This window comes from Salvia splendens, chromosome 13 (genome assembly GCF_004379255.2).
Source record: "Salvia splendens isolate huo1 chromosome 13, SspV2, whole genome shotgun sequence".
In the NCBI taxonomy this organism is placed as follows: Eukaryota; Viridiplantae; Streptophyta; class Magnoliopsida; order Lamiales; family Lamiaceae; genus Salvia; species Salvia splendens.
Window position 1 is genome coordinate 26102488 of NC_056044.1, and position 71691 is coordinate 26174178.

The 71691-nt window shown below is 38.0% G+C and overlaps 5 protein-coding genes, 1 long non-coding RNA gene and 2 pseudogenes across 7 annotated transcripts; 5 read left to right on the forward strand and 3 right to left on the reverse strand.

Moving 5' to 3' along the window:
- Window positions 1–8532: 8532 nt before the first annotated feature.
- Window positions 8533–11529, reverse strand: LOC121761980 (myb-related protein 2-like). The gene is made up of 6 exons (XM_042157697.1): window positions 11286–11529; window positions 11138–11214; window positions 10887–10944; window positions 10712–10784; window positions 10554–10623; window positions 8533–10147 (listed from the first exon to the last, which is right to left on the reverse strand). Exons 1-6 carry the CDS (start codon window positions 11527–11529, stop codon window positions 9401–9403), a joined length of 1269 nt encoding a protein of 422 aa, XP_042013631.1. The 3' UTR covers window positions 8533–9400.
- Window positions 11496–13789, forward strand: LOC121761981. Its single transcript, XR_006042139.1, has 2 exons — window positions 11496–11631; window positions 13473–13789. It is a non-coding gene; the product is annotated as an uncharacterized LOC121761981 (long non-coding RNA).
- Window positions 13790–17261: 3472 nt separating this feature from the next.
- Window positions 17262–19298, forward strand: LOC121760194 (pre-rRNA-processing protein TSR2 homolog). 2 transcript variants are annotated; one of them, XM_042155833.1, is made up of 5 exons: window positions 17262–17415; window positions 18110–18308; window positions 18442–18530; window positions 18619–18726; window positions 18925–19298. In XM_042155833.1, exons 2-5 carry the CDS (start codon window positions 18128–18130, stop codon window positions 19168–19170), a joined length of 624 nt encoding a protein of 207 aa, XP_042011767.1. In that variant the 5' UTR covers window positions 17262–17415; window positions 18110–18127; the 3' UTR covers window positions 19171–19298. The 2 variants fall into 2 exon arrangements, with proteins under 2 accessions (XP_042011767.1, XP_042011768.1); XM_042155834.1 differs by having other exon boundaries at window positions 17320–17415; window positions 18113–18308.
- An 8298-nt stretch (window positions 19299–27596) lies between these two features.
- Window positions 27597–30057, forward strand: LOC121762558 (annotated as a pseudogene).
- A 258-nt stretch (window positions 30058–30315) lies between these two features.
- On the reverse strand, window positions 30316–32684 carry LOC121762557 (annotated as a pseudogene).
- Window positions 32685–33542: 858 nt separating this feature from the next.
- On the reverse strand, window positions 33543–40475 carry LOC121761019. The gene is made up of 4 exons (XM_042156601.1): window positions 39595–40475; window positions 38534–38702; window positions 37916–38353; window positions 33543–33681 (listed from the first exon to the last, which is right to left on the reverse strand). Exons 1-4 carry the CDS (start codon window positions 40429–40431, stop codon window positions 33674–33676), a joined length of 1452 nt encoding a protein of 483 aa, XP_042012535.1. The 5' UTR covers window positions 40432–40475; the 3' UTR covers window positions 33543–33673.
- A 2100-nt stretch (window positions 40476–42575) lies between these two features.
- Window positions 42576–44902, forward strand: LOC121761108 (caffeoylshikimate esterase-like). The gene is made up of 8 exons (XM_042156701.1): window positions 42576–42766; window positions 42863–42898; window positions 42975–43101; window positions 43176–43322; window positions 43598–43728; window positions 44093–44230; window positions 44344–44442; window positions 44520–44902. Exons 1-8 carry the CDS (start codon window positions 42764–42766, stop codon window positions 44820–44822), a joined length of 984 nt encoding a protein of 327 aa, XP_042012635.1. The 5' UTR covers window positions 42576–42763; the 3' UTR covers window positions 44823–44902.
- A 15707-nt stretch (window positions 44903–60609) lies between these two features.
- Window positions 60610–63831, forward strand: LOC121760787 (protein ORANGE-LIKE, chloroplastic-like). Its single transcript, XM_042156405.1, has 5 exons — window positions 60610–60636; window positions 61996–62072; window positions 62188–62315; window positions 62635–62768; window positions 63591–63831. The coding sequence occupies exons 1-5, from the start codon at window positions 60610–60612 to the stop codon at window positions 63666–63668; spliced, it is 444 nt and encodes a 147-aa protein (XP_042012339.1). The 3' UTR covers window positions 63669–63831.
- The last annotated feature ends 7860 nt before the right edge of the window (window positions 63832–71691 follow it).

Genomic DNA, 71691 nt, shown 5'->3' on the forward strand with positions numbered 1-71691 from the left:
TCAAGCTTGATGATAAAGGCGAAAAGTGTATCTTCGTGGGATATGGAGATCGAGTAATGGGTTACAAATTATATAACCCACTCACAAAGAAGGTGATCATAAGCCACGATGTGGTGTTTGAAGAAGCTCAGACATGGAGCTGGGAGGATAAGAAAGCTGCAAGATCGTCAGAAATTGTACCTGATCAGCAAGAAGATGCACGTGAAGTTGAAGAACCTGAGTCACCTACATCATCTCAAGGTCCAGGTGGAAGGCCTAGAAGAATGCGCAGTCTAAATGATATATATGAAGCTACAGAAGTTGATGAAGTTGTGGAGGAAAATGTGAATCTTATTTGTTTTTATATGGATGTTGATCCTATTGCTTATGCAGATGTTGTGCAAGACAGGAAATGGAAGATTGCAATGGATGAAGAAATCAATGCGATCGAGAAAAATGATACTTGGTCGTTGACAACACTGCCAGAAGGCCGAAAAGCAATTGGTGTGAAATGGGTATTCAAAATAAAGAAAAATGCCAACGGTGAAGTGCAAAGGTACAAAGCGAGGTTGGTGGCGAAAGGATACAAACAGAAGGCCAGAATTGATTATAGTGAAGTCTTCGCTCCTGTTTCTCGTCTTGAGACGATCAGATTATTTATCTCGCTGGCCGCCCAACACAATTGGAAGATCTATCAGCTCGATGTGAAGTCGGCTTTCCTAAATGGTTTTCTTGAAGAAGAAATTTACGTGGAGCAACCTGAAGGTTATGTGAAACGAGGAGCTGAAGATAAAGTTTACAGATTGAAAAAAGCTTTGTACGGGCTCAAGCAAGTATCTCGTGCATGGAATTCCAGAATCAATGAGTATTTTCTGAAAAATGGCTTTGTGAAGTGCCCTTTCGAACATGCTCTATACTTGAAGAAGGATGCAGCAGGTAACATGTTATATGTTTGCCTATATGTTGATGATCTAATCTTTACTGGAAATTTTGAAGCAATGTTTCACAAATTCAAGAAGAGCATGATCAAGGAGTTCGAGATGACGGACATTGGTTTGATGGCACATTTTCTGGGAATTGAGGTAGTGCAAAATGAAGATGGGATATTTATCTCTCAAAGCTATTTTGCAAAACAAATCTTGGAGAAATTCAAAATGGAGTCCTGCAATCCTGTTAACACTCCCGTGGCGATCGGTCAAGAATTAAGGAAGCATGATGGTGAAGCAGAGGTGGATCCAACTTACTTCAAAAGCCTCGTTGGAAGTCTACGATATCTAACGTGCACTAGGCCTGATATTCTCTATGGAGTTGGATTAATCAGCAGATACATGGAAACGCCGTCACAGTCTCATTTGAATGCGGCCAAGAGGATTTTGCGCTATATTAAAGGTACGCTGAATGAAGGTATACTTTATCCCTCTAATCAAGAAGTTAAGCTCGTTGGTTATTCGGATAGCGATTGGGGAAGAGACTTGGATGAAAGAAAGAGCACTACCGGGTACTGTTTTTATATTGGAGATGCTGTCTTTACTTGGTCGTCAAAGAAGCAAGCGATAGTGACACTCTCAACATGTGAAGCCGAGTATGTTGCAGCAAGTTCAACGATGTGCCATTGCATTTGGTTGAGAAATTTATTAACTTTTCTGGGATTCGCGCAACAAGGCCCGACGGAGATACGTGTTGATAATAAGTCTGCAATAGTACTTGCAAAGAATCCAGTGTTCCACGAAAGAAGTAAGCATATTGATACTCGTTATCACTTTATTCGGGAGCACGTGAACCAAAATGATGTGGAGTTAGTGTACTGCAAGTCACAGGATCAAATTGCTGACATTTTTACGAAGCCACTAAAACAGGATGTCTTTAGAAGATTGAAGTTTTTACTCGGCATGAAGACCTTGAAGAATTGAGCTTGAGGGAGGATGTTGAGTTATTAAACTCAATTACTTCAAGACTAAGAAAAGTGATAAGTAGGTGCATCACCTAGTTATTATACGTGGATGAATTTTGTTTCCTCATGGCTACATGAAAGCCACGTACCATACTTATCACTAGGAGGTGGATTTAGTGGATAACATTTGTTATCTTCTATATTAAGTAATAGGTGACGTAGTGTATACATATATGATAGCTAGTAAATATTTTCCTATAAATAGCATAGTTGTGTTTTGTAAAATTATCAATTAAGAAAAGAAGTTAGAATTGTGAGTGAGATAGAGAAAGAGCAGTAGCTAAAAGTGAGAAAGAGAGAAGAAAGCTTTGAAGTGCTGAAGCACTCTTTGTTCGAGTATATTTTATAATCCCTTTTGTGAGAAGCATATTAATACTTATCCTCCATATTTCATCCTTGTTGAGTGTTCCTATATTTTTTGTGTCAAAATATCCAACACCAAATCCCAAGTCACTGCTTCATCATATCTGATATAATTAGCCTCCGGAAGAGAAGATGAAGACCTGAAATCCAAATTTCTTGGATAATTCTCCTTCAAGTCCAAATTATGGTCCACGAAACTCACAGTTTCACCAGCTTTCTCCCCGTTGTTTTCTTCCTCGGAACTCGATGAAATTGCAGGATCAAGAAACTTTCTCAAAATGCCATTGTCCTCTTGTTCCTTGTCTGCTATGTGTTTAGCTGCCTGAAAGGAAAAATGCCAACCCATATCGGTCTTGTTCATTTAAGTGCATATTCCTCAACGAGTTACCCAAGGATGTACTCATTGTTTGTTCCACAAGGATTATATGTTCTCTAATAGCCCTAATAAATTGCAGGTGCTTCATGATCACCATTTGCTTCACTTGAGACTTATCAGCAAAGGCAAACATATTTACTTCTCTCTCGAAGTCTTCAAGCTGCAGTCACAAACAAGAACACATGAGTGAAAAATATAATGAAATGGTCTGTTCTACTTTCCCTAAAAACACCTGCCATTTTGCTGGCTCAAGAGCAGTAGCAAGATCACGCGTATGATACTCCATGGAGCTCGGGAGTTTTCCATCTTTGTGATCCCCTTGAATAAGACTTTATTCATGCAGTAGACGGCGATATATTGACTCCATTCCGAGTTTTAAAAAATGAACAGAGAGTATGCTTTTCATGAAAGGGGAGATGGAAATGAATCGTCATTGTTAAAAGGGAGATGTAAAAACCCAGTCAAACTAAATAGCACCTTCAAAAATGCATTAAGTGCCATGCCTGTATGATGAAACTATGAGTAATTCAAGCGTAAATAGTTTGCATATTACTCAATAAGATAAACGAAATTATGAGAGTGAAGCTGACAGTCACTCAAGTAATTAATCATATTACCAAATTTGCAATAACGAGTTAACGAATGAAGCCTAATTCAACATTCTCAAGCGAGAATACCGAATAAACAACCAATCTACCTGTACCATAAAAAAACACATTCAACAGAGAGAGAGAGACCGATCGGTAGAGTCTTGCACCACTTCGGCGGCGGCGAACAAGGGGTCTGACTCCCATTCACGCATGACGGCCCCAACTTTCAGATAATCATTTTAATCATTGAAGCATTTAGCTTAAGTTAACCAGTAGCACACAAGGAGAAAATCAGGTTTATAGGCTACTTTGCCACTAAAATAACGAAAATGTACCCATTTTGTTATCTCTTCCATAAATGGGAAAAACGCCACCATGGTTGGCGTGTCTATAAGTAAAAACGCCAACATAGTTGGCGTTTTATAATGTCGTCGTATTTTAGTCGTATTTTCTCCAAATACAGTTAAGTTAAAACACGCCAACTTGGTTGGCGTGTTACGTGAAAAAATGCCAACTATGTTGGCGTGTTTAACAGATATAGACGCCAATGGCGTTGGCGTGTTTAAGTTGAAAAACGCCATGGTCATTGGCGTGTTTAGAGGATACCTTACGGAGAGAAGAGAAAACAGAGACCTAGTTGTCTTTTAATGAGTTTATATGTTAAATATTTGTTGATTCATAATAAGTCAACTATTTTATAGGATATATAGAAACTGCATTTGAATGAAATATCTGTTATCTTGATGTATAATATTTTATTCACATTTGTTTTGAATACTGCACTGTATATTAATTAATTGGTTAGTATTAACTGTGAGAGAGAAAGGGGATTCTGGTTAGTATTAACTGTGAGAGAGAAAGGGGATAAGAATCTTGTGATGTTAAATACGCCAATGACCATGGCGTTTTTCAACTTAAACACGTCGTCGTCATTGGCGTCTTCACGTAACACGCCAACCAAGTTGGTGTGTTTTAAATTAACTGTATTTAGAGAAAATACGACTAAAATACGATGATATTATAAAACGCCAAATATGTTGGCATTTTTATTTATAGACACGCCAACCATGGTGGCGTATTTCCCATTTATGGAAGAGATAACAAAATGGGTACATTTTCGTTATTTTAGTGGCAAAGTAGCCTATAAACCCGATTTACTCGCACACAAGTGTTTCAGTTGTGCTCAATTAACAATTGGGGAAAAGGATTGGTTATTTTAGGTAGGTTTCTCGATCTTAATCCGAGGACAAATTTGGAAACTGCCAGAGATCGTGTTCATATTTTTTCCTCTTTTTTCAGTATTTTTACTTCCTTTTTACTATAAATTTATGATTATTTAGGAAAGAAAGACTGTTTTGTAATCAATATACATACATTTAGGTATATATATATATATATATGATTTTGATCAAAACAAAAATGGCTTTAAATAAAGAAATATAGGCAAACTTTCAGCCTTAGGATCTGGCGAGATCATCTTGATATTAAAAGATCTAATGACTCAATTAATTCCCTAAATCTTATTATTTTATTCACTAAAAATCCAATAAGGTTACTAAAGTCATTAGCTACATCTTGATTGTTATGGCATCTCCTATAATCTTGCCATTTCTCTTTCCACTAACAAATCATATGCGTGAATTATGAGTTAAATTTCCTCAACTTCATCTCCTTCGTATCTTCATCTTCTTCAGCCACTGTACCATCAAACTTCCATTATACTTGTTCCAGATTAATCTTTTCCATTCTCAATTCTATATCATCCTCGTTGGCAGATCCCAACTCCAAAAATGGAATCCGACACACATTCTACTTCGCATGTAGATAATCAATCATACTCCGATGACGTTGTTGGGAATACAGGTTATGGTTATGTTTTTTATTTTCATTTGTTTGTTATGCCCTGATTCATATATTTGTATTTGTGTCTGTCATTGTCTTCGGTTGTATGAATCTTTTCACCTATATTATTTGATCGATTTGTCCGCTATGCTTCGATTTGTGTTTAGTATGACCCATTTTCGTATAAGATAGTTTTACGAGTTGTATGTCGTGATTTCATCCTATTATGACCTATTATCATTCTAAATCCAGTAGATGGAAACTTGTCTTTACTTAATCGTTAGTTTTTCCGTGTTTTCTGATTATGAATTATTACAGATTTAAATACACCAGAATGCCCTATAGAACTTAAACCATTTGTTGGTCGTAGCTTCCCCACATTGGACAACGCCATTGAATTTTACGAGAACTATGGTCGCCGTGTTGGTTTTGATACAAGGAAGAACGGTTCAAAGAAAGTTGATGATATCACCATATGGTTTTATATGGTGTGTAACTGAGAAGGTGAACAGAAATTTAGCGATCAACAACCCAAACGACGACGTAAATCAAAAAAATGTGGATGTAATGCTCGTGTTGCATTCAAATTCGATTCTGACCGTGGTTATGTCATTCAACATTTGAACGAAGAACACAACCACCCCATGGTTTTGATAAAACACCAGAAGTTCATGAGATTAAATCGTCAACTTGATCTTGTTCACCAAAAATTTATTACGGATTGTGCTGGTGCTAATATCGGTCCATCTCTCACTTTCAAGCTGTTGACCGAATTGATGGGCGGATATGAGTCTGTTGGGTGTACTGTGTTCGACATCCGTAACTACACACGGGACATCAGAAGATACGCTGAAGGATATGACGCCCAAATGATAATAGACGAGATGAAGAAGAAGAAGGAAAATTGTGACGCCTTCACGTACGACTATGAAGTTGATTCTCGTAGTCGACTGATGCATTTATTCTGGTGTGATCCTATTGCTAAGAAGAATTTCATGCAATTTGGTGACATTGTCTCATTTGACACTACGTACTCAACTAATAGGTAAATGTTGTCCACTTAAAATTGCTGCATTTTTCTGTTATGCTATGATTTGAGTTTATTATGACCTATTAGCATGCTAGATCAATATCCACTTGTAAATGATTTAATCCTTTGTTATGTTTCTGTGAAGGTACTCTATGATTTTTGCTCCGTTCACTGGGAAGGACAACCATGGGCACGCATTGTCCTTTGGAGCTGGTTTGCTTTATAGTGAGAGCGCAGACTCATTCTCTTGGCTATTCAAGCAGTTTGTCAAGTGCATGGGCATAGCTCCCAAGTTGATAATTACTGATCAAGACTTGGGCATGAAAGTTGCTGTTGAAAAAGTTCTTGTGAATACACGTCACAGATGGTATATGTGGCACATCATGGCAAAAGTAGCTGAAAAGGTTCCTAAGTCACTTCTGGGTAATTCTGAATTTAAAAAGGATTTGAATTCATGCGTTTGGTCTGAGTTGATTGAACCCACCGAGTTTGAAGACAAGTGGAAGACTGTTATGGAGACATATGAACTTGAAGGCGCTGAATGGTTCGTTTCTATGTTCGAATCAAGAAAGTTTTGGGTTCGTGCATACTTTAGGGGACTTCCCTAACGGTTCTTTGATAAAGACGACTTCTGTTTCGGAATCTCAGAACAGTTTTTTCAAGAGGTATACTCAGTCCAGGGCTAACCTTGTTGTGTTTTTAATGAATTTCAACAATGATGTTGATGCCCAACGAAACCACTCCGCAAAAGCTGGATTATATGGATTCTAATATTACCGCAAAGATGAAAACAGAGTGGTCTCTTGAGAAGCATGCATCTACAATATTCACAGATGGTGCATTCAAGGAAATTTAAGAACAGATACTGGAGGCTTATAACCACTGCAGCCTTGTATCAATATCAAATTATTCAAGTCCAGAGGTTTACAAGGTTTTGGATCAATTTTCAAACACATGGACTGTCACATTCTCTATGGAGGATTCTGTGTGTCAATGTGGTTGTAAGATGTTTTCTAGGACTGGTCTTGTATGCTGCCACATCTTCCTTGTGTCGAAGAATAAAAAGATGCGCTTGATTCCTGAGAATCTGGTTGGAGGTCGATGGTTGAAATCTCATCTGGTTAAGGCTGTGCCGTCCAATGCCAAGATGTAGCAACACATGTTTATGTTAATGAGACGCATGGCGATTATGCGTCTTTTATAAAGACGCATGAGGGTCATGCGTCTCTGATTTTTTTCATTCTTTTTAAACGATGCATGAGGGTCATGCGTCTTAGGTAGAGACGCATCTCCCTCATGCGTCTTTTATTTTTTTAAAATTTCACGGACGACGCATGAGCGTCATTCTTCTTAGGGAGAGACGCATGAGGCTCATGCGTCTCTAACTTGCTAAAATCAGTGCCCAGTGAGGCAGAATAGGCAGAATTTGCCCGAGAAAGAGAGGGAGACAAAACTTGGCGATTCCCTTCATATTTCGGTATGTTTCCTTCAATCTTTCAACATTGTTCCCTTATTTGTTGTTTATTTGCATATTATTAGGGTTTTTGATAAATTTATTTTAAACTTACTAAATTAGGGTTTATTGAAAAAATTGTCTTTAATTGTTGTTGGTTTGTATATATATTAATGCAGAAATCATGCAAGTATTCGTGAGTTTATATTGGGGTGGTAGAATAACACATCAATAACTATACAATAGAATGAATTTAACCACTAAACTCCATTACAATTAACTACACAACAAAAAATCGGCCAAAATTGAGCAATTTGTTATAAACCCTAATTTACAAAAATTAGGGGAAATCTAACAAACTATGCAAATTAACAACAAATAAGGAAGGAATGTTGAAGGATTGAACGAAACTTACTGGAACACAAGGGGAAATCGTCGGATTCGCCGGATTTGCCCAGGAAAATTCGCCAAATTCGCCTTAGACTCTTTCTACCGCGTTTGAATGAGCCTTCTGCCTCTCGGTCGACCGATTTAATTCGAATTAAAGACGCATGAGCATCATGCGTCTCTCCCTAAGACGCATGACGCTCATGCGTCGTCCGTGAAATTTTAAAAAAAAATAAGAGACGCATGAGGGAGATGCGTCTCTACCTAAGACGCATGACCCTTATGCGTCGTTAAAAAAATGAAAAAAAAAGAGAGACGCATGATCCTCATGCGTCATTATGAAAGACGCATTATCGTCATGCGTCTCATTAAAAGGAGACACATGAGGGTCATGCGTCTCTCCTTAAATTGTAACAAAAAAAAGTCTAGTACAAGCACGGAAATATATCTCTAGTCTAGAACAAAATAAGAAAAAACCCTCAAAACGCAAAAATGGGGGGATTTGCGATGGGTTTTGGAGCATGGTTGAAGGTGATTTCTTCCCTCAATTTTGAGTTTTCCAATACCGTTGGAGATGCCTTAAAGGCTGTGTCGCGAAAGACACAACGACAGAAGAATGATAAGATACATTCAAAGCTTACACATGATTTTCATGAATCCAATTGAAGAAGATGGTCTCCGTATTTATACTCCTCAGATGTGCCTTCTCTCTCATTTCTATTTGAGCTGACGTGGCATATAAATTGCTATTCCTAGCTGAGTGCTTTTCTTTTCCTTCTACCTTTTGCGATCGTAACAAATGCATTATGTGAAATCCAAATGCGTCTTATGATTTCTCGGAAGTAAAAACAAAAGTCTCCCAAACACAGAATTTGTTCCTTATTTATATTCGTCCACTTCGAGAAAAAGCCGTGATATAATCGACTATTTTTGAAGTTTATGAAAAAAAATAACCAAAGTGGGTGATTTCATTTTTCTGTTTTCTTCATTCATAGAATTATTATGATCTTCACTAATCGAAGTCCATCACTGCCGCGGTAAATAATCGGTATCCCGGTATCACAGTAAATTGAGGTAATTTGAGCAATTACTGATTGTATTTGTTTATGATACGCTTTTTTATTGTTGAAGCACTAAATTCTTTGAAATAATTATTTTCGATCCATGAGCCTTGCGCATTTTATTGGTGTTTGAAAGAGAAAGAGTAGAGTTCATTTTCATTAGAGAAACAGAGTATGATGGTGATGTATTTGGAATCACTGCTGAAAAAATTGTTTACATACACCTCGATATATGACATTGTTCGAGACAATCAGGAGAATCTGTTTTATGTTTTCTGTTTTCTTCTATTTGAACTGGTAAATGATCATTTCCCATAACAAAATGGAGCCAGATGCCTCTTCAATGTAGATTTTATATTGTTTGTCTCTCAATTCCAGCTAAAACCATTTAAATCAAGCTGCTTGTAGCTTGAATCAACATCCTTTTCACAGTTCATGTTAAGATCCAATTTTGCTGGGAAGAAAGGTAGTTTTGATTCTGAGGAAGACTTCTGCCTATCTGGTTTCATTGCGTTCTTCCCTAAACATTTGGTATCTGTTTCTGCTCCATTGATCCTTTCCTTTGGATTGTTCCCATTAACATCCCATTTACCATTTTGAAGGCCGATGCTCATCGATAAATTACTGGGATTCATTTCTGTAACAAATGTGTTGTCCACATTGTCATTTCCCGTTGAAAGATATTTACCACCATATTTCAGGTTCTCATGCCCTCTATGCTCCATCTTTTGTAGACCGGTATCTTTCTCGTCAGTCATCTGCTCTATAGGTGCTCTAGAATTCATCGGTTTTAAACCCAAAGAGTTGTCGTACAGCTCATGGTCCCTTATGGTACCTTCGCATGAGGTCAAGCAGCTGTCACCCGAACAATCTTTTGGCTGTGTGGTTTGTGCTTGCTGCTGCAGACACAGGTCTGAGAGGTCGTTTATTCTTGAAAATGTAGAGTTCAGGCACTGGTTTGATACTTGTGAGACCAACTCTGATAATTGGACCTTGGCTGCCTCCAGACCAAGTGTTCCAACGTTTTGTCTTCCGAGTGATTCCTGTGCTTTTTCTAGTACAGATTGCAAGTATTTGCCTTGAGCCTCTATACGCATCTGCAGATGGCGTTGTACCTGTGAAAATAGAGTAACCGTTAACCACTGTTACCAACATCAGGATTATTTTGAATTTTCATGATCACTTCCGAAAATGTGATCATTAGTACTTTGAAGGAACTAGACTTGAAATTGTTGAGCTAGAGGCTTATTATATAAAAGATGATGTTTTTCGGACATTACTCTACCAAATGATTTATATAGTACTCATCAAGCAACTTTTCTTTCCTTATCTTCTTAAATAGTATGTCTGTAGTCTGTATATATTATTAGCATTAGTTTATTCTTCCAATCGTTAACTTTGTCTTGTGCAGTACTTACAGATTTGCAGTAGTAATTTACAATTTATTTTTGTTAGCGCAACTATGTGAAGGGGAAACAGGTACTATTAGCTAATTGAATTGAATATTTTTAAGTTGTTTACCTCCAGCTGTTCATGTAGTCTTTGTTGCACTTCAATTTGCATCTGTATTGCTTCATCCAATTGTACGTTTCTAGTGTGAGATATACAAAATTAATGCTAGACAAAATGTACATATGGAATAAAAATAAATCCGTATCCTTAGATTTTCCAGTTCATACCTTGTTGCTTGGTTTGAAATGTTGTGATTGGGCACGTGAGGTCCATTTACCTCAGGTAGTCTGTCTGCTTTGGCTGCAAATCAGTTATCAGCAAGGTAAGCACAATATATAAGTAACTTGTGCGTGACCTTTATCCATATAGGTTCAGTTTATTGTAAATCATAGGATTCCTTACCAGCTTTATTGCTCCCACTATTAGCTTGGTGGTGGAGGTTCTTGCTCAATCTGTACTTCTGCATGCAAATTTCGGAAAATTATCATCCAGTTCTTACATTTATTACATGCTTGTAGCAGAAATGAAGTATGAAATCAGGCTTATAGACAATTTAATTCAAGGTTCTGTCCATCTTTATGTGGATACTATTCTTTGATGATTTTGTTAACATAAAGGGTAATATAGATAGGTCTATTTCTGTTGAAATATACCTGAAGGTGACTCTTCAAGTGATATAAGGTCAATCCCGGGATGCCCATAAGTTTCAAAACAGACTTTGGTGTAGCTTCTGCAAGAATAATATATTAGCCAAACACAGGACAATGCAATATGATATCCAGAAATTGGATTCATGCTTACTTTCTGCCCCTCCCAATTGGTTCACTGCTTCGGTGAACCGTTCGTGGAGGTCTAGAGTCCATTTCAGTCTTGGCTTAGCATCACTTGAAAGTACAAGGCCAGAATCTCCTGTCGCAGTCACACCTTGAAGGAACATGCATCTTTCCGATGGAATGGACATCCTCGAGGAAGGATGAACATTCTTTTCTTGGTGGTGGCGACGGTGATACATTGTATTATCTTTGATATGACAATTCACAAGCATTAGTTTCAGGTGCAGATTGTGGAAGGATTATATCAGTATCAGGAGATCATCATACCTGAAAAGGACTTTTCTGGACAGTAAGATTATGCTATCTGATACTAGGTAAAGCTTTCTGTCCTGCTCTTATCTGTTACTTGATCGATTTTTATGTACTTGAAATGTAGCCGAGGGATGTCTTATAAGCTTACTTGGTTGAATGTGGAGGGGGGGTGTTCGGAGTGCGATACAAGTGAGGAATAGAATCTTTGGCAGGGGTAAAAGAATATCAGATGCAATCCAATCTTTGTAATGACAAGAACTAAAATCTTGTCCTTCCGTTTCCACGTATCTATGGTCCCCAACTCCCCTTTTCCGATATCTGACAGAACTACGCATTTAAAATTCCTTACACATGGTCCCCAACTCCCCTTTTCCGATATCTGACAGCACTACGCATTTAAAATTCCTTACACAGTTAACACTATGGCCATGTTAGAAATGCATTATCCTGTGATAGGTACAAATAGATCCACCTGAGTCTTTCTTCTTGGTTCATTCATACTTGTCATCTGCAAAGTTTTCGAACCTTATTCCAGGAATGTATGGTGGAATTCTTTTCCATCTGATGGGCATTTTAGGAAACCCACTATCTACGATGTCCTGAAACAATACTAGTCATATTTTTTTAATGAAAGATTCTGTTGACAAAAGCTTCCAGTTAGCATCTTTGCTACAATTCTTCTCAAGGGGACAAATAATTAACAATCCAGTGACTTGATGCTCCTTGTTGAACTCTTTCAAGTCCAGATTTGGGTAAGAAATTCATTTCTTTTCCTCTTTGCCTGTCACAGGATATAACAGTTAAGGAAGCATGCGAAGGTTCAATCATACATAAAACTTAGTTTATATGTTTAACTTGACAAAAATAGTAACTTAGCCATCTGGTGTGCGTAGACTTCGAGACACGTATATAAAACAAGTTTGTCTTGAAGATAATAAATACGCCATCCGTCCCAGAAGATTATGCAGTCTTTCATTTTTAGTCCGTTCCACAAGAGCGTGCACTTTCTAATTATGGAAACTCTTCTCTCTATCGAGGTGGACTCATTCTCCATTAACAATATTTTAATTACTTTTTCTTTCTATCTCTCTCTTACTTCACCAATTGTGCATTAAAACTCATGTCCAACCAAAAGTGCACACTTTTATGGGACGGATGGAGTATTTAATTGCTACCTCACTCATTCATCCACTTAGATGGAGATGGGAGATTCTTCTTGTTTCCTCTTTAAAAGTAAATGGATTTGGGTATATCTTTCTTGCAAAATCAATTCTATAAATTATAGCAAGTGTTATTAAATCTAATTTAGTTCATCAAGTCATAAAAGTGGGAAAAATGCTTGTTTGAAGGCCAGGAATAGCATAAAGAACACATTCTTTTTTATGTCTCCTTTAGTAAGTATGGTGCTTATTCATCATGGACTTAATTCACAAATAGATCTTTTAATTGGCACAAGGAATTTGGTGCACTTCAGTGGGCCCTTCGGAAAAGAGAATGGGTTGTACTTACATTTATACTTGCATTGGCTGTAGCCTGGAAACATGACTAATCACAAACAAAAGATAACCAGTCATTTGCTTTACTGTTTTGCAAGTGTAATTTCAGCCACCAGACTAATATTTGTTGTCTAAGTATTTATTACTACTTTTTTTTTGGCATTTCTTTGAGAACAATATTTCCTGTTTAATAGTCAATGAGCTAATCTATGCCATGTAAATAACATTCATCTTCTTTGTGTGTGGATGTTCCAATCGAGCTGCAGCTTTCACTTTTACCATAATGTTCTAAATTAAAGTGGTTCTTGCATCCATGTACAATTTATCCACTTTAAAATTGGGTTGTTCTGTCTGGTACCTCCACTTTCCTTTTTATGGACTTTAATCTTTCATTCGTTCAATGACAGGAACCTATGCATCGTGCTGATTGGCCGCGGCTACACGTGTTTGCATAATTGTATTGGCTGAACGAAACCGGAATGATAAAAATGACTATGGGATGCTATGCTACTATTCGGTGCAGGAAAGTTTGAGATTAGAGTTTCTTTTTTTTTCACACCACGAATGATCATATTTCAATATCTTCTCTCCATCTTTTAGTTTAAGAAAAGGCAGTATTGGTTGCTATGATTCTTGTGTTATGGCCTAGGTTCCTAGTATTCCTTATCGATTGATAATACCAGTGGTATATTATCATCAAAGCATCCGATCTTGCAAGTATCTACATAATTTTGCAACTTTTATATGGAAAGTGACTGTAGATTTTTAGCAGCTTAGTATAGGAGTCGATGAATTAGGAGTTTAAATATTTTAATTCAGGTCGCCTATATGGAGTAGTTAATTTGCTTAGGATTATTTATTTTTTTGGAGAGAAAATTGGTTAGATTAGTACTAAGATTAAAATAAAGATAGTGCTAAAAAATGTTGGCCGATTGGAATGTTCTTTGAACAATTAAAGGGCATTTAAAGGTGTTCGAATGTTAATGCAAATTGAGGTTAGTTGGGATCAAATATTTGAGAAAAAAGTTTGAGATTTGTTGTTGGACTCGTGGAAGAGCATATCTGCATATGCTCGTTCTAATGAATATCATTGTTCTTCATGTTTCGTAAATCATAATCTCACTCTTCATCTTAATCACAAATACTATACTAAACTTCTTTCCATATAAACGTCCGCATTTAGTAGCTTACATTAGGGGCTAATTAGCTATTAATTAGAATTTAGTTAGAATTTATCAATCTTCTTTCCATTAGAATTCAATTGAACTCCTAGTTTGAGTTTATTTAAATCCTAATTAAGGTGTGAGTAACATTGAAGTGGTCCACACACCATGCGGATGTCTACACATCAATAATATGGCAATGAGAGAAATGAAAATAAGTAAAAAGAACATTGTTTTTGTTGGGTACTATTGACATATTGCCATATTGGCTCTTTCATCACACCTCCCTGCACTCAAATCGTTAAATGCTACAATCTTCATTCTTGCCAGGGTAAAAATTATATTTAAATTTGTAGATGTTTGATTAAATTTATTGTATACATCTTATAAAATATTTTATGAGTCTTTAAGATGTAATTTCTGAATAGCGGCCAAAATATGTGGAAATATAAATTGAATAGATAAAATCATAAAAGAAGAGGGTAATGTTGGATATAACGATATAGGGATGTATTCATATCAAAAAGCTAAGTATAAGTAAAACTCAAAACACTTGAAGTCCATTGAATCTTGTGATCTAACGGTTAGATTAATCCACGTGCAATCTAATAATGTAGATTTTTAACCTAATAATGTAGCCCAGATAATAATGTAGCATTTTAGTCTAATAATATAATTTTTTAGTCTAATAATGTACATTTCCAGTCTAATAATGTACCGTGGCTAATAATGTATATTTTTAGTATAATAATGTATCTTATCACAACCATCCAATCTAAGGATCCAAAGACTGTGATTTGTGACTAAGATGATGTAAGGGCATCCACAATGGGACGCCCTAAGGCGCGCCCTATGGCGCGCCACGTCAGCAGTTTTATCCTCCTACCCTCCCACTTGCAATGGAGCGCGCCTTATGTTTTAATATTGTTTTGTTAATTAATTTAAATGTTTTCAAATATATAATGCAAACTAATTTAAAAACACAACGAGTAACAAAAAACCGGCGAATATTGCATTAATAATTACACAAAAGTTACACGATTCAAGTTCGCTAATCTACGCTATTTCCAACTTCCGGCGCAACTCATCGATAAACCCCCGAAGAATTCCAGCTTCGGCCGGGTCAGTACACTTCTTGAGGGCCTTGTGCGTCTGCAACAACGTCTTCGCCATCGAGGCTGCTGCCAACGACTCATACGCGGCGGTCCTCGCGCTCGGGGCCGGGATCGAGACCGTGATCGGCGATGGCGCGGCGGTGGTCGAGGATGATGTTGCCGCCGCCTTCCCCTTGGCCTTCGCAGCCTTGACGCCTATGGGGCGGAGGGAGGAAATCGGTGTGCCGGTACTATTGTCCTCCATGTACGTCCGGTTGAGGTCCACCGGACGAGTTCCGCTTTCGCTGCTCGTGTAACCACCAACTTCGGTGGTCTTCGTGCTCTTTGTTGCCTCGGTATGCAGAATCCCGCCTTGGAACTTCTGCTTGTCCCTCAAGAGCGCCTATGTGGCCTCGTGCTTGAAGTCGTCGTGCAGGGACTGGTACGACAACAGAGCTTTAGCGCGCACGTCGCTCAAGCTCTCGCCGTTCCCCTGCTCCCTCGCTCACTTCTCGTACTACGACGAGAATAGGTTGATTTGTCTCTTCACCTGGTCCCCCAGTGCTTGCGGAGCTGCGCCCGTTGGCGCTTGTACGCCCTCGGCGGCTTCGCCGCATTGTAGCGCTCGACGATGCGCTCCCAGTACGCTTGCTGCCTCTGGTTGTTCGCGAATATCGGGTCCTCCGATATATCCACCCAACACCTCGCCAATACGAGGGTTTCATCCGGCTGGTAGTTTGTACGGCCGGGGGCGTACTCTTCACATACTCCCAAAGGTGGCAACTTCTGCGCGCGCTGCCGGCTCCGCTTCTTTTTCGCGGAGGCAGAAGCGGATGGGGTGGCGTCGGCGGCGGCGGCCTCGGCGGCGGAGCGTCGGGAGGGGTCGACGGGGCGGTTTGGCGACGGCTCCATTTCAGACAAACCGTACGATTCCGTGCTGAATTCGGGATCGTACTGTGTGTTGGCGTCGAACGGCCGATATTCGTCGGGTTCTGTACCCGGCCAATGCGCCTCCCCAAACATCAGACTGTTGGGACTTGCATCCATTTCGTAGAAATAATAAAAATGTGAGTTTCGAGAGTGAAATCGTGAAAATGAAACGTTACAAATGAATGTGAGGTAGGGGTATTTATACAAAAATTAAAAACCGCGTGGCATTGTCCGCCGAGCCCACAATGGCGCGGACGATGGTGCGGACGATGGCCTATCGTCCGCGCTTCAACCGCGGACGATGCATCGTGCGTGGGCTACGGGCGCGGACGATGCCGGGCACTCACAATGGGGCGGACGATGGCTCCCGCGGACGATGGCACGCATCGGGCGTGCCATCGGGCGTCCCATTGTGGATGCCCTAAGGACCCTAACACACCCCTAATGATATATACGTAGTAGGGGTATTTTTTAAAAATTTATTGTTCATACATACAAACAGAAACAAAATCAATCTATATTATATCAATTTAAAATATTTTTGGTTAAATATAACTTAATTTTATTTTTAAAATAGCTTCAAAATAAAATAACTATCAAATCAAGCCATATTCAATCAATTTGTAATAGTAATGTTTAAATAGTTTCCACAATTAATAAAAAAATCAAAGAATAAATCAAATTTATTTCTTTATAATTAAAAATAAAATCTCACTACAATCTTCAATCTAAAATAATTAAAGAAATAAAAATATACCCTTAATGACTTCAGGTGCAAGATAGGAAAAGAGATCACGATATTTCCATATTTCAAAAAAGTTGTTACGTTATTTTTAATTTTCTAAAACCTAAATGCAATTCAGGATTTAAATTTGAAAACATGTTGCAATTAAGCAATCTAAACTTAAATATGGCAATCGCAGCCGTACATATAATGCGAAGAAACACAAATTGCCGCACCCGACACCGTCAGATTTGATTAGGGAAGGACAAACAACAATGATTAGTGACCGTCAGATTCTATCCATCACGTACCTATAAATACGCCTCAGCCTCCTACTTTATTTTGATCATCTACTCCGCCGAGAAGAGAGAAAAGAGGCAAGAGATATTCGATTCAAGTCTGAAGATTAATTGAAACACAGAGATCTGTCGAGTGAAAGGTGAGTTTCCTGTATTCTTCTTTACCTTATCTTTGCCGGATTTTTTCGATTGGTATTCAATCGTTTATTGATTCATCCTTTTTACATGATTAGGGTTTGAGGTTGTGTGATTAGGGTTGTGCCTTTAGCCGTGATACTAATTGCGAGATTGTTAGTTGAGAGAATTCGTGAGATAGTGTTGTTTATGTTTATGTGATTTCAATTTTGTTGAAATTAGGGTTTTTCTGATGCGATGAAAGTAGTGATGATCGGGATGTGAATTTGGGGAAATATTTGAAACTAATTCGTGTGAGCTCTATTTTTCAATAATCGCGTTTGATTTTACATTGTTGCCATGGTTTTGGAAGACAGATGCTTGCATTTAATTGAAGGATTTACTTCCGCCTGCTGATTTCTAATTAGGAATTATATTTGATTGTAGTTTTCTTTGTTGCAATTTTTAGTGTTGGCGATAATGATCATGCGTTTAATCAATAAGAATTTAGTCCACCTGTTGATTTCGAATTAGGAGTTGGTGTTGGTTGTAGTTTGCTATGCTACAATTTATAGTGTTGGCGATAGTGTTTTTGATCTAAGAATTTAGTCAACTTGTTGATTTCTAATTAAGAATTAGTTTGGTTATAGCCCAAACAGAGTGTAAATACGATCAACTTCTTCAATCTCTGAATTTTCTTTTTCTGTGTCAATTTCAAAGAAGGGCAAATTCGAAGGGATGAACAACCACCGTATGACTCCGGAGGCAGCGACGCAATTCGGTGATGGAATTCAGATGGTTCTTTCTCGCTGGACTGCACTGCAGATGGCCATCGAAAACAGGTGGGGTGGCCGTGACTCTCTCCAGAAATCGCAGCTGCTCGGCCACAATCTCTTCAATTTCCTCACTCAATCGAAAGGTATTTCTCACTTGAACTGATACTGGTTAATTAATATCTATTCATATGCTAAAACAGCATGTTATTGAGATGGCATTCAAGTATAAAAACCTAAGTTTGTTTTAGTAATTGTTGGATATTATTTGTTGTGCAGATCAAGTGTATATTGATGAGGTAGAGGATATACTTTATGAATTCATGGACTCTCTCAATACTGAGATTAAGGACCGCAGTGTTGAGGAGGTATATCATCTTCATCTATTTGCCCTAATTTTGGCTTCATCTATCACCATATTCCAATTTTTTTATCATTGAATTATTTTTTGCGTAGGTTGCAGAAAAGTTTATGGTAATGCGTGAAGAATGTTTAGAAGGTCAGTTTGACTCGATAAAGAAGCTGCTAGAAACAAATGTTCCAATTGTTTCGTATACCAGACAGGTAAGACTGCTGCCACTTATCTCCTAAATTTCTGTGTAATTGTGTTAACGGGAGAAGTTTTAGTATTATGACTTGCGTGGTTAGCCATATCCATATTAATTATGTTATAGGATTGATGAATAGCATTCGGTAACTTCTATTCATGTTACTCACATCAGTAACTTCAATTTTCGTCTCTTTCGATTTCTATTTTGTCAGCCCAACAGTGATGATGAGGAAGACAGTGATGAAGATGATGCAATTATAAAGAACAATATGTCAGCAATGGAAGTTGATGCTCCACAACCACAGCGCCAATTGGATCACAATCTGACTGATATTGTGGCTGATGAAAGTAGCACGAAAGATGCTCCTCAAGTTGTGGATGGATGGACTGTTGTTTCAAAAAAGAGTAAAGGGAGAAAGAAGTGGACTGATTACATTGGCTCGAGCCACTTTAGGTAGGAATATTTGAGTATATGTAAAGACAACATACATTTTTGTTTCTATTCTTAAGTTTTGTTGAGTGTTTCAGGATGTTTTTGTTCAAATCCTCTAAAGTTATCTTATGTTTCATGATATTTTTTGTTCAAGTCGTTTTGTTCCTACTTTGCTGCAAGTAACTAGAGAACGCACATACTGATGCTAATTGTGGATGTCTTATATTTTTCATCATTTCCAAACAAGTTTCTTTTATGATTGAAAAGTAATAGTCCATGAAAGAGCTATTTTGGAGTTTAATGGCAGAAGTCTATGGGAAGACAAGAAATATAGTACTTATATAGCATGACGCCTAAATGCATGCTTAGTTATTTATGAAATTTGAGGTTGAGGGTTTGAAGTTTATTATCCTCGACAAATTTTTGAGAATTAAGTCAATCTTTCATAATATGGGATGCGTGGTGGACTTGCTCGCTCGTAATATGGGATGCGTGGTGGACTTGCTCGCACCTACTCTATGAAATATTCTATGATGATAACAGCAGTGTTCAATTTAGTGGATTAGACAAACTATAATGGGTGTTTAATTAAGTTTATTTTAATGAACTTATAATTGTTTAGAGTTTATTAAAAATAAATATTCAAGAGCTTATATAAGTTGCCAAAGTGCTTGTATAATTATTGAGCTTGTAATAGTGATACATTTGTATGTTAAAAGAGAAAATTGTGAGTTAGAAAAGAACTTAGTTTGTATGTTAAAAGAGAAAATTGTGAGTTAGAAAAGAACTTAGTTTGAAATAAAATAGAATAGAGATGAAATATATATGAATTTAAAATAACATATCATAGTAGAGTACATTGCTAGAACCATTTTTGTCATGACCATACTTTGCTAAAGATAACGAAGGCGGATAAATCGCGACTAATGAGGGGGATTAAAGAGAACGGGGAAGAAAGGGGTAGACTTTGAGAAATTTCACAAGAGCCAAGTCAACGATATCATAGATAAGAAGTCAAGTATTTGATTACATGACATGAAAATAGAAATAACACTTCATCAATTAAATCAGAGTTCGATGATAAGATTATGAAATTCTCAATTAGCAAAATACAGAATAGTCCCTACTGAACAACATCATGTGTGAAGACACGATTTGTTGGAAGATCCACTTGGTTATTTAATAAACATCGACTCCGATCATCACCCCTTCTCTTCGACGTTCAACCTGCACATTTATAAATAGATGCAGGGTTGAGTACAGAAGTACTCAGTGGCCACGTGCCGAAAATCAAAACATACATTATATAGTTGTCATCCATCACAGTAACACCCGAGGGTGTTTACTTAAAATGCGGCCCGAGCTTACTAAATTCTTTGTAAGCTTAAAGTTCGTCTGCAAACTAAGTTCTTGAAATTCATACCATATCTGTGAGTTGTGAACCGTGAAGGTGGCCACCTTGCACGGACACCATAGCCGGCCAACCCCCTGGGATTAGGGGTGGGAAATTATACCGAAATACCGTAATACCGGACTTACCGTACCGGAAAAATACCGAAAATACCGATTTTTCGGTATACCGCAGTTTCCGGTACGGTATGATACCGTACCGCAGTGTTTCGGTACGGTAACGGTATCAATTTTTCTATACCGCGGTATACCGAAACTTCGGTATATACCGAATATTCGGTATACCACGGTATATACCGAAGATTCGGTATACCGTGGTATACCGGTATACCGATAGATTATTATATATATATATATATTAATATTAAATATGTTGTAATATATATATTACATTTATATATATATTATATTAAAAAAATTTTAATACATCAATTAATACAATAAAATTAAACATTCAAATGATAATTTATTCAAACAAATTCAAAATTAACCTGAATTATTTTTTTATCAACTCATCCTATTAAATATAATAAACACAATAGCACATAACACCGAAAGAAGATTGGAAATACGATATCGGGAATATGTTTCAACAGAGCACATTTGAAAGAATTTGTATTAACTCACACCATTTAGTATATGATTCTTTGTGTAATGTCATATTCCAAATATACAAAGTAATTAAAATTTTTGTTTTATTCTTCGTCCCACTTCATAAAATGTCAATTAAAAATATGTGCAGCTGAAAATGAATCAAATCGTTTAATTAGTGTTTAATTCATTGTATGTTATCTTATTTTATATACTACTTAAATTGAAGGATGAATAAATAGGACACTGATCAGTCATTCTTAATTCTTAAAGAGAAATAAATGTCCAATTTAAATTACTAACTAGTGTCACGCCGGTGCGATGCACAGGTCATTTTAATTTCTTCATATTTATTTCATTTTGCGAAATAAAAGTTGTGAAATGATAAACAAAAGAATATTCGATATCCTCTTACTTTGGATTATACTTTTTCAATCACATTAACCCCACGTAGACACAAGAGTGTGTTTAAATGCTACCTTTTCTTAAAAATGTCAATACGATCACATTAAAATTTCAACACATATTTGTGTAGACATTTTAATAAACTGTCTTGACATTTAAATATCAGACTTAAAATTAAAAAGCATTTTAAATTTGTGAAAATATGAATTAACCGTTGAGTTATAACTGTAGGAGCAAGTTTACGTTGCAATAATTTAATATTGCACTGGTGAGACACTTTCTAGTCGAGATTCATTTCATTGCAATATAGCGACCCCATACACTAAAAACCCAAACCTTGAAACCTAAATCCTAAACCCTTAACTTTAAAATATACTCATCATAACCAACAAATGAGCCAAATTTTGATATATGTTGAATTTTAGTATTTTCACATTAAAAAAATATTATTTGCTAGTATTTTAAAAATTTATTCAAATCAAAGGAAGACCGTGCCTTGTTAATATTTTTGAGAATTTGTATGCATGTTTATAATGATAGATTGAAATTAAAGTCTAGGGGGAAAAATTGAATCTTTATTTCATTACACTTGTAAATCTATTTGGAGATTTTATTTATAAGACCAATTATTACTACTATTGGTCTAAATAGCCAAAAATAATCAATAAGTACCTTCATTTTATCATTAACCACGATTATGGGATAAAATTCTGAATATATGTAATCAAAATAATCCATAAATATATATTAAGAGATACTTAAAGATCAACATCATCAGCAACAACAAATATAATATGATACTTGATAACATGCTAACCAAAATACAAAATTGAATAGAGTGATGGACGAATTACCGATAGCAAAAAATAATGAACAATCGAGAAACCAATTAATAAATGAACAAATCAAGAAACCAATTATTTTTCGGTATACCGTTACCGTTACCATACCGTTATTACGGTATGGTAACGGTATCAAAAAATATCATACGTATACCGAAAATTCGGTACGGTATCGGTATTGAATTTTGTCATACCGTACTTTTCGGTACGGTATGTGGTATGGCACGGTCGGCCACCCCTACCTGGGATGGCTCACGGCCCTTGTGCACAAAATTCCAAATAGGGTTTGCGGTCCTATTGGGAACCGAATTCGTTCTAATGGTTTGGCATCGCCAAAACCCTCGGCATATAGCCCCAACAGATAGGCCTCAAAAATAAACATTTTATGGCATGACAACAACTTGAAAATAATCATAGCTCCATTTTGAGAAAAGATGATATTTCATAATTTCGCAAGTATTTGATTTATATCCACACTAATGTGCTGAATATTAAAAGAAAGCCCACCTGACTAGCTCAACTCTCACTTAAAGTACTTGCACTGGTTTTACTCCGCTCCGAGCAAATTATCCTCTTTAGCAATAAATAGCGTAGCACGCTAATTAGTACTTGAACTATTTATCTTGAGAAAACAATGCATGCATCCTATTGGATAGCACCTACATCTTAGTCTTGGCTTATAGGATTTTCCTTAATCCTAACTCGGGCTTCACTACTCTGCAAAATTTATTCACTTTACTAACTTTGGAGAAATTCTATTTTCTCTGGCGCAATTATTTGGGCACTTATTTTAAATTAATTATGAATTCTTGGAAAATTCCTTTTTAAACCCTTTTCTTCGGATTTTTCTTAAGGCCGCCTATGGCGTAGCGGGGCAACGCCGGTCGGCCCATTCGTTTCTTACTTTAACATTTTTCCATCTTTGGAAACTGAGTAACTTATTGGGGAATTAATTAATTGAGCTCCAACTCAACCCTTAAAATTAATCTCATCTCGACATAGTTTAACAATTTAATTCTCAACTTATTTCTTTACCAAAATTGGTCCACTGTCCATTCGAATTAAATGGGATTAGCCCAAACTAATTAAAATGTCCCAACTTTAATTAACTAACAAGTAGTTCATTTCCAAAGTCGAAAATACAACGAGGTTTCTACGATTACACGGCTTCTTAGTAGGAAATTTAATTGAGCTAATAAATCCGATTTATCTTGAAAGAAAGGAATGAAATTTCGGGGCATCACAGTTTTAAAGTCCATGCATTCCATACCAAATTTTAAAAAAAATAGAAGTATTTTTAAATTATACTCCTACTATGTTTTTATATTATTATTAAATTAATTAGCTACATTTGATGATCTGAAAAATTTTATCTTTTATTATAGCAATAAAAATAAGTTAATTTTTTTATATACATAAATTATTTTAAAATTTAAGTAAAAAAGTTTTAAGTCCAACTTTGTTGGACAATAACTTGGTTCACATAAATCCGATGAAATCCAGATGAATTATCATAAAGCTCTAATAATACCCATACTATTGGTTTTGGGTAACGAAAGTAGTTTATATTTTGCCTTTTTATTTGAAAGTTGGATTTGTTCATGATGTACAATTAGGAAGGTATCATCGAAACCTTCCCAATGGTATACTTGAATTTCAGACTAGACTTTGGAAAATTGTTACTGGACAATGAAATTTGAACTTGAGCATCTCCAGCGGCGGACGTCCGGCTCGGACGTCGGAGACAGGCGACCGGGCGTCCGCCATTGTGGAAAATAAGGTCGGATACGCCCATGCAGGTAGGACGTCGCACGTCCTCGGATATCCGCGGGACGTCCGAGTCGACGGGCGCCGTTGTGTGTGTGTGTGGGGGGGGGGGGGGTCGGACGTCCGTTTTTTTTTTATTTTTGATTTTTTTTAACTCTATATATACGTCTCGTTGAACTTCATTTTCCCGTATTCCGTGTCAAAATTATAATTCTGTTAAATAATTGTGATTTATTTTATTGCGGGAAGTCCTAGTGGGAAGGGCGATGGGAAGGGCGGATTATGCATGGGAAGTCCTAGTGACGTGGCAGTGGGATGAGAAGTCCTAGTGACGTGGCAGGATGTATTTTTGGGAAGTCCTAGTGGATGTCCGAGTGGGACGGGCAACCACTGGAGATGCTCTTATACCAAATTCAAAAAAATAAAAAAGCTCATGTAGTTTTCAATAAAAAAATGAGTTGGTAAAAAACCAAAATTTCACATTGCACTTTGAAATTTTGATAGTGGATAATTAAACTTTACCGTGAAGTGCTGAAATGTCCTCTTCTCCGCGTGAATGTCAATGGTAGAGTATCATAAGTACATAATAAGAGTAGATTAGTCTTGTCTCTACCAAAGAATTAATTTTGATTAATGTTGAGTAATTCAATTTCAAAAGGTCGGATATATGTTCGATACGAATGTGTTACAACATTTTTTAATCGTAAAAAATGTCAGACCAGTGGCATAAATTAAGTTATTGGTTTTTAAACTTGCACTTTTTCGTAAGAAATTGTTGTACAGAATGAAATTTGTCACATGCACTCAAATCGGGTAATTATGTTGGCCACTAAGGATTTTGCGCTCCACTTTTGTAGACATACTAATTCCACGCACTTAATCATGTTTGTTTGTCTTCAATTGTCAACCACTATGGGAGTTATGGTATGATGATTAGAATGAATAAGAGCATCCACAACCGTGCTCTTGCCAGCGGCACGGTTGTGGGCCCGGGCGGTACTATTCATGCCTGCTCTCTGGCAAGAGCACAACACCCACAACTGTGCTCTTCCGCAAGGACGAGCACAATTAATTTAATATTCAATTAAACATAAATATTTCCATAATACTAAAATTCATTAAAAAATCACAATAAATATTACAAAATACAAATAAAATAAAAAAGACATAATTAAAATCCTAAAAATTAAAAATTACATAATTAAAATACTAAAAATTAAAAATTACATAATTATTGGCTAATATAACCCGAGGAAGACTACTCATCCGGCGGCAACAACCCCAATTGTTTTTGGAGACCCACTATCATGCCCTCGTGCGTTTGAAGTTGCGTGGGGGTCATAGTTGACCTATCGGCCATATTGAGTTGGGCCAAAGGGCCCACAACGAGTTGTTCGGGGGTGGAGGTGGAACATAGGGTGCGGGTTCGGGGGCGGGGGCCAATGGAGTCGCGGAGCGCCGGCGCTCGGCCGCCGCCTTCTTCCTTCCTTGCGGTCGGCGTTGGGAACCGCTTGGTCCGGCGTCGGGGCTACCCAAGTTAGCTCCGACGAGTTGGCTAGCCACTTCTTCGGAGCCGGAGTCGGATAGAGATACCGACCTTGACCGTTTGGAGGAGCCGCTAGAGGAGGATGTTACGCCTCCCAGATACCTCGGGTGGAACCGCGTTTCCTGCCAAACGTTGAGGTACTTGAACGACTTACCGTTCATGGATTGGTATGTGCTCAGCGCCGCAGTGATGATGTCGACCTCGCTCTGACCGCTCCCGGCATTCCGCGACTCCTGGAGGAAATAGCCATTGAACTTGTCAATTTCGTCGTTGGCTCGGCCGATGCAGTTGCGCACCATACTCTCGTTGCGCTCGATCGTTCCCAGCGGCCGGTTTGCATTGTACCGGCGAGATACGCGCCACCAAAAGTGATCGCCCGATTGGTTCGTGCCAACCGCCGCATCTTCGGAGATTTCGAAGTACGCCTTGAACAATTTATCCATCTCCGCCGGCGTGTACGTTGTGCGGACACCGCTGCCGCAAGTAGGAGCTTGCGGAGGTTGGGAGGGGGCGGTCGGCCTAGGCTCCGGTGTCCACCCGTATCGTCCTTCGGAGGCACCTTGGTCGTCGATTGGGTATGGACGGTAGCCACCCGGAACGGCCGAATCTTGGGTTTGAGGAGGGGCCGAATATTCCATTTCCGGACTAGGAAACGGTTGTGAACCGAACCATTCGGGGTTCCAACCGTGGGAGCCCGTAGGGTTATCGCCTTGGCCGGACATAGTGATGTTGTAGGGTATGAGAGAATGAAGATGAAAATGGATATGAGAGATTGAAGATGAGAATGGAGATGAGAGAATGATGATGAGAATTGTGTAGTTTGATGTGAATTTTTGGGAGTGAAATTGGGGGTATTTATAGATGAAAGTGTGTATTTTTGGGGTAAAAAAAATTAAAAAAAAAAATTAAAAAGTGGGAAAAAACGGTTATAAACGGATATAATTTTTTTGGGAAGTGAATTTTTTTTTTATTTTTTATCGGTTTTTAATTAAAAACCGATTTAAAAAAAATTATTTAAACCCAACGGCTATGTCGTTGACGAATGAGGGCGCACCACGTCAGCTGCTCGCTGGCACGGCGCTGCTCGATGCATCGAGCAGCGTCGTGCCAGCGGCGCGAGCGCAGCGGCGGCGAGCAGCGCCACCGTTGCGGATGCTCTAATAGTTTTAGCACTCCACTCTCGATGTTCATATTGTTATTAATTATTATTTTTATTTTTTTTATAATTAATTGAAATTCTCAATAATTCAATTGAAATAATATCAGATTTTGTACTATCACTTAAATAATATCATATTTAAAATGTTAAAAGTGTAAAAAAGACCAAATTACCCAAACCCCCCAAAAGGGTATTTTAATCCCGAAACAGTGAAAAATGACCATTTTCGAGATAAACGCTTAGTCTATGGTTGTCTAGGGATATTTTGAAAGTTCAGGGACTATTGGCGAGATAAACGCATAGTCCAGAGACTAATTTTGTAGTTCACTGTTTATACTAATTAGTGTAATTAATATATTGTTATATCACAGGACGTAAATAATAGTTTATACGTCACATATTAATTTATAAAACTATATCACATATATGTAATTAATAATAATTAAGAATATGAATATATAAAATTATAATAATCCTACAATATTTTATAAATTAATAAGATTTTTAAGATGCGATATACTCTAAAAAGAATAGTACAGAATTAAATATTATCAATATCACCATTATTACTATTATCACTCTTTCAGAATTATATTCTAATGCACTAATAACCGGTTTAATTCTCTTAATATTTTAATAGTGCTTAATCCAATTATACCCTTGTATGTGTGGCCCGGCTGTATAGCTTTATTGAGAGAAAAAAAATAGACCAAAACTGCAAATTCAATAGTAAGAATTTCGAGGGATTAATTAAAAAAAAGTTGGAGAGTGTTTGGTACCGTTGTTGGTTACTAATTGGTATTATCACTTACTATAAAGGAACACACAACTCCATAACCACATTGATTACAACTCTCCTCTCTTTACATCAAAGCAAAGCAAAGCAATTCCTAGTCAATTAAGCAAATTGAAGACCAAGCAATGAACCCAAAACAATAAAACTCTTGCTTCAATCCAACTCCACTCAACAACCATTTCACAAGAACAGAATGGCAGATATACTTCATCAATCTTCATCCCATTTGCCTTCCCCTTCAAACAATGATGGTTTTGGCCAACTCAATCATTCCCCTATTATTAGCACCGCCCCTATAGATTTGTACGACTCCAATTATTGTAGACGTATACAACAAGAAGTAGAAAGTGGGGAGGAAGAGGGAGGCCAGGACGACTTCTCTGTTTTGGCTCTTTTGCTCACTGTTTTCAGGAAATCTTTGGTGGGATGTAAGAACATCAGTGGTGAGAATTGTGACAGGATTATGGAGATTGGTTGGCCTACTAATGTCAGACACATTGCTCATGTCACATTTGATAGGTTTAATGGCTTTCTTGGCCTCCCTGTTGAGTTTGAGCCTGAGGTTCCCAGAAGGCCACCTAGTGCCAGGTGCCTTATTCATTCATCCTGTTTCATTTTCCATTCCCTAGTTAATAAATTGTGTTTTTTATACATATATAGCCTTTGTATGTGATGTGGGAGCATGTTCTAATGAGGGTTTGTTTGTGATTCTGGTTCATATCTTGTGAGGATTTAGGAGTTTTAATCTTTATGTATTAGATAGCCGTTTCATTAGCTTATTCAAGAAAATTCTCATATTTCCAAGTTCCTTATTCCTTAATTCAGCTTCCATATACTGAAAATAACCTTACCTCGAAAGTGCATTCATCGTTCACATACTGACCTCGAAATCTCCATGTTGCAGCACAAGAGTCTTTGGGGTTTCAACAGAGTCAATGCAGCTCTCGGACGACCCCAGGGGTAATTGCGTGCCAACCATACTACTTATGATGCAGAAGCGCTTGTATTTGCAATGCGGTCTCCAGGTATCAACTATGTGATGGCTGATGATATTCTTGATCCGTTTTTGCTTTTACAACCAGAGTCGTAACTTGTGTTCCTCATATTCCAGTCTGAAGGAATCTTCCGAATCAATTCGGATAATGGCCAGGAAGAGTATGCGAGGGAGCAGATAAACAATGGGGTGATCCCATAAAACATTGATGTTCATTGCTTAGCAGGCCTACTTAAGGTGCTTTGACTTGTTATCATAGGTTTGGTTACGGTTTTTTACTAGTTCGCGATTAAAGTGTGTCTGCTTCTTCTTTGTAGGCTTGGTTTAGAGAGATACCAAGTGGGATATTGGATTCTCTCCCTCCTGAGCAGGTAATGGAGGCGCAGTCAGAAGAAGAGTGCTCTCGCCTCGTGGGATTCCTCCCACCAACAGAGGCTGCGTTGCAGGATTGGGCCTTCAACCTCATGGCTGATGTTGCTCAGTTTGAGCATTTCAACAAGATGAATGCACGCAACATTGCGATGGTTTTTGCACCAAATATGACCAAGGTTAGCATAAATGGAACATACAGAACTCCTACACCATTTGTTGTGTGTTTCTTCCTGTAACCATGCATTATTTGTTTCTTGCTGCAGATGTCGGACCCTCTGACAGCGTTAATGTATGCTGTTCAAGTGATGAATTTCCTCAAGACCCTCGTGGTGAAGATGCTGAGAGAGTGGGGGGAATGTGTGGCCGAAGTTGGTCCCGTGCTGCAGGGAGAGCCTTCGGATGAGGATGGTCACCACAGCACCTCAAGACCAAGAAACCACGTGGAGGGCAACGAGGATGAGGAAGCAGAAGCTGTCAAAGAACCTCCGGTGGATCAGATTATGAGCCCTACCTCTCAGGCTGAATCAAGAATCTGCCATGGACAAACGCATGGTTTTCTGAATTCAATAGAAAACATACTGTCTGAAGGAAAGGGAGATAATGATCATTTGCCTGCTGAAATTCCAAATTCTGTTGGAACAACGAGAGACAATGGGGTTGAACGCGTAAATGCAGCTGCAACAACTAGAAAAGCTCATGGTAGAAGGGCGAAAAGTAGACAGATGAGCAATCCTAACGAGGCAAAGAAGGGAGCTAGTAAACGCGCTCCACGATCAGCTCTTCACTGTGGTGGATGTGCAGAGAAAAACAAGGATCTAACTGTTGTAAGTCGCGTAAGCTCGCATAAAGAAAGGGTGGAAGCATGGAGGTGAGATTTGAGGAATCATGCATTTGGCTGATTGTTGAAGATATTATTTCTCTCTAGATAACCATTTTCATTTTGATTTCTTTCTTGGATGAAGATAAACATTACCATTATTTGCAGTGTGAGTGATTTTAAAGTGCATGATTCATCTATTGTTTTACTTGATTCTTGGAATTTTTGCTTCCATCAGTTGTTCTTTTTGCTCGCAAACTTAGAGACCTTGATTGTTATTTAAAACTTATAAGTAACTGTATACTAATCAAGCAAATATATACACATTCAACCAAATATTCAAGGCATAACCATAGCTTGGTTGGTGAACTGGGTCTGATGAAAACTCTACACATCTAACCAAACAGCATGAAAATGGCTAAAAAGTGAGCTTTTTCAGGCGTTTTCAAAGTAACCAAGCATGCCCTTAGAAGTGTGAACTTTTTCCCTCAATATTTTAAAAATTGGTAACCCAACTTTACAATAAACAGAAACACAATTCATCACTGGAGCAAACTTAATTCATTGGAAATAATTGATTACATAAGACAACACAGTTGAACCTCAACCTTGAACAAATGCTTTTACAATCACATTCCAATGGCCAAAACCTCATTTCTCTCTACCAACTTCCCCTTCCAATATGGCAAATCTGGTAAGAACAATCTCCTTAACAAGATTTCTGTAAGTAAAAGGTCTAATAGCTGCGCGTAAAAACAAACCCGGTGGAACCCTGCTCTTCTTCGCCTTCTTCCTATACGGCCCATAACCAAGCCGCTTCCATTCTTCCTGGCTTACTTTAGACCTTTTACCACGCATTTCTAGCTCATCTCCCTCTTCTCTTTCCTTCTTTTGTATCCCCATATCCTAGTAATACTTCTCCGTTGCATTTATACTTTTCTCTACAAGTTTCTCCATAGCCTCATTGCTTCTCAGAGCCTTCTTGAACTCCTCTTCCCAATACTTATCATCTTCCTCTGGTTCGAAACTCTCATATTCTTGAATTCCTAATACTTCATCCCCAACACCTTTTACATCAAGAATCACATCATCCGGATCCTCCTCATCATCATCAATATTCCCCTCGTCCTCAACCCAATCTATAAAATCACCCCCACCTTCTTTCTACCATCATCATCATCAGGAGCATCACAGCCCAACTCCATTTCCTCCAACTTTGCCTTCCACTCTTTCGTATACGGATGTAGGAGCAGCATTGGATGATTTCCCAGCAAGAACTCCAAGCACTTGGACTTGTCCTCATCGCTCAACTTCTCATATGCGTTAGTCACATCATCCACAAAAGCTTTTGGACTGATCCTCACAATCTTACACAGCCCTCCAAAATACGTACACATCTCCACACTGCCATCATCCCTCACTAGCTCACACATGTAGTCCTTCTCGGTCTCTAGGTCAAGCAACGGCACCAGAGGCTGGAAAAAGTCATCTTGTGGCTCGAACCTGCACTGGTAAACTGGCCTCTTGACATATATAATGTCGGGCCTCATCTAAGCAGCACATTGCGTGATCATAGCGCTCGCCTTGTTCCCGAGCCTTCCCATCAACGTCCACTTATCCAACCTCTGATCCCCTGCTTCAAGAGCTACCTCACACACCAATGTCCACTGCTGCCATGGCAAATCAGAGACTCTCCATTTCGGATGCCTCACAAACACCCAAAAGTACCTCTTTTTCCTGCCCTTATCCATGGCGTCCAATCTCCTCTGAAACTCCCTCGCCATGTCATGTTGCTCAATCTTCTCCCACTCCTCCTGATCCATGACCTCGCCAATCATCGTCACGCGCTCGTCGGAAAAGTCGCCGCGAATGGGGTCGCCCAATACGATCCCACGCCAGGAGTAAGGCCCAAATTCGCCATATTTATACCAATCGTACGGGTGCTTCAAATTAGGGTCGTCCTTGTCCATGAACCTCACCAACCTATCATACCCCAAACCAATCATCTGGAGCTCCTCCTCCGAAAAATTATCCGGGTAGTTCTTGTGGGGATTTTTCAATCGGTAAAATAGGCTTTCCGCCATTTTCTTGCTTCTCCGGCGAGCATTCCGCTTGGACTCCCGGAGGAGATCCGCGCCGCCGTCGATGCTTCCTCCGGACTTTCCTTTGCTCCGTCCGGCGAAAGTGCGGATGTCCGGGAGGTGGGTGGCATTTTGGGCGGGTAATTTGGGGATAATTTGGCAGTCAAGTTTGAGTTTGATAGGGTTATGGGAGGTGGGAAGGAGAGGGTGGAAAGGGAAGGGGATAAGATTAGGGATTATGGTTTTAGAGAAAGAGAGGCTTTGAGGATGCATTTGGGAGAGGAAACAAGCCAAAATAATCGAGCAAAACAAGAAAACTACACAATGGCCTCAAGTACTAGGCGTGAAGCAGAGAGAAGTGAGTGATGGAGAGAAATGGTGCAACTGACGACCTGGTGCAATTCCAGCTATCGATTAGCACATAGAATTACGTTTCTACATTGGACACATTCCACAGACTTCCTCCCTAGGCAAGGCCAACCTAAATAAATAAATAAATAAATAATCGCGACATCTAAACATGGATCATAGCAAAATATCATCGTTGCAAATTTACATAGTGTTAAACCAGAAGTTAAAAATCGCAGATCTAAGAATTGCGCCTAAAACCCTAGAGAAGAAGAATTGGTACGAAAATAAAGACGATTAACAAGTCGATTTACGATTAAGAGATGAAAACAAATAAGATGATTTACCTTCTGATCGGAGACTGATCAAAGGAGAGCTCCGGTTTCGCAGACACGCCGATAAGCCGTTGCATGGAGAGATGGGAAGTGAGTCACCTTACAGTTTTACCGTTTGAGTGAACTCAACAAATTTCTCGCTGGAAAAGAAATCAGGCTTTGGGCTTGTAAAATGGGCTTCAGCTTGGTTTTACTCTGGCCAATTTATGACTCCTGCTATTAGCCCAGCCCAGTCACTAATAATTAAATCAAATTACATAAAAATGTGTAAATAATTAATACTCCATTATTATAACGGGTCGTGTGGTAGGTATATTACAACATAAAGAGGTTTTTATGGGTTTATCAGACGTTCCATAAGTAACTTAGTTATTTAAAAGACCCATGTACTCCCTCCGTCCATCACAAGTGATGAATTTCTTTTGGGCACGGTATTTAAGAAAATGATATATATTTAGTTAAAGTGGAAATAATAAAGTATGAGAGGGGAAAAAGTAAGACAGATAAACAGAATAAAGTAAGAAAGAAGTAAGAAAGAAAGAATAAAGAAAGAAAGATGGGTTAATATTTTGTCTTTTATTTAAAAAAGGAAATTCATTCCTTATGGTGGGACAACCCAAAATGAAAAGTTGATCATTTGTGGTGTGACGGAGGGAGTATCTAGCTCGCTAAGAAGCCTATGTTTTACCATGAAAAATCAATCCACCATTTTGGTGGGCTAGAATACCGGTCTTTGGGATTAAATCTAAATAGTCGGAGATAGTGATATAGAGAGAGGGCGAAAGAGATAGTGATATAGATAGAATTGCAGACTGTGTATCTACAGAGAAGAAGAGAAAACTCATGGAAGAGAAGGTAGAATCTGGAGATATATAATGGAGTGCTAGAGTAAATTATTATTCCAACCAATACAAACAATTTCATAAGCCTGTAATGAAGGAGAAAGAGCGATTAACTGTATTCATTGCCCAACAAAAGTTGGGATGAAAATATAATTCATCAAAGTATACAACTATTTTCAAGACACAACATATATTGAGTACACGGTGGTATCGACCGATTAAGCTATATTCCTTTCAAATATACAAATTATGAGTAACATGCAACATTCAAATTTAATTGAACTATTCTATTTGATTCTATTATTATCTATAAATTTGTCTTAGAAAATGAATCATAACAAAAATAAAGATAAAGTTAGTGAATAATAAAATGTAGTAAAAAATAAAGAAAAGTAGAAAATAAAAGAAAGTTTTGTATCCCACATCGAAAAATGATGAATGAATGATCTAAACATGTAGTTATACAAGAAAATACTTCAACATATTTTGTCCCACATTGAAAGTGAAACACAAAATATTCAAGGATGTCTCTATAAAAGAGAAACAACCAAGAATGGTTCATAGAATCATAGGCCCAACAAATAAATATGGGCTATAAAGAAATTATTGTATTTATTTATTTGTGAAAATTGATTTTTATATATAAAAATTGATTTTTATAAATAATAAATATATTTTATAAATGTTATGAACTAGCGGTTTGAACCAGTGAACCGCCGGTTACGGTTCGTCATATTCTCGAATCTGAACCGGCCCGCTTGAACCACGAAACCATCGGCCGGTTCGAACCGCCGATGCCGGTTCCGGTTCATGAACCGGCGGTTCGGAACTACCGGGCCGGTTCGGTTTGTGCATGCTTAATTGGCGTGTTAATAAGTAAAAACGCCAACCGTATTGGCGTTTTAAAATTACAATGTATTTTATGGAAATACAATATTTATCGTAACACGCCTACTTGGTTGGCGTGTTTAATTAAAAACTGTCATCTACATTGGCGTGTTTAATAAAAAAACGCCATCTATGTTGGCTTGTTTAATACATATAAACGCCTACCACGTTGGCGTGTTTAAGCTAAAAACGCCAACCTCAACAGTGTGTTACCGTTGAACCAGATATCAGTCGGATCTCTCCCACAATCGCGAACTCTAATCACTTTCCCTCCCCAAATGCGAAAAACCTTGAAACCCAGCTCGGGTTGACGCAATCGGCGATTTGTTATGATATTGATTTTGGCTCATTCTTTCAAACATTAGTCCTCCTATTCGGTGAGTATATCTAATTTTTGAGCAATATTTGATGGATTGTTATGATAGTATACATTGTAGTGTAATTAATAGAAATATTTGATGGATTGTTATGATATTATATATTGTAGTATATCTAATTTTTGACCAATATTTGACTGATTGTTATGATAGTATATATTTCATGTAATTAATATTTAATTTTTGACCAATTTTTGGCTCACTCTACATAATGATAAATGTAAAAATAATACATATTTATTTGTGTTTTACATTATTGCAGATAGTATGACGTGGTGTGTGAATTTATATTGGGGTGGAAAGATAATTCCCGGAGCAATTATTTCATATGATCCTCCTTTTTCAAAAGGATTAATTATGTTGGATGAAAGTGATTCCCACGATAAACTTGTGGAAATAATTTGTGAAAGGATGGGGATAAGCATATTTGAAAACAAAGTTCAAATAATATAGAAACGTACTATATGTGTTGGATCCGGAGTCACGTTTATAGGTACTCTACTAGAAGAATTATGCATGCCACTAATGTTTAGTGTATGGATACAGAAGGTCAAATTGAATTATTTGTTGAGTATTCGGCAAATACTCAACAAAATAGTCATCATGTCATAAGTTATGATGTTGATACGTTTACGAGAGCCCAAGAACCAATTTTCGCATACCACTAATGTTCAGTGAGAGTATGAATACAGAAGGTCAAATTGAATTATTTGTTGAGTATTCGGCAAATACTCAACAAAATAGTCATCATGTCATAAGTTATGATGTTGATACGTTTACGAGAGCCCAAGAACTAATTTTCGCTGTAACACAAGATTTTGATGTTGGAGTCGTGCGTTTAGGGGACAGTGACAATTGTCATGTGGTTGATGACATTATAGGTCCTGATAAATCCGACTTTCTTGATCCACAATCACCTTATGGTTCTGAAGATGTAAACACTGTTAGTACAGACTCAGATGGTGATATGTTTTATGATGAACAATTTGTTTATTCAAGACCATCCATTCCAGTTGGAGAAACAACAGTTGGATGAAGAGTAGTTCCACAGTTCCCACAGCGTGGAATGAACTATTTTCGCACCTTACCTACATATGATAGTTTTGATACAAAGAACTTTGAACCTGCTGATCCCAGTGTGCATTATTGGAGTGAAAAAGATCCTACCAATGTCGGTTTGTATACTAAATTTAGAACGAAGTTGGAATTGAAGACATCTGTGACTTTTTGGCATTTGAAAAAAATCCGACAATACACAGTTACTGAAAGTAAAGGAAAGAGATGACATGCAGTTTGTAAGTGGCCACAAGGAAATCCGAAAGATAAGTCATTACCGAAATGTTTGTGGGAGTGTCAAGCAACATTGAGAAAACATGATGAACACTGGCAAATTAGAATGGTTAGTACTGCTCATACTTGTAAGGGGGTCGTAATTGTGGGCACGCTAATCTTTCGTCGTCCATGATATCATTGAGTGTTCGACATCAGATAGAAAACGATTCTGCCTACAAGGTAAAAGCTATTGTGGCGGATATTGAAAATAGATTTCATATGAAAATTAGTTACAAGAAAGCATGGTATGCTCGGATGACAGCTCTTGAGCTTGTATATGGTGGATGGGAGTGGTCATTCAAAGTTTTACCGGCTTATTTGAATGAAATACAAAGACAAAATCCTGGTACAATTGTCGAATGATTGCATGATGACAGATTAAGCCACGTATGAACAAGGTATTCAAGTACATATTTTGGGCTTTTAGACCAGTTGTGAAGGCTTTTCAACTATGCAAACCAGTTTTAACATTTGATGGAACTCATCTTCGTGGACGATGTCGAGGTAAATTCTCATTGCCGTTGGATTTGATGGTAATAAGAAATGTTTGCCTGTTGCATATGCCATTGTTGATGAGGAAACCAAATAAAGTTGGAATTGGTTTATGGAACGCATAAGAATTCATGTAGCAAAGCATGAAATATGTGTAATATCTGATAGGCATGTGGGAATCATAGATGCAATGAATTCTCTCATATGGAAAGAAGAACCTAAAGGTCATCACTGGTTTTGCTTGGTACATGTTAGAAAGAATGTTATGCAGAATCACAAAGGTATCATGGTTAAAAGATTGGTTTGGAAAATGGGTATTGCTATCAAAAAGCGCAAGTTTAAGAAAAGACATCATTTACTTCGAGACGTCAACAATGAGGCTTTGCAGTAGCTTGATACCGTGGATATAGAAAAATGGAATTTGGTGTACGACAAACACAAAAATGGGGTGAGGTGACCACTAATATGGTGGAAACTTACAACAATGTGTTGAGAGGAGCAAGAGAACTCCCAATCAAAGCTTGCATTGATATGACATTTGGGAGGACAATAGAATGGTTCAATGAGCGGTCAATTGCATCAAGACACTGTGCAACACAATTTACCCCGTGGGCGCATGAAAAGGTGTGCAAAAATAATGCAAAAGGTCAGTTACATAATGTGAGAGCACCAAGCACAATTCAAGGGATTTATGTGGTTCGAACAAGACGTCGAATTGGAGGAAAGGGTGGTAACAAGTGGAAGGTGTTGTACTTGGAGTCGAACTGCGAATGTCAAAAGTGGCAGATGTGGAGACTTTCATGTTCACATGCAGCGGCAGTTGCGCGGTTTAGAAACGACAACATGATATCGCTTGTTAATCTCGTATACCACAAGTGTTTGAGTACACCAATATTCCGGGGTGTTCAAAATACACCAAAATAATCGAGCAAAACAAGAAAACTACACAATGGCCTCAAGTACTAGGTGTGAAGCAAAGAGAAGTGAGTGATGGTGGCCGACTTGCCTGCGACGACCGATTTATTGCGGCGGTAACACATGACGGAGCCGGTAGTTTGACAGTGTAGAGAGAGAGATGGCGAAAGAGATACTGATATAGATAGAATTGCAGACTGTCTGATATCTACGGAGAAGAAGAGAAAACTCATGGAAGAGAAGGTAGAATCTGGAGATATATAATGGAGTGCTAGAGTAAATTATTATTCCAACCAATACAAACAATTTCATAAGCGTATAATGAAGGAGAAAGAGCGATTAACTGTATTCATTGCCCAACAAAAGTTGGGATGAAAATATAATTCATCAAAGTATACAACTATTTTCAAGACACAACATATATTGAGTACACGGTGGTATCGACCGATTAAGCTATATTCCTTTCAAAAGAATCCTATTAATTCTATCTATAAAGTCATTCATCTGCTCCCTTGAAAACAATGGGAATGGATATACTAAGGCACAATCTAATGCCCCGCGTCTTATTGTGTCGAATACTGCAATTGATGGGCCTACTCCGTGAACTGAGGCACATCCAATGAAGTCTTCGAACCCCATGGTCTCCTTCAGTTTGTTTGGAGGATCGAAAATAGGGTCCTCGAAGACAGATATTAGTGAAGTTCTGAGAGACGATGATGGGGTCAAACTGGGGTTCTCTATTGCCTTGCACATTAAGAAGTTGAGATCGGCCATGTCTGTGAAATGCTTATTCTTGCTCTTCGAGTCCATAAATGAAGAATGGACTAGCTTTGCCAGCTCCCACAATTTTTCTCCTCCATGAATATCATAAGTGTGCATAATGGCAGTGTGATAAAAACCTGCATTATTTCGACCAATATGGTTAACAACAGATCTGGAGAAGTAGCTGATTACACATTTAACATATCAAGATTGAATAGATGATTTCTTGTGTGAAGACTAAAGAGCTGTAAACTATGTGAAACTCTCATATTACTAAGCATGGTTCTAACTTTAAAAGTGAACCCAACAGAACTTACCAATATGTTGGCTGCTAAGCACGGGATCAAGAGCAGGTCGACAATCCATGAGAGTTACAACTGCATACTTCTCCCACTGTTCATCAGGGAACCTTTTTGAGGCATGACAAGCAATTAACCCGGCTGCTGCTAAAGCTGCACTTAACTTTATCTTTTTAGAGTTGCAACGCTGCGAAAGTAATGCCAAGAAAATCAGTAAGAGGAAATAGTTGTTACAGGATGGTTAGATCAAACTAAGTCAGTAGTACTTAAAAAAATCATCTTGAGTTCAACCAGGCAATATATCCATTTTGCATAAGCAGTACTGCATTTCCAAATGATGCAAACCAAGAAAACATGGAGTAAATGTTCATTATTCAAAATGCTCCATCAACTCTTACTAGAACTGTTTCCAATTTCCATCATTATCTAATACAGTAGTTTTCTCTATCAGGAACAAGATTGTTTCAAACCTTACTGTTTCTTAACCTGATCTTATTTGCCTTTACGTTTCTCCTTTCAATATCTAGCAGGCAAAATCATCCAATCCTAGAAAAGCAACAAAATCAGACAGCGTATGGTTTTAAGTAATATCGATTTTTTAGAAATTTGGATAACCGAGTGGGAAATTGAACGGAGCAAAACCCTGTATTATCTAAAGGCAAAAAAGCAAACCATGCACAGTAAGCACTAAGCACCCTCAGTCTCAGGCAGATAGATAGAAATTCATTATATCATCTATTTTGCTTCAAACTTGAAAGACCAAAGTTGAACCCCTTCAATATTAAGCATGATATCTACTCAACTCCCATTTCCATAGCTGTCATCGTGCATTCAAACTCAAATCCCAACTAAAACTAGAAAAAGAAATTGCTAACATCCTTACACAAGCAAATCAAGCACGCATAACAACAGACTAAGAAGAAGCAAGCTTACTGCATAAAATGCACAACACAATAATCAATCATCCACCAATATTAACATTCCCGCCATCAATGCACCTATCGAACTACTACAACTGATCAAATCAATTATCAAGCACGAAATCAGAGGTTAGAAAACCCTAACAGAATTGAACTTACAGACAGAATTTTTCCAGTATCCTCCTCACTCATCTTGAACCTAACGACGCGCGACAGCCTGGGCGAGGCGGTGTCCTTGAAGCTCAAATTGGCGAGGCGGAAAGAGTTGAGAGAATGCCCCAACATGTCGACGCCGCGCGACCAAAACGGCTTGTTCCCCTGGCCAGAAGGGATGCAATCCTCAATCCCCAAACTGACCTTCATCTCCTTGCCCGATTCCCCTTGAATCCCCTGTTTTGCCTCCATAAATGCGACGAGCTCCTTAAGCAGCGCCCCGGCGGCCGCCCTGTCGCAGGCGGAGGTATGGAGGCGGAGCGCGAGCACCGAATTTCCCCCCTCGAGCGAGTAGAGGCTGGCGAAGAAGAGATCGGTGTCGGAGGAAGGGTGGGGATTCTGCCAGGAGTTGGTGTTGAGCTCGTGCTCGAGGATGAGGTGCAAGGGAGGGATGGGGTTGGGATTGGGGGAGCGGAGGATGTGAGCGGTGGATTGGGAATCGAAGGGGCGGATTTGAAGGTAGGGGGATTGGGGGGTGACGTAGGAGAAGGAGTTGGAGGAGGGGTCGAAGCGGAGCTTGGAGTTGAGGATGGGGTGGGAGGATTGGAGGCTGCGGAGGGCGTTTTCGAGGAAGGGGACGTCGGGGGGCTTCGAGAAGAGGAGGGCCAGGACGGTGATTCCGGTGCCGGTGGGGACGGCGCGGCACCAGCTCAGCTCGGTGGGGCACACGGCGCGGGAGGAAAGCGACATTGAGGTTGGAGTTATTTGAGCAAGATGGTGATGGAGAGATAGATGTTCATCGACCTCAACGATGCAATTTTCTTGTTTGCTGAATTTATGCATGCAAATGAAAGGTGATTATATACGTATATTTAGGTAGTTTATAAATAGGAGACGATCAAGGGATTACATTTCCCCACCCGATAATTTTGGCGCGACCTACCTAAGTTTTGTAGAATTGATTATTTTTCTTTATATTTAATTCATTATATGCGTAATAAAATCCAACTCATATTTTTGTAAATTTATTATTATATCGGCATTTTTATTATAATATGTTGATTAGTTTACACATTACTATAATACTATAAACTCCAATTGCCGAACAAGCAATACTTACTTTTATAATGCGTGCGTATTCTTTTAACAACATATTGATCAACCATAATATTTGCCATTATAATGATCCCAATACATTATGTAGAATTGACAACATAAAAACACAATACAAATACAAACAGAATTGATCAATTAATATCTACTCTTATGGCATTCTTGTCTTTATCCATAAAAGCACAATTGAAATTAATATCTAGTCTTCCGTATTTTTGTCTTTATCATAACACTTGTTTAGTATCTATGTCATACCAGTGTCATGTTAGTATACTGTGATAAATTTTATTTTAAGTGAATTCACATTTCTGTGAATCATGTTATGTACATGTAACCAATAATTTTTGTGGTGTCTAATAATATCTTGCACGAATAAAAACATAATCCATGAAGCATATTTATATAGAATCTTTATTATTTTAGTTTTTTTACTCTATTCGTCCCATTAGTGTTAGTCTTATTTTTTTCTTAATTTTTCCATTACAATTAATCGATTTTCCTTTTAAAAAAATTTAATACGTTTATTATTTTTTATTTTATTCTCTTATAATTTATTTACTTTATTATTTCTTGTATTTTATTTTCACTTTCTCTAAATATTTATTCCTTATTCCGTGTGAAAAGAAATTCTCTTTAATACTAATGGGATGAATGAAGTATTCCTTACTCCTTGCAGAAAAAACATAAGTTTCTAATGTTGGTAGGGTGGGCAATTTCTAATGAATATATTGGAAAAGAAAATATAAGTCAACTCATTGAGAGGCACATCTCGTTCGATTTCTTCTTTGTACTCGTTTTCGGTCGGTTTTTTTTTTATTATTATTGTCACCTAATGGAAAATGAGGATATCCAAATACTAAAAATAGGAATTGATTTTATAAATTAATACCGAAAGGGCAGTTCAAAATTGAGCAATGCCATTTGATGGACTTTGTTCAAATATTTATTAATTTCTGTGTAGTAATTCAAAATATATGATAAGCGACAGCTTTAAAAGTTCTAAGCGTGACATCCCCATACACAATCATTCAGTGAATAATATATTTAATCGGTGATTAGTTGGTAATTTATTACTATTTGACACCAACTACATATTATAATAGCCTTATATTTGTAGTCATTCGAGTTATCTTCTGGACTTGTCTTTTTTTAATTAAATATCGAATCAGAATGTATTAATAAGTCAATAGTCAGTTTCCAACTTGATCCGTATATCAAATAAGTCAAATTAGTCTATTACAATAATGAGACGTCTAAAAAACAAAAGGCTAATTACTATAAAATCATAAAGTTTGATAAATTTTTAATCTATTTTATATATTTCAAAATTTTAATGTAATAAATTATGAAGTTTCAAAAATTTGTAATTGTCTCGTTATGATTTTTTAGGCAAATGTGAATATAAGTCAGCGCACACCTATAACATTATTTTACATATAGATTACATAAAAATCCACATCCGTTAATTTGGAGAGGCAACAAATGAATTGGAATGGTGTAACCGTAGAGATTATTATTTGGCAAATAACGTTGCAAATTGTGAACTGGCACGACATGCATTTATAATAACATAAAATGTTAAATGATACTCCCTCCGTCCGCCATTAGGAGTCTCATTCCATGACGGTATGGTAAAAATGAATCGGAACTCCTATTCGGGGATGGACTAAAATGGAAAAGTGGAACTCCTATTCGTGAACGGAGGGAGTAGTAGTATTATTTACTAGTAAAAAATAGAAACAGAGTAAAAGAGGCATAGTTGGTTCATGGCTGGCCAATTTGGCTCGTCACAGACATATCTTAATTGGATCTCAGATCCTTATAAATAGCCATCCAAACACAAGCTTTTTACACGAATTGAAAAGATCATTTTCTTTATCTTCTCCCATATTTATATACATCAATCTTACATTTCTTGTATGTCTATCAGTTCGATTCTTGCAACAAAATAGTCTTTGCACTTACCCATGTTTTGTATCCTGCATCAAAACTAACTCCCTTTAACTTTACTTTATAACCTGATCTACATCTTCAATTTCTCCACTATTTCTTTGTCAATTTTATGGTTCGTAATTCTCTCTCTCTCTCTCTCTCTAGCTAGACATATTTCCAGTGGAATTAATATTTTGCTGATGCTTGCATTGTGTGTTTCATTTAACAGGAGAATAGTGATATCAAGAAAATCAAATACGAAGAGGTAAATCTAATTTTTATATTGGATTAATAATCGTAATTATGGTAGATATTAAATCAAACAATCTGTATATTGGCAGGAATTCATAGAAAATTCACGAGGAGTGAAGCTCTTCACATGCAAATGGTGGCCAGAAAACCATGAAACAAAGGCATTGATCTTCTTGTGCCATGGATATGCCATGGACTGCAGCATATCTATGAGAGGTGCTTTAATTTTTCAATACACTTTCTAATTAATTTATATGTCACATATTATTAATCGATTGATTATCGATCAGATTGTGCGAGTCGATTGGCGAAGAATGGATACGAGGTTCATGGCATTGATTGCGAAGGTCATGGTAGATCGTCTGGATTACAGGGATTAATCCCTAACTTCGATCATCTTGTTGATGATCTCTCCCAACACTTCACCAAGATTTCTGGTAATTCTCACCTTTTCTCTTTCAAATCTCTTTTTATATTACTCCACATTCAGAGTATGTTGAAAAAGAATCTATCAAACAATTTTATATACTCTCTAACTCACTATTATAGTCTAGCTATATATCTCTCAATCATGCATCAGTATTATATATTTTCAGATTGAAAATCTCTATTAATTAATATTAGCAATAGGTGGTTGAACGAACCCTTGTAGTCAGATTATGATGGTGATATTTAATTAGTTTTTGACTTTTAATTATATTTGATCTTGCAGAGAAGAAAGAAAATAGGGCGAAAATGAGAATAATTATGGGAGAATCAATGGGAGGGGCAATGGCCATAAAATTACACATGAAGAAACCGGACTATTGGGATGGTGCAGTTCTTGTTGCTCCTATGTGTAAGGTATATTCATAACATTAACTAGAGGATCTTAATTTGTTAGTGAATTAATTGTAGGTTCAATAATTATATTGGTAAATACTCCATCCGTATTCAAAAAATAGAAACATTTGAAATTACACGGGTTTTAATGCACAATTGATAAAGTGAGAAGAATTGGTAAAATAAGATAAAGGAAAAGAAAATTGAGTAAAGTAAGAGAGAGGAAGACAAAAAGTAGTGAAAGTAGAGTTAGTGGATTATGGGGTTCATGTCCTATAATAGAAAGATTCGAAAGTTTCTATTTTTAAGAAACGGTCCAAAATGGAAATAGTTGGTATTTTAAAAAAATGGAGGGAGTAATTAAACAATGAATCTTTGTTTGCAGATTGCTGATGAAATGAAACCAAACCCATTGGCCATATTAAGTTTGACATATTTGGCTCGCTTCCTTCCCACATGGCCACTTACACCAACTCCAGATATAGTTGACATTGCATTCAGGGACCCTAATGTAAGAAATGAGGTATGTAAATAATACTACTATCCTTTTTTTCACCTAAAAATATATTTCAAATTTATACTAATTGAGAATGCAATAGTAGACTTATTAATTGAAAATGAAAATGGAGAGTGCAGGTTAGATCGAATCCATACACGTATAAAGGCCGACCTCGTTTGCAAACAAGCGACCAACTATATAACGTGAGTCTCGATTTGGAGAAAAGACTTAAAGAGGTATATAAATAGTGAGAAATGATATGCTACGTACCTTATAATTATAAAAACATGAGTAATTGATAAATAAGTTGCAGGTTTCACTTCCATTCATCGTTCTTCACGGACAAGATGATAAGGTGGTCGATCCGTCTGTGAGCAAACTCTTGTACGAATCGACCTGCTCCGCCGACAAGACCCTCAAGTTATATCCCGGCATGTGGCATTCTCTCTCCTACGGCGAGCTGCGGGAGAATCTAGACATCGTCTTCTCCGATGTTTTCCAGTGGTTAGAAAATAGAGTTTCCGGCTCCGGTCCTGAGTTTGAAGCTCAACAAAAGCGTGCCAATGATCGTATCTCAACAACAACTCCGACGAAGACAAAACTAGTTAAATCATAATTGTAAATGTTGCTTTTTAAATTGATTGTACACTTGTTCTTCGTATTGATTTCACACTAAGAAAGTCTATTTTTAATCAACTCATCAAGGAAATATATACACTTTTGATCTCGGTCATGATTAATGGTATTAATTTCATATAATTGATGTAACAAAAAAAAGCAAATAAATCGCCACACGATCACAAAGTATATATTGGAGTATCATTGGTATTTTTAAGGGGATTTGTGACTATTTTGGCCTACAAATTAGCAAAAGCCAAACAAAAAAGTGTGCATTTTGCCATAAGGTTTGAAATGGAGACATTTATTTACCAATTAATTAACCCTTAAAGTTGAGAGAACTAGAATTTAATTTCTGGACATTGCACTAATATAATCTGCGATTCTAATTTTTTAAAATATTATCGGACGTTCCTGAACATTGATATTATTATATCAATGTTCAGAGACATCTGGTAATATTTTTCGAAGCAATAATATAAAGCCGATGAATCTACACAGATTGTTAAAACACAAACCACATCAGCAGCTCTCTCTCAAATCAGAATCACTCCATCGATCAAAACCCTAGTCATCCGATGAACGAGGTCGGTGATCTGGTCCCTGGAATGCAGCGGCGCCGGATAGACGCAGGCGCAGTCGAGGCAGCCGTCGCGGACAGTATCAAAGATGGCAAGGGAAGGGCCGACGCCGTGGACAGAAGCGCAGCCTATGTAGTCCTCTGCGCCAATCTTGCGCTGCATCGGAAGGGAGTCGTCGAGCACAGGGTCCTCGAAGACGGTGAGGAGCGAGGTCCGGAGCGAAGAGGAGGCGGTGAGACTAGGGTTGTCGATGGCTTTGGACATAAGGAAGTTGAGATCAGCCATGTCTGAGAAATGCTTGTTGCATTTCTTGGAATCGGCGAAGTCGGTGTAGCATGTCTTGGCTAAATCCCATACATTTTCTGATCCTTTTACTCTATGAATGTTGAGGATGGCTGAGTGGTAAAATCCTGTCATCACAGTGAAACAGATGTTAGGGAGTTTAAATAAAACGTGAACAAATCGGATGTCCTGAAAGGCGTGAAAAACTTTTAGATCGAATTAATTTGGCGGTTCTACCAATATTTGATCGGATACAATTCAGGTTTCGAAGATATTCGTATGTAGATTCTGTAATTCTTTGAACCCAGAAATTGATCATAAGAAGAGGCCGAAAACGAAGAGTCGCGTCTCTTCGTTTCATAACTGTTTTTAACAGTTTTTGGCGGGAATAGGAAATTGCAAAATAGTCCTCCAACTTTCGGAAATGATGTTTCCGGATGAATTTTCTGTACAACAACTTTAATGGAAATAAAAAATTTCCAAGCTGATCGGTCAGCTCGAGCCCAGCCAGGGGCTCTGCCCATTGGACCCCCGCCAGGGGCTCCCCCCCTTGGACCCTACTACTCGGGGGCACTGCCCCCGAACCCCGTCTAATCATAACGAATTCAAATAAGTGTACATTCCGCACTTCCAACTTATTTGATGTCACATTATGATCACGTTGATCAATCAAGTTAATCCAATTACACTAAAATATCCAACAATAGAGCTTATTCACTCTACTTCCAAATTTCATTTCTATTAGTACTTTATTTTAAATTTTCATCTAGCTTCTACATACAATTTTTATTCTAATCTGCAACCAAAATCGAACTAACATATTAAAATTAAATTCTGAATAGAATATACTACCTCGGTTCATAATCAATATATAGTCTTTTTTTTTGGATTGTTCACAAGAATTAATCTATCTTCTATTTTTTGGTAACTAAGTCGCTCTCTTATGAAATGGATATAATCTTCTACAACCAATACCCTCAATTACTTTAAATCTCTATATTGCTATAGTAGGGCAATAATTAGTTGGACAAATAATTTACCATAGTGAACAGGGGGAAAGAGGTGGTTGAAGAATAGAGCGACAGTCAGTGAGAGTGATGACTCCATATTTCTTAGTATCAGAACTGAGGAGTTTCGTTGAATGTGCCGTAATTATTGCGGCTGCTGCTGCTAGGACTCCACACAATTTTATTCCTCTCGACTTGCATCCCTGTAAAATATTTATAACACTTGTCTTCATTGTATTCTCAACTAAATACTATAGTTAATTTTTTTCGAATATACTTTAAGGTACCAAGAGGATTGAGATGTTTCCATTTTATGCGTCAACTATAAACTAGTAAATTTAGAATATTGATCATTTTTAACAAATCACTCTATTCATCCCTAAATAACACCTTTCTTAAAATAGAAACATTATTCTCTTTACTTTTTCTCTTTCTCTCGTTTCTCTCTCTATTTAACTCACAAAATAACATTGTATAAAATTCCGTGCTGAATTACAAATGTTTCAGTTAAGAGTGGGACTGATTGAATATTAAATACCGATCAGTATAATAAGGTGGCGTTCGGTTGCCATGACTAATATCACGAGACTATCCATCTAGGATTAAGTTGGGGGATTATTTTAGTTGAAGGGAGGAGACTATGACTAATTATCATGAGACTATCCATCTAGGATTATGTTGGAGGGTTCAATCTTATGAACCAAACATGATACATATTTAATCAAGAGATTTAATCTTACCAATCGAACACCCCCTAAATATATAAAGATAAAAACTTGCATGCGGGCAGGCCTATGGTGCGCTCCACTTAACATTATTTTTACTACTACTTGATATCTCATTGTGCAAGCCCTGTGCAATATAATTGAAAAATAATACGGAGTGTTTCTCTTTCGATTGCACATGTACTGGTTCTCTTTTCCTTTTTATATAGAATTAATTTGAAGTAGATACAATTGCCTACTAATATACCACTTCAAAATCATGGCGCACAAATTCAATTACCTGTATAGGAAAAAAATTTAAGGATATCTAGGACAAAAATTTGAGGATGTTTAGACATGTACATGACAAAAATTTAAGGATGTGTACTAACATATACGTATAAGTGTAGCACGTCATTATTTCTAAGGCAGACAAATGAAATCATATTCCTAGTTTGGTAGAGATGCATACAAAAAATAGAAACATCTACCAAACCAAGTATCATAGAGTTTATGTCCAGAGCTTTTGTCCTGGCGGCAAGAAGCTTAGACATTATTGCATGAGGTGCCGAGTTCGAGTCTTCTTGACATTAGTTGTAATTTCGTTGTAATTTCCTCCTAGTTTATTTGCATCAGTTGTAATCAAATTTCCTCCTAGTTTATTTGCATCAGTTGTAATCAAAATGTTAGTGGAATGTGAGGTCTATTACTATTTATTGAAAGAGTGAACCATGACTCTTAATGATGGACAAACTAAAATAGAAAAACGAAACTCCTAACGGAGGGAGTAGTGTATAACCAAAATAGAGTTCAATTATAAAAGCACTAAATTAATTCAAATAACTTAATTACCTCAAGAATGAGAGCATCCACAACGGTGGTGGAAGAGCCGACGTCCGTCCGCGCCGCTGGCACGGTGGTGTCTCGCCGCCGCTGCGCTCGCGCCGCGCCAGCGAGCAGGACATAAACCGATAAAAATTCAAATGTTTTTTTTATTTAAAATCAGTTTTTAATTAAAAAAACCGATAAAAATTAAAAAAAAAATTCACTTCCCAAAAAAAATATATCCGTTTATTACCGTTTTTACACCTTTTTAATTTTTTTTTATTTTTTCCTCCAAAATACACACTTTCATCTATAAATACCCCCACTTTCACACCCAAAAACTCACATCAAACTACACAATTCTCATCTTCATTCTCCAATATCCATTCTCATCTTCATTCACTCATATCCATTTTCATCTTCATTCTCTCATACCCTACAACATAACAATGTCCGGCCAAAGCGATGACCACCCTCCCTCTCATGGTTGGAACCCCGAATGGTTTGGTGGACAACCGTTTCCTAGTCCGGAAATGGAATATTCGGCCCCTCCTCAAACCTAAGATTCGGCCGTTCTGGGTGGGTACCGGCCATACCCTATCGACGACCAAGGTGCCTCCCAAGGGCGATACGGGTGGACACCGGAGCCTAGGCCGACCGCCCCCTCCCAAACTCCGCCGGCTCCTACTCGTAGCGGTGTCCGGACACCGTACACTCCGGCGGAGATGGATAAATTGTTCAAGGCGTACTTCGAAATCTCCGAAGATGAGGCGGTTGGCACGAACCAATCCGGCGATCACTTTTGGTGGCGCGTCTCTCGCCGGTACAATGCAAACCGGCCGCCGGGAACGATCGAGCGCAACAAGAGTATGGTTCGCAACTGCATCGGCCGAGCCAACAAAGAAATTGGCAAGTTCAATGGCTATTTTCTCCAGGAGACGCGGAATGCCGGGAGCGGCCGGAGCGAGGTCGACATCATCACTGCCGCGCTGAGCACCTACCAATCCATGAACGGCAAGTCGTTCAAGTACCTCAACGTTTGGCAGAAACGCGGTTCCACCCGAAGTATATGGGAGGCGTAACATCCTCCTCTAGCGGCTCCTCCAAACGGTCAAGGTCGGTATCCCTATCCGACGCCAGCTCCGAAGAAGTGGCTAGCCAACTCGCCGGAGCTAACTTGGGTAGCCCCGATGCCGACCGCAAGGAAGGAAGAAGGCGGCGGCCGACCGCCGTCGCGCCGCGACTCCATCTGCCCCCGCTCCCTATGTGCCATCTCCACCCCCGAACAACTCGCTGTGGATGCTCTTACACCAACTCAATATGACCGATAGGTCAACTATGACCCCCATGCAACTTCAAACGCACGAGACCATGATATTGGGTCTCCAAAAACAATTGGGGTTAGTGCCGCCGGATGAGTAGTCTTCCTCGGGTAATATTAGCTAATAATTATGTAATTTTTAATTTTTAGGAGTTTAATTATGTAATTTTTAGGATTTTAATTATGTCTTTTTTTATTTTATTTGTAATTTGTAATATTTATTGTGGTTTTTTTAATGAATTTTAGTATTATGGGAATGTTTTTGTTTAATTGAATTTTAAATTAATGGTGCTCGTCCTTGCGGAAAAGCACAGCTGTGGGTGTTGTGCTCTTGCCAGAGAGCAGGCATAAAAAGTGGGGCCGGGCCCACAACTGTGCTGCTGGCAAGAGCACGGTTGTGGATGCTTTGAGGGTGGTGTGTTTGCTTGAAATCTGCAATTTAACAACCTCGGACCTCCTGGGCAATTTGGTATTTTGGAAGGGCAAATTCGTCAACCTAAACGAATTCACCGAATATCCCAACACGTCCCTCCCATGGGCCCACAGTGTCTTCCTCGTCATCCCAACCGGAATCAAACCTTCGATCCCCATTTTGCCCTCCCCCTCGTTCCCTATTCCCTTCTCCGTCCCACTCCCCCCCACCATCTCCATCAGCTCCCTCAGCAGCGACACCGCCGTCGTGCGATCGCACACCGACGTGTGGAACCGTAGCGCGACAAACGGATCAGGCATCCGACGCCACATACACTGCCACGTGGAGTACATGGATCCCGCTGCATGGGAACGAGCTCGGGTTGGACCAGCCGTTGGTGTTCAGCTCGTGCTCCAAGATTGCATGAAGCGGAGAAACGGCACCGTTTAATATCCACGAGGGGTGGCGGATCCGATAAAGGAGAGGGTGGCGGGCGGCGGCGGATTGGCCAGTTGAAGTGCTAGCACGGTGATGCAGGTGCCGGAGGCCACCGCGCGGCTTCAGTTTTGCTCGGTGTTGCCAAGGGATCGGGCGGGTGAGGTTTGGTTTTCTGAGTTATGAGTGGTGGATGTCATTTTCAAAGAGACAAGGTTTGGAGTTGAGATGTGAACAGATGGCAGCCGTCAGTTGCTTCTGCCTCGGTGTAGTCGCTGCATCAGCGACGTTGTCACAGCAGAAAACCCAGCCGAATTCTTGACCATGAACGGCCATCAAAGACAGCCGCCGCCATCGCGAATTAACCAAGTGGTTGGTCATTGATGCAATGTGACGATTTGATTCTCCACAAACAGATTCTTAATATCAGGGCACCCGCAACGCTGTGCCGTTGCGGTTCCTATGCCGTTCCGGCGGAATGGTTCCGCGGCGGCACGCGTTGCGGGATGCGTTCCGTCGCCGTTCCGTGCCGTCACCATTCCTATGGCGTGCCGCGTTCCGTTCCGGAGGAACGCGGAACGGAACGTTCCGCCACGCGCCGAGGCGACGTGGCGGCCTCCCATTCGACGCGTGAAGCCCACTCGCTGCCCCGCGAGTGGGCTTCGTCCGGTGACGCAATAATTCATTTTTTTTTAAATTCGAATTTAATAAAAAAAAAATTAAAAAATTTTGCAATGGTAATGAGACCATTTTTTTTATATCCGTTTTTTATTTTTTTTTTAATTTTTATTTTATTTATTTACTCTATAAATACTCCTATTTCATACTCATTTCAATCACAAACACACATCTATTCCTCTTTATTTCCACCCCAATTTTCATCTCAAATCAACTCTATTTTCCTTCTCCCAAATTTAATCGAACTAATGGATCCTTATGAACAAATGCGTCAAATATTGGAACAATCACTTGAAGAAGATCGACGACGGGAGGTGGAAGAAGCCGCGCCGCCCCAACGACGCTCCCGTACGTACATCCATCGTAACCGGGAGGAAGCCGCCGCAAGGTTACTACACGACTACTTCTGCGATAACCCGGTTTGGGGAGATACGTACTTCCGTCGCCGTTTCCGCATGGGGAAACCGCTATTTCTCCACATCGCGAATACTTTAGCAGCCCGGGAAGAGTTCTTCCAGGAAGGGTTCGACGCGGTCGGCCGTCCCAGCCACACGACGCTGCAGAAATGTACTGCAGCAATCCGCCAGCTTGCGACGGGACAAACGGCCGACATGTTCGACGAATACCTCCACATCGGAGACAGCACTGGGCGAATGTGCTTGCTCAAATTCTGCAAAGGCGTTCGGGCAGCCTTCAGCGACGAATTTCTCCGGAGGCCAAGCACGGCAGATTGTCAGTTCCTGCTCGACCTTCACGAAACAGTGCACGGATTCCCCGGGATGCTCGGCAGCGTCGATTGCATGCAATGGCAATGGAAGAATTACCCGGTGGCGTGGAAGGGGTCCTACACGAGCGGCCACAAAGGCACCCACCCAACCGTTATACTCGAGGCCGTTGCCGACTACCCACTTTGGATCTGGCACGCGTACTTCGGGGTCCCCGGGTCGAACAACGACGTAAACGTGCTCCACCAGTCCGACCTCTTGACCGAAGTTTTGGATGGTAAAGCGCCGGCCATCAACTTCGTCGCCAACAACCGGCTTTATAAAATGGGGTACTATCTCGCCGATGGCATCTACCCGAAGTGGCCTACCTTCGTGAAGACGTGCAGTGGGTCTGCGAACCCAAAGCAGGCTCTTTTTGCGCAGAAGCAGGAGGCTGCTCGCAAGGATGTGGAGAGGGCGTTCGGGGTTAGGATTACCGACTCATTCAATCAGCCAAATTAATCATTTCAAGTATTGATTACAAACTAGGATGATAAGAATTGATTATGGAGAATTATTTCTCCTCGTAACTTCCGCTGTGCAAGGGGCACCAATCCCAACATATGGTATCATATCTACAGATCTATTTGACAATCAATTGCATACAAGAACACACATAAATCATGCTTTAAGGAATTAAAGCTTAATTCATGATATTCTACGGTTTAGGATTACCGAACAGATTCTCCGAAGAATCGTCGATTGCTTGCGCCTTCTCCATGTGATGCTCTTCGTAGTCAACCACAAACCTTCTAATCTATATCCCGAACTCAAAAGGACTTGACTAGACAGAAGACTGAACTTCAGTTCCGTGAAACTGAAAATTTCGTCCACTCCCTGGAAGTGGGGACACGAATTTTGATGATTAAAATCAATTAAATTAGTCTTCTATTTAGTCTCCTTTATATAGAGTTATTATGGGTTAGATTATGGATCCATGGAGGTTGGACTTGGGCCAAACCTGTTGGACTTTACTAATTAAATTGAGCCCAAGTTTAATACAAGTCCAAACAGAATATTATTATCATCCACTATAGTATAATAATATTGACTGCTCGTCCAATCCCAAATTACGAGTAACCCGAGCTTTACCTCTTTAATTATTATTTCCCGTGTTTAAGATATAAATATCCATTAATTAATTTAAGTCTGCTATTTGACTTTAATTAATTAATATTTTTTTAAGAGTTGTCTAGTTCAAAATTATTATTTATTATTCGGGAATAAATTCCAACCGGTCGGGTTTCTGAATAATAAAACTTTTTTCGAACACCTCTTGAGGATATTATCAAACTGGACTCACCCAACACACGATTCATTGCCATAACAATACTAACACATCTAGACATTGATCACCACTGCCCAAGATATCAGGATTCTGGATTGCGAAAAATCTGCACCATTTGATAAATCAAAGTAGTGCATAATCAATATCGTATGCTCAATGTTATATCAACAATTATTAAGAAATAACAATCACTGAGACCTCGTCTTTCAGTAAATAGCAAGAAAGACTTATCTCAACTGTTAGACCATTCAGTGCTATACCACACCAGTGTCGTTTATTTCCTAAGGTAAGGAAACATACGGACTGACACTGCAACCTTTCGCGATAGGTAGCCAAAGTCTATCTAGGTTGTGAAATTTTATTTCTCTTCTACAAAGAACCGACTGTGTCACCTTCTGTGAACGCCGTCTACTGTTGCAGAAGAATTAGACTTGTTTGCTTCTTATACATTTTAATGTTTGAGAAACATCTTATAAATTCATAAGCAAACACCAATGCGATAAAATTACTTCTTCTCACCTTGGGTTAAAAGTGGATTGTAGAATTTATTGTAATGTAGGCTCTTTGGTAGGTGAGGAATATTTGGCTAAAGAGTGACTTAAAAATAAAAATATCCCAAGTAGAGTAAAAATGACTCCACTTTTCTAATAACTCAAGACACTTTTAACATTTATTTTTCTCCTTCAACTCACTTTCCAATCCTTTCATTTTTCTTTCTTTTCTTCACAACCTTTCTTTCTTTTTCTTTTTCTTTTTCTTTTCTTTTCCATAAGCATCCTTTCTAGATCAAGCACACATTTTCAATTTTCACTATTTCACAACTTTCGCTTTTCTATGTTTAAGCACACTACTTTTTTTAAAAATCTTTCCTCCTTATCTCTCCAATTCCTTTACAAAAAGATAATAAAACTATACTAACCCAAGGAATTGTCACCATTTATTTTGGCTTCCAAAGAATAGGCTTAAAGGCTCAAAATTGGCTCAAAAGGAAAATTTTTGAGAGGGTCGAAAATTTGGGAATAAAAGTAGCTAAAAAAGATGGCCTAACACCCTCCTAAATCAACTTAAACACTATGTAAACTTAGGCAGACTATGATCAAGTTCTAGAAACATATACATGCATGCAGAAAAATAACACATGAAAGAAATTAGGCTCAAATCTCATAAGGTATAAGCATGATTCAAGGCAATTCACTAATTATGCACCTTTTCACCAAACCAATCAAAACGTCAAACCATACTTAAACATGTATGGAATTAAATATCATTGGCTACTCGGTATAATGTGTCCCAAAGCATGCGTGTTTCTAAGTTCTTCATGTTAAGTTCATGACATGGATTCACCTTCGATTTTTTTTTAAAAAACAAAAACTTAACCAAAAACTTAAAACAAAAACCTAAACTCACGGTCCACCACTTCATCCCCCAAACTTATTTACAACAAAGTGTAAAATAAGTTTGTAGAGTCGGTAGGGACGTGAGTAAACTACTAAAAAGAAAACATACCTTGAAAAATTTCGCGTAGAGGTTGGACGGGGTGAAAATTCGAATAAATTTGAAAAATTGCGCTGGAAACTACAAATTTGGCGGCGGTCGCTGGGGGTTGTCCGGCGGTCGCCGCGGTGAGTCAGATTGTTTTCAGAGTGTGGCCGACGGCCCGCTGCCACCTCCGCACCGGTCGCCGGCGGAGGTCAGAACTTGTGAAAATTTTTCAAAGACAAGAAAATTAAACAAAAACCAAAAGGTACTAAAAACCTAAGCAAAATAGAATAACATAACCGAAGGAATTTAAGTGAAAACATATTGAGTTACCTCCCAACAAGCGCTTTTGTTTTAAAGTCATTGGCTCGACTTGAAGTGGGCCAACTAAGTGGGCGGATCAACGACTGTAGTGCTGAAATCTGCAAACGAGACCACTTTGTTGCAAATCTTCTTCCACCATTTGTACTTCTCGTTCGAGTTCTTGATCACATGGACTTCAGGATCGGCTTGGATTTGAGTCTTCCTCTTGCCTTTCTTCTTCCTCTTAGGTTTCTCCTGCAATGGAGGTTTAGCATGTTTAGGTATGTTCTTTTTAGGAACTTGAGGAACAGTATGAACAACAAAGATAGAAGGGTTAGAAGAATCCTCCCATTCTAATGGACTAAAACGCTTAGACGAGTCGGTCATCATGACCGCCCTGCATTCACGCTCCATCTTAGCTTGTTGCGCCTCTTCATACTTGAGCATTTTACTCTCTATCTTGTAGGTGGAGCAGCTGTAATTATCTCTAATCGTGATCTCGCCCCTACCTACATCAATAAGAGCTTTGCATGTGGCTAGTAAATCTCTACCTAAGATTAGAAGTATATTTTTGTCTACTTTCATGTCAAGAATAATGAAATCGACAGGGAAGATGAAATCGTCTATCTTTACCAAGACATCCTCAATCATGCCCACTGTTTTGATGGTCGTATTGTCGGCCAACCTTATGCTTGCATCTGACGTCTTGAGAGGCCCGATGTTGAGCTTCTCGTAGTATTTCAGCGTCATGAGATTGATGCTAGACCTTAGATCGCAAAGGGCCTTGTCCACCTTCCCTTCTTCAATCGAACACCTAATTATGAACTGACCGGGATCCCTTTGCTTCACTGTCCTCTCCCTTTGGATGATCTCGCTGCAATGGTGATGCAACTTAAGGTCGGCTTTTGTTGGCTTTTTCTTTCTCATCAGTGCCTCCTTTAGTAGCTTCGCGTACTTAGGTATTTCCTGCAACGATTCAACGAGAGGGATATTAGTATGAACCTTACAGAACATATTGAGGAAATGCTTGAATTGTTCTTCACGCTTGAACTTCTTCTTTGGCTGGAAGGGGAGTATAATCACGTTGTGTTGTATGAGCTCCTTTCTGGCAGGCGCCTCTGGCTCTTTAGTGGCAGGCCGCTGCGGGGTATGCGGCAGTCTGCCAGGCGTTGGGCAGATTCCAATCTGTGGCCCAGCGGCGGACTGCTGCATGTTGTGCGGCGGTCCACCAGCTGTCGGGTAGTGCCCAGATTTGGGGCCGGAGGCACTGTCTTCCTCCTTCTTTTGCTTGGCGACCCACTTCTTTTTTATGTCCGCCACTCGTGTTGCTGTCTTTGCCTTGTCCTCTTCAATTTTCTTGTGGACTTGGTCCATTTGAGTTTGAATGTTGAGATGGCAATGGAAATTGTGGTCATTCCGGCCTTGAGGTTGTTCAACCTTGCTTCCACGACCCCAATCTTGGTATCGTTGGCTTTTCTATCTTGCACTAGCATCTCCAAAATCTTCATGATGTCTTGGTCATACTTTTCCTCCTTCTTGATAGGCTCAACTACTCCACCTTTGCTAACATTAAATCTTGCGGGGGGTAGCAAGAAATTATTATTCGAGTATGAAAGGTTAGGATGAGGACGGTTCCCATTATAATTATTGAAATTACTGCCCCCCTGCCCCCCTGGTTGGGGCGATAATTGTTGTTATAAGGTCTATTGGGACCGTCTCCTTGTTGCACGTAGTTGACATCTTCCGTAGGAGGGGTAGGAGTGTCGGGATTGGCGACTGTGATGACGGAGGTCGGTGGGACCGGATCCTCTTTTCTCGACCCGCACTTTGAGTTCAGCTAATTCCTTTGTAAAGGAGCTCTCCTTGGCCTCCTCTATGGCTGTTACTCTCCTCGAGTTGTGCCTTTCTTTCGACCACCCCCTGATGTTGGTGGTGAACTCCTCAATGACCGCAATGACATCCGGTCCAGTCTTTCACAAGAACCCTCAATTCGCCCCTAAATTCAACATAGCACAAATCTTTTCATTAAATCCATTGTAAAGGATTCCTACCTGATGGTCCACGGTGAAACCGGGGTTGGGGCACTTGCGGAGGAGGGCTTTGAAACGAAAAAATGCCTAGTAGAGGGGCTCGTCATGGCCTTGCATGAATTGGAAGATTTCACTCTTAAGCTTTAAAATCAGGCTCGACGGATAGTACTTATCGAGGAAAGCAGCCACTATATCCTTACATGTGGAGACTCGTTCTGTGGGCATACACTCAAACCACTCTTTAGCAGAATCAATCAAAGAAAAGGGAAAGAGTCTTACTCTTATGGTGTCGTCGTCGATGCCATTTAATTATAGAGCATTGGTGATTTCCATGAACTTCGAGAGATGGCGGTTGGCGTCTTCCGTGGCCCTACCTGCAAAAGGAGACTGCTCGACCCTTTGTATAAGGGTCATTCGTAGCTCAAAATTATTAGCATCAACACGAGGACCTTCGGGAAAAGTAATCTTTTTCCCGTGATTGAACATGTGCATCACGGGCACTATCTCATTATCCTTCTTTTCCTGTGCCTCACGGGCAGCCTTTTCCGCGTCTCTCTCATCCATCAACATCTTAACCATGGCTTGAAGCCTCTCGAGCTCCGTTCTATCTGTCATTGATCCTTGCTAACTTCTTATTTTCCCTCGGGTCCTTTCAAGTTAAAGATCGAGCGGTTCTAAGTTGTCCTTCCCAGAACGCGTTCTCATACACAACCTGAAATAAACAAAAAACAAAAACAAATTAAACTAAAATTAAAAACATAAAGCAATTAAAATCCAAAGTAGTAAAATTGTCCGTTTGAATATATCAATCACAAAGTGAATGTATTCCCCGACAACGGCGCCAAAAACTTGATGCACTTTTTATTAGCACTGTAAATACATGCAAGTATACAGAGTAGGAATAGTATAGCTAAAGGTTAGTACCGGATATCGATCACGGGAAAAACAAACACAAACTGACTATCCTCTATTAAAACTTAATTACTATTTGGAGAACCGAAAAATTTTGAAAATTTTTTAAGACAAAAGAACTTTTGAAAACAATAAACAACTAATTGCAAATAAATCACGGAGATAAAAGTATAGAGATAAGGGAATTCCAGGGATGTGCGTTCACATTTATAGTTATACAAGTTCCAACTACAATACCCTAACACAGTTCTTACTTTGATAGAACGAGTCACCTAGTTTATGCTCATGCAATGCAAACGTTGGTTACAAACATTATGATTGTCAATCCTAAATACGTAACTCCTAAAAGCTCCTAAGACCTTTGAAAAGTCCACACTCTTAATTAACAGTGTCGTTTTAAAGGAAGCTAATTGTAGTGTCTATTAAGTGGATCTAACTCGCCAACCTCTCCTCACGATTATGTAGAAAGTTATATTAATTCATCACAGAATGTGTCACTCAAACGTGAAGCATTATCCAACAACTTAAGGAAGAAACAAAGTAAGAACAAAACGGATATTAAATAGAAAAGGAATTGTATTACCAAAGTCGTTACTAACACATCCCTAGAATCATATGAATTTAGTTACACATGATGTAATAATCTAAAGACATAGATTGAAGGGAAAACAATTGGAACATAAAACTAAAGCAAATAAAACCCAAATGTTGAATCCTTGTAGCTTTGAGGTTCATGAATCTTTCTTCAACTACTTGCACAATGAAGCACTCTAACTTTTAATCTCTAGAAAATATGTTGCAAAAAGAGGATCCTTTTGATGAAGCTTGAGGGGCTATTTATAGAGGAGAAATCGCCCATTCTCAAATAAGGAAAAAGGGTTGCAAAATATGGTAAATCTTGGAGAGAAATTAGGGCAAATCTACTCGCTGCTCTTTTGTGGCGGACCGTCGTACCTTAGCCGGCGGTCGCTGTGTATTGATTCGAAGCTTCTGACTCTTGGGTGGCGGTCGCCACGCCTTGCCCGGCGGTCGTCGGGCGTGTCTTCATTCCATGCACAGATTTCCCGAAAAGATATCGTTCATATCCATTTTTGAATTTAGAGAGTGTTTGAGTGAGAGATGAAGATATAGGTGAGTTGTATGAAAAAATATGAGAGAAGTATAAGTGAGAGATCATTTGATGTGAAAATGGATGATGAATGTGTGTATTTATAGATGATTTTGGGATTAATTTTTTAAAAAAAATTCAAAAAAATTCAAAAAATGGTAATAAAACAACTATATTTTTGGGAGTCCGAAAATATATTTTTTATTTTTGGTATTATTTTCAATTTAAAAAAAAATAAAAAATCCAACGGAAATGTCGTTGGCTTATCAGTGAACGCCACGTCGCCCTACTCATCGGCGTGGCGGTGCTCGATGCATCAAGCAGGGCCGTGCCGTCGGTACGACGCCTGCTCGATGCAAAGAGCACCGATGCAAGTGCTCTAATATTTGGGAATCAAACTTTCACAAATTTAAATTAGTTATTCTTTATCTACTCAATAAAGTAAATGAAATTATCTTAAAAGTAATAATTTGACCCTAAAAATTTAAGTAAATTAGTAGTAATTCAAATGAAGAGGAATGATATGCTACATACCTTATGTGAACTTCTTATGTGAGGACCACTCTTGTTTGACGTACGTTTAGCTTTTTTGTTTCGATTTATATATTTAGTTTGATTCTAATATATTTTAAAATATTATTGAAATTTATAATTTCACAAAATTCATAAAAATCAAAGCTTGATTTGTTATTTTATTAATTTATTCAAAATTATAGAGGAAAGAGTAAGTTGAGCTTTAATTTTAGGAATTTTGTGAAATTAAAAATTTTAATAATATTTTTAATATAATAGAATCAAACTAAATATATAAATCGAAACGAAAAATGTTAAACGTGTGTCAAATGAAACGAAAGTAGTGCTCACATAAAGAGCCACATATAAGTATGTAGTACTACTATATCATTCATCTTCAAATGAATTGTTAACTTAGGATGTATTACTCCTCGTAGCCAATAAATCTAGATATAGATTGATGACGCTAGACTATAAAACTAGAACTCTAGAAGTATGGAGAATCAAATTGAAAAAAGGATATGCAATTTATTTAAAGTTTTAAATATAGATATTGAGATTGACAAAGGTCATCTGCAACGTTGTCTCTTACTCATTTCTTAACAGTCTTATCCCTTAACTATTCATAGGCCCCATTATACTTTTCACTCCATCTCTTAACTAAGAGACAGAACTTGCAACCCTCCATCTCTTATCCGTCTCTTAACCATCTCATCCCTTAACTATTCATTCAATTTCATTTTTTATTTTTATTTCCAACAAATTTAATTAATAAAAACACACTTCATTAAGTAAAATAAAATTACAACTTAAGATTCTAGAAAAATTAAAAAAACATAATTAAAAATCCTAAAAAAATGAAAAATACATAATTTAATTTAATCCTAAAAAATCATGTGCGTCTACCGGTTGCCAAATTTTTCCCAAATGTGCTCCATTAGATCATCTTGGAGTTGGGCGTGGGTGCTAGAATCACGTGTCCTTGCCCGAATAGACAACCGATCTTGTATAGACGGATGCACTCCACTACGAGGCGGACTACTTGCGGTAGAGCATCCCGGGGTTTTTGGGTCGAACCAATTTCCCGCCTCAGGTCCTTCGTCGGCGACAATCATGTTGTGCAAGATTATGCACGTATACACGATGTCGATCATGCTCTCCATAAACCACGTACGAGCCGGGGCTTTGATAATGTTGAAGCGCTCTTGGAGAACCCCGAACGCCCTCTCCACATCCTTTCGAGCAGCCTCCTGCTTCTGCGCAAAAAGAGCATGTTTTTCGTTCACCGGCCTGTTGAACGTCTTCACGAAGGTTAGCCACTTCGGGTAGATGTCGTCGGCAAGATAGTACCCCATTTTATACCGCCGGTTGTTAGCGATGAATTTGATGGCCGGCGCTTTACCATCCAAAACTTCGGCGAAGAGGTCGGATTGGTTGAGCACGTTGACGTCGTTGTTCGATCCAGAGACCCCGAAGTACGCATGCCAAATCCATAGCCGGTAGTTGGCAACGGCCCCGAGTATAAAGGTGGGGTGGGTGCCTTTGTGACCGCTCGTGTATGACCCCCTCCACGCCACAGGGCAATTCTTCCATTGTCAATGCATGCAATCGACGCTGCCAAGCATCCCAGGGAATCCATGCACTTCTTCGTGAAGGTGGAGCAGAAACTGACAATCTGTCGTGCTTGGCTTCCGGAGAAATTCGTCGGTGAAGGCTGCCAAGACGCCTTTGCAGAATTTCATCAAGAACATTCTCCCAGTGCTTTCTCCAATGTGGAGGTATTCGTCGAACAAATCCGTTGTTTGTCCAGTAGCAAGCTGACGGATTGCTGCATTACATTTCTGCAGAGTCGTGTGGCTGGGACGGCCAACGGCGTCGAACCCTTCTTGTAAGAACTCTTCTCGGGCTACCAATGTATTTGCGATGTGGAGAAATAGCGGTCGCCGTATGCAGAAACGGCGACAGAAGTAGGTATCTCCCCTTACCGGGTTATCACAGAAGTAGTCGCGTACTAACCTTGCGGCGGCTTCCTTCCGGTTACGATGGATGTAAGTCCGGGATCGTCTCTGGGGCGGCGCGGCTGACTCTGCCTCCCTACGTCGATCTTCTTCAAGTGATTCTTCCATTATTCGAAGTATTTGTTCAAATGGATCCATGAATGGATTAAACTTTAGAGAATAATAAGAGATTATTTGGGAAGAATAGATGTTTGTTTGTGTGTGTGAAAGAGGAGTATTTATACAATAAAAAATAATAAAAATAATAAAATATGACCGTTGGAACGGTCATATGACCGTTTATAATTTTATATGACCGTTTATAATTTTATAATTTTTTTTATTAAATTTAAAATTTTTAAAAAATGATTTAATGCGTCAGCGTGACGACGCCAACTCGCGGGCCGGCGAGTGGGCGTCACGCGTGGCGTCAGTTTGTTTCTTATGATTGATGCAAGAAATAATGGGGATTCTATGTATTGTTCAAACTTCAAAGAGATAAACTGAAATATCAAATCTTTTTACGTTGTAGCTTGAGCTAAAATTGGGTATAGGAGGAACTTCGTATGAAGACTTTATAAGCAAAATGCATTTGCCTATGCAATTAAGGTGCGTGAATGCTTTAAATATAAGCCAAAACTGTTGTTGTTACCACAGTATTGTAACTCTTGAGTTAAATCTGATTTTGCATGAAATTATGTACCACGTGCTCTTATTGATCCAGTCAAGTAGATCCTATTGTCGCCTCGTTCTCAGGTGGCGCGGTGGGCGTTATTTCAGCATTGATGCTGCTAGAGATTAACAATGTCGAGCAGCAAGAGAAGAAAAGATGCAAATACTGTCATGGAACTGGTAATTATCTACATTTAAATAAAATATCGTTATCATTCCCAAAGCTATGAACATTTAAACCACGGCCTTCTTGGTATCTGAAGACTTTCCAATTTGTTGTAGCCTAGAGTCGGGCCTTTAATCTTTTCTCTCAGCTGGTCTAATTTGAAGATAACTGATTATATTACATATCTAACAAATATTTCTACTTTGAGAAATCTGTAGACTCAAACATTATTATTGCGTAATTTTTTGCATACTCGAAGTTTTGTGGTCCAACCCTTTTCTTTACTGATTTCATATAGTATAATGTTTCATAGATTCTTATATTTTTGGATAGGGTACTTGTCATGTGCCCGCTGTTCAGCAACCGGTTTGTGTGTGTCCGTCGAACCCATTGTGACAAGCGCTACGGATCGTCAGTTGAATGCACCAACTACTTGCAGGTGTCAAAATTGCTCTGGGTCTGGAAAGGTATTTAATTCTGTGAATTTCTATCGTATGCATCACCACAGCCTACATAGTTCTGAAAAAGATCAAAGAATAAAATCAAGCAATAGAACGATGGATATATGCGATTCTTGCGCTCTCTTTTCCCATGATTAGGAATCCCACAGTCTAGAATGCATAAAATTAGGAATCCCATGATTTGCTCCATTTACTCCTTTGCAGCCTTGATTTAGGAATCCCATGATTTGCTTCCTTTACTCCTTCGCAGCCATGATTTTCTCACTTCCAGCTGACTGTCCCTTATGATCTGCTTCCTTGATCTTCTCACTTCCACTAACTGCCTTCCCACTTCCTCGGCGGCTGTAAACCTTCCAGCCGCTGATCCTATCATGCGCTCTCTTTTCCCATAAGCTGGAGAAGATTTACATTCTTTCCTTTTCCACGACTAGGACTTATGCGTTTGTGTTTAATGATTTAGCTTTTGATGCTATAGAAATGAACTTCTATACCATATTGACTCGTCTTGTTTCTTTTAACCTCATATGTAATGCTGTTACCTCAACGAAATCTCGGGAAGAAACTTGATGGTTTATATATGACTTTGATGTAGCCCTTTCAACGTTGAAACACATGTGGAAGTTGAGATTATGAAAAATTGCTTGATCATAGTTTAGGATTCTATTCACTTTTATATTGTTGTAATAACTTTCTGATTTGCACTCTCCTTGATGAAAAATATAGAATTCTTGGATAGATTGAACTGATGTATATAGTTTCCTAGCTACGTAGATCAATGATGTGCATTTGCTGATTTTTGTTTACTGATTAGTTTCGGTTTGATTATAGGTAATGTGCCCCACCTGCCTTTGCACTGGGATGATAATGGCTAGTGAGCACGACCCTCGTATTGACCTATTCGACTAGAGGGCAGGGCAAGGGTGGTTAGATTGATTAGCTCAATTCTAGTACCTCGACCGGAAGTGTGATGTTTGCAATAATATGGAGCTAACCCATGATTCATATTTCAACAATGTGATGTTGTATCATCGAATGCTGTATGTTTATGTTTGTTGTTATCAGAAGAGTAATGTATAGATGATCGGCCCCGTTATTACTAGTATTAATTTATAATATTGTTTGCGTATTGAGTTAACGGAATACTTAGATTTCCTTATCTAAAATAGTAAAAGTAAAATGGGACAATTAATGGGAATAAGACAGTAATGAAAAAAATGAGACTATTAATGTGAATTGGATGGAGTACTTTTGGTCACTTACATAATTATCTACTAGGTTTCGTCCAGGTAATAATGAGATATAATATTGAATAAGTTACAATAAAATTTGTCAATGATTAAATCAGTAATATAGATGAAAATGAGATGGTGAATAATGAAATACTACAATCTAATATTATTGACATTGTGGAATAGGTCAAGATATGTTGTCATAACTAAAGCTTTTGAAAGAAATCAATCGAACAAAAATTAAGATTAGTCATCTTTTAATAGTATTTTTTACTCATGTTTAGGAACATCAAACCGAGTTGCCTATGATAAAAATTTCATTTATGTGTTGGTTGAGTTGAGTTGATGCATTGATTTGAAGGTTTAGTGAAAAGGTACATAAATAATGAATTGCTTGTTTGCCTTGAATCATGCTCATACCTTGTAAAACTTGAGCCATAAATTTAATTCTTGTGTGATTTATCTGCATTCATGTATTTGTTTCTAGAACTTGCTCCTAGTCTGCCGAAGTTTACATAGTGTTTAAATGATAAAAGCGGACGTTAGGCCATCCTTTTTAGCTACTTTATATATCCAAATTTATGACCTTATTCAAAATATTTTTCCCTAGCTAGCCACTTTAAGCCTTTAAAGTCTTTTTTCTTTGGAAGTTAAATAAAATGGAATATCCATACACTCTTGGTGAATTTTAGTTTATATTTTGTGAAAAGAGTTGGAGAGATAAGGTAGAAAGAAAAATAGTGTGCATAGTTGTGGAAAGTGCATAGACATCTGTGGTTTGAATAAGATAATTGGTTGTGCATAGAAAAAAAAAGAAAAGATGTACAAGAGAAAAAAAAATCAAAGGAATTTGGGAAGTGAGAAGAAATTTAGACAAAGTCTAGAATTTACTGAGATTCGAATTGTTGGTGCGGTGCTATGTTTGATGTAGTAGAAATTGATCACTTTTGCTATGTTTGGGATTAGTCACTTTTTAGCCATTTTTCCTCACCTTACCAAAGAGCCAACATTATAACCGAAAATAAAGACCTTTCGGATTTTTTATTTTAATCACATAAAGTAGAGGAGGGATTAGACATCGAGCAAGCCTATGGTAAACTTTGCATGTTGCATGATCTGGGAGCATATATTCTTTACCTTATACACTTTGAGAGTGAGTGATAAACACACTTCTAAACACGTGCGAGCACATGTACTTCAAGGTGATCAACGGACTAGTAATGAAAATGCACTAATAAGCTTTGCTTGATTTAATTTGTATTCTTGTCCAACTCTTTATTTCTTGTTACAATTTTTGAGGCAACTATGAAGTCTAGTTCTTAGCATCCGTGTTTCTTTAGTAGTTTTTCTCTTGTTTTGTTTGAGGACAAACAAATAATTAAGTTGAGATGGTGAATAATGAAATACTACAATCTAATATTATTGACATTGTGGAATAGGTCAAGATATGTTCTCATAATTCAAGCTTTTGAAAGAAATCAATCGAACAAAAATTAAGATTAGTCATCTTTTAATAGGATTTTTTAATCATTTATTGACAAACACAGATTTTGCATGTTTTTAAGGACTAAATTTGACTTGTTTTAAATGTCAATCATGCAAATTATGTTCTTAAATTGCATATGTTATACATTTGGTATTTTTGACGTGTTTGTTGATAAATGATAGAAAAAATATAAAAAAGATGAAAAAAGGCCAGAGCGCAGCAGCCTCTGTTCGAGCCCATTCTGCCAGCGATTTTGAAGTCCAGTCGGTTGTTACTACATGTCATTCTCTTCGTCTTCGAAAGAGCTTCGGGTGGATATCTTGCATGTCTCAATCGGAGTTCTGTGGAGAAAGTTATGACAATTCTACGAACGTTGCGCAGTGTAGTCAAAGCTGACTGGAATTTATGCGGAAATTCACGGAAGAAAAGAAATTATTATATTGTGAAGCCAAATCTCTCCTATTTCTTGTAGGGCACGAAATTTATCAAAAATAAACCTTTTTCCAGCCTATAAATACCTCTGAACCTAATTCATAATCGTTATCTCAGAGCCTCCAATCATTCTCCCTCTCTACACTTCTTCCATTCCATATTCCACCCTTAAATTCATCCATCTTCCATTGGAGCGGAGTTCTGCAGATCCAGGCAAGAGAAGACTAAAGATTGAAGATTCAACCTTGAGTTTTATCAATTTCTTTCATGTCTCGTACTTTATTTGTAGTTTTTACTTGTCTATGAGTTAAACACAATTGCGGAATTTTTGGTGAAGATATTCGATTGATTTTCCTTATTAGCTCTTGTAGTTATTTGATTTACCCTTGTGCTTTCTATATTCAATTGATTAGCTACCTCTTGAATACATGTTAGAGTTGATTAGAGTACTCGGGAGATGAAATAGTTGACTTGGAAAATGGATAATTCACACTTTAATTCAATAGAACTCGGGAGAGTTGAGGTTTCACGTGAGGTCATTGGTCTTAACGATCTTTTAGGAGTTAGATGTTAGAGATTTAAAGGGGACTTTGATTTCAACACCTAATCTATGGATTTCTCACCTCGGGAGAGGGTTTAATCTAGTTAAGTGACCGACTTAATAACTCTAGAGACCGTAATTCAAGAAAGTCGATTGTGTTTTGGATCCTAATATTTTACATTCTTATGCCTGCTTTGTATCATTGTTTATATGCTTTCTTTTTACTTGTTTATTTATTTTTCAGTCTAGTTTAATTAAATCAAACAAAAAAAAACATTCGTGTCTTTAAATAGTATATGACGCATAGTATATGATAGTCAGTTGCAATCTAATTCCCTGTGTTCGATATCCCGGTACTGACCTTTAGCTATACTAGATCTACCCTGTAAACTTACAGGGTAGATCTAGTGCTAATAAATAGTGCATCAAGTATTTGGCGCCGTTGCCTGAGAATATTATTGCTTTAAGCTGATATTGTAAAATTGTTGATAATACTAATTTAGAGTGTAATATTTTGTATAGTTTTATTTATTTATTTTTTTGTTTTATTTGTTTTGCAAGGAGCACGAAGCATAACAATGGATTACTCCAGTATAAGATAGAATTATCTGCGACAACACTTGAAATAGAGCGTGAGTGAGATATATACATTTGATTGCTCCCTTGTTTTTATTAGTTTTCTTCTTTAGTTTTCTCCTCCGTAGAGCTGATGTTTCTCCATATAGTTGAAGTTTAAAAGAAAATTTATAAAAAAATCCTTTCTTTTAACTTTTCTTTCTCATTTTTTTGTTTTTTTTTTTGCTTTTTATTCTTTTACTTCTGATTTTCTTGTTTTTTCCTAAAAAAAAACTTAAAAAAAACTCCTTTCCCTCTTTATATTTTATTTTCTCCACACAATTCACACACTCATACTCCAAATTCACACCACTTAATCACATTTTTTGGATTCCACTCATTCTTGTGGTCAACTGCCAACCAACCAAGGTATGTTCTTTTAATTTCTGAGCTTTGATTTTGAATTTTTTCCTTGAATGGCCTTGTTGTTGATTTATATATTGGAAGTTTGGATTGGAGTTTGATGGAGGATGATGAATTTGTGAGTCTTGGATTTTTGGAATTAATTATTGTTGGGTGTGCTTGAGTATGTTGATCTTGTTGGATGAAAATTGAATATCACTTTGGTTTGATTGTTGATACACATAGTTCATGTTCATAGCAATGCGAGGCTATTTTATCTTGCATAAATTGTGTATATTTCTAGAGCTTAAATTTTTTTTGCTTGATCTTAGTCTATTGTTGAAAATTTTTGCAATTAATTGGGGGATAGAGAAGATTACGGAGGATGAAAAATGATCATGTTAAGGTAGATAATTTGATTTGCATATTTTATGCCTTGATATGATTAAAGTTTCGGGGATTGCCACATGTTATGCATTGTACTCTACTATAATTTTCTTCATTTTATGCTCACATTGTGAAATTGTAGGTACATAAGGCATCCCAAAGAAAATCGCGAGAATGGGGGATATTTTATTAGCCTCAAAGAACGTCAAGCTAAAGACGTTAACCAAGCGCTTCTTGGGAGGCAACCCAACATTGGTATCTTTTTTTATTTAGTTTGATTTGTTTTCTTAGTTTACTCACATCTCCACCGACTTTTCAAACTTATTCTTAACGTAGTTCTGAATAAGTTTGGGGGGATGAAGTGGTGGACCGTGAGTTTAGTTGTTTTTGTTTGTTTTTATTTGTTTTTTTAAAATAAACCCGAGGTGAATCTTGTCATGAGCATAACATAGAAAATTTAGAAATACTCATGTTTAGGAACATCAAACCGAGTTGCCTATGATAAAAATTTCGTTAATGTGTTGGTTGAGTTGACTTGATGCATTGATTTGAAGGTTTAGTGAAAAGGTGCATAAATAATGAATTTCTTGTTTGCCTTGAATCATGCTCATACCTTGTAAGACTTGAGCCATAAATTTATTTCTTGTGTGATTTATCTGCATTCATGTATTTGCTTCTAGAATTTGCTCCTAGTCTGCCTAAGTTTACATAGTGTTTAAATGATAAAAGAGGATGTTAGGCCATCCTTCTTAGCTACTTTATATATCCAAATTTATGACCTTATTCAAAATATTTTTCCCTAACTAGCCACTTTGAGCCTCTAAAGCTTTTTCTTTGGAAGCTAAATAAAAGGGAATATCCATACACTCTTGGTGAATTTTAGTTTATATTTTGTGAAAAGAGTTGGAGAGATAAGGTAGAAAGAAAGTAGTGTGCATAGTTGTGGAAAGTGCATAGACATCTGTGGTTTGAATGAGATAATTGGTTGTGCATAGAAAGGAAAAAAAAAAAGAAAAGATGTACAAAAGAAAAAAAAATCGAAGGAATTTGGGAAGTGAGAAGAAATTTAGACAAAGTCTAGAATTTACTTAGATTCGAATTGTTGGTGAGGTGATATGTTTGATGTAGTAGAAATTGATCACTTTTGCTATGTTTGGATTAGTCACTTTTTAGCCATATTTCCTCACCTTACCAAAGAGCCTACATTATAACCGAAAATAAAGACCTTTCGGATTTTTTATTTTAATCACATAAAGTAGAGGAGGGATTAGACATCGAGCAAGCCTATGGTAAACTTTGCATGTTGCATGATCTGAGAGCATATATTATTTACCTTATACACTTTGAGAGTGAGTGGTAAACACACTTCTAAACACTTGTGAGCGCATGTACTTCAAGGTGATCAACGGGCTAGTAATGAAAATGCACTAATAAGCTTTGCTTGATTTAATTTGTATTCTTGTCAAACTCTTTATTTCTTGTTACAATTTTTGAGGCAACTATGAAGTCTAGTTCTTAGCATCCGTGTTTCTTTAGTAGTTTTTCTCTTGTTTTGTTTGAGGACAAAAAAATAATTAAGTTGAGATGGTGAATAATGAAATACTACAATCTAATATTATTGACATTGTGGAATAGGTCAAGATATGTTGTCATAATTCAAGCTTTTGAAAGAAATCAATCGAACAAAACTTAAGATTAGTCATCTTTTAATAGTACTCCCTCCGTCCCAAGCTACTCGCACTTATTTCCTTTTTGGGCATCCCAAGTTACTTGCACTCTTTTGCATTTTTAGTAAAAATTTTCACCTACAGCCGTCATTTTTTACTTTTCTATACACTCATTCCTTAATCTCCGTGCCGAAAAGGAAAGGAGCGAGTAGCCCGGGACGGAGGGAGTATTTTTTAATCATTTATTGACAAACACAGATTTTGCAAATTTTTAAGGACTAGATTTGACTTATTTTAAATGTTAATCATGCAAATTATGTTCTTAAATTGCATATGCTATACATTTGGTATTTTTGACGTGTTTGTTGATAAATGATAGAAAAAGATAGAAAAAAGATGAAAAAAGGCCAAAGTGCAGCAGCCTCTGTTCGAGCCCATTCTGCCAGCGATTTTGAAGTCCAGTCGGTGTTTACTACATGCCATTCTCTTCGTCTTCGAAAGATCTTCGCGTGGATATCTTGCATGTCTCAATCGGAGTTCTGTGGAGAAAGTTATGACAATTCTACGAACGTTGCGCAGTGCAATCAAAGCTGACGGGAATTTATGCGGAAATTCACGGAAGAAAATAAATTATTATATTGTGAAGCCAAATCTCTCCTATTTCTTGTAGGGCACGAAATTTATCAAAAATAAACCTTTTTCCAGCCTATACCTCTGAACCTAATTCATAATCGTTATCTCAGAGCCTCCAATCATTCTCCCTCTCTACACTTCTTCCATTCCATATTCCACCCTTAAATTCATCTATCTTCCATTGGAGGGGAGTTCTGCAGATCCAGGCAGGAGAAGACTGAAGATTGAAGATTCAACCTTGGGTTTTATCAATTTCTTTCATTTCTCGTACTTTATTTGTAGTTTTTACTTGTCTATGAGTTAAACACAATTGTTGAATTTTTGGTGAAGATATTCGATTGATTTTTCTTATTAGCTCTTGTAGTTATTTGATTTATCCTTGCACTTTCTATATTCAATTGATTAGCTACCGCTTGAATACATGTTAGAGTTGATTAGAGTACTCGGGAGACGAAATTGTTGACTTGGAAAATGGATAATTCACACTTAGAACTCGGGAGAGTTGAGGTTTCACGTGAGGTCATTGGTCTAAACGATATTTTAGGAGTTAGATGTTAGAGATTTAAAGGGGACTTTGATTTCAACACCTAGTCTACGGATTTCTCACCTCGGGAGAGGGTTTAATCCAGTTAAGTGACCGACTTAATAACTCTAGAGACCGTAATTCAAGAAAGTCGATTGTGTTTTGGATCCTAATATTCTACATTCCTATGCCTGCTTTGTATCATTGTTTATATGCTTTCTTTTTATTTGTTTATTTATTTTTCAGTCTAGTTTAATAAAATCAAACAAAAAAAAACATCCGTGTCTTTAAATAGTATATGACACTTAGTATATGATAGTCAGTTGCAATCTAATTCCCTGTGTTCGATATCCCGTTACTGACCTTTAGCTATACTAGATCTACCCTGTAAACTTGTAGGTATTTTTAGTGCTAATAAATAGTGCATCATTTATCTACCCCTTCTGTTCCCTATAAATTATCCACTTTGGTTCCTGCACGGGTTTTAAGAAATGTAAATGAAAGTGAGTTAGAAAAAATTAGTTAAATATGGGTCCCACTTTTATATAATAGTTTTATAATAAAATATGAGTTAAATGAGTTAGTGGATGTGAGAGCACTCACTATGGTTGGCCGATGGAGAGGCCTTCTATATCGGCTCCCATCGGCCAACCATTGCGACGGAGGGGCAGTTGATCGGCAGTGGCAGATCCAGGATTATTAGTTTGGGGGTACGACATTACAATGACGTATAACTTTAAAATCTTACTAATTATTTTTCCTTCTTTTTATTTAGTTCTTTAGTTAAAATGTTTATTTAAAAAAATTATTATGCATAAAAAATTGATTAACTTCTTGTATCACTAGTACTATTTAGATGACTTCTCTTACATTTGTACAGTATATTATAAAAAATTTATTTTAGCTTTTGTAAAATGTGCTATCATTACCAAAAATCATGTTTTGACTTATTTGTGCAAAACCTCAATTATTGAAAGGACATAATGCATGCTTATATTTTCCAATGAAAATTTCATTTTAGTTTATAAAAGTCTAAAAACCAAAGCCATAAAAGAACTAGGGAAGAGCGTAAAA

Bases quoted from the DNA above. Each gene is read 5' to 3' on its own strand.
- LOC121761980 (XM_042157697.1), bottom strand. From the start codon at position 11,529: ATGCTTGTGAATTGTCATATCAAAGATAATACAATGTATCACCGTCGC. The intron at 10,945-11,137 runs GTATATTTCAAC...ATTTGCATGCAG, and splicing joins ACTTGAAGAGTCACCTTCAG to AAGTACAGATTGAGCAAGAA. The intron at 10,148-10,553 runs GTAAACAACTTA...CTATTTTCACAG, and splicing joins GACTACATGAACAGCTGGAG to GTACAACGCCATCTGCAGAT.
- LOC121760194 (XM_042155833.1), top strand. From the start codon at position 18,128: ATGAACAACCACCGTATGACTCCGGAGGCAGCGACGCAATTCGGTGAT. The intron at 18,531-18,618 runs GTATATCATCTT...TTTTTTGCGTAG, and splicing joins AGGACCGCAGTGTTGAGGAG to GTTGCAGAAAAGTTTATGGT. The intron at 18,727-18,924 runs GTAAGACTGCTG...CTATTTTGTCAG, and splicing joins TTGTTTCGTATACCAGACAG to CCCAACAGTGATGATGAGGA.
- LOC121761019 (XM_042156601.1), bottom strand. From the start codon at position 40,431: ATGCATAAATTCAGCAAACAAGAAAATTGCATCGTTGAGGTCGATGAA. The intron at 38,703-39,594 runs GTAAGTTCAATT...TTACTTTCGCAG, and splicing joins ATACTGGAAAAATTCTGTCT to CGTTGCAACTCTAAAAAGAT. The intron at 38,354-38,533 runs GTAAGTTCTGTT...GAAATAATGCAG, and splicing joins GCTTAGCAGCCAACATATTG to GTTTTTATCACACTGCCATT.
- LOC121761108 (XM_042156701.1), top strand. The intron at 42,899-42,974 runs GTAAATCTAATT...GTATATTGGCAG, and splicing joins AGAAAATCAAATACGAAGAG to GAATTCATAGAAAATTCACG. The intron at 44,443-44,519 runs GTATATAAATAG...AATAAGTTGCAG, and splicing joins TGGAGAAAAGACTTAAAGAG to GTTTCACTTCCATTCATCGT.
- LOC121760787 (XM_042156405.1), top strand. From the start codon at position 60,610: ATGTCGATCATGCTCTCCATAAACCAC. The intron at 60,637-61,995 runs GTACGAGCCGGG...TTTACGTTGTAG, and splicing joins TCATGCTCTCCATAAACCAC to CTTGAGCTAAAATTGGGTAT. The intron at 62,073-62,187 runs GTGCGTGAATGC...TTATTGATCCAG, and splicing joins CATTTGCCTATGCAATTAAG to TCAAGTAGATCCTATTGTCG.